This window comes from Ammodytes marinus (assembly GCF_949987685.1).
Source record: "Ammodytes marinus genome assembly, chromosome: 5".
In the NCBI taxonomy this organism is placed as follows: Eukaryota; Metazoa; Chordata; class Actinopteri; order Uranoscopiformes; family Ammodytidae; genus Ammodytes; species Ammodytes marinus.
This window is the reverse complement of record NC_137234.1, coordinates 27,932,104-28,004,192: the sequence shown is the minus strand read 5'-3', so window position 1 is coordinate 28,004,192 and position 72,089 is coordinate 27,932,104. Positions and strand designations below refer to the sequence as shown.

Sequence of the window (72,089 nt, the reverse complement as noted above, 5' to 3'; positions counted from 1 at the left end):
AGAGCAAACTTTATACCTGCTGCCGCCTAGAGGGTACCACTGTCTGTAAAAAACTACTGTGGCAATCCATCCACTAGTTATTAAGAAAGTGGTTGACTGACGAACCAACATTGGTATATCTGGCTGCTGATGTGGATAGCCAAAACGTTGGGTCCAAAAAATATTCTATACACAAGCCTCACAGCACATTATGTACATGTATTAAACATGCATGTTCCTTAACATTAAGGGAAGAACCAACACTTAGTTGTCCATGCCTCTAAGTGGATTCAACTCATTTGACTTAAATTAAAACTTTATACTGATGTTGTTAGTTTAAGGTTAAGGGTTAATACAGGTTTTGTAGATTCCTGTTAATGCTCTCATTAATTCAACAATTGGAATTCAGAATGGTCTTGGATGTCTTTCTTTCTATAACAATATCATGTCGGTGGCACAAAAAACAGAGGCTTAGGGTGGGCAGACTGATGGATTGATTTTCATTTCATATTTTCGAAGACTTCATTTTTGGCTCATGCTTGGAATCTGGCTGTATGAAGCCAAGTTTAAAGGGAGAGTTTGATGGTTTGTAATAACCAACTTTTTCGGCATTCGGTCTGGTTCAAATTTCAAAAGTATTCATCTCTCTTATCACCCGATCAAAAGCAATCCATCTGGGGTTTGTGAAGGGAATTCAGGCCATAGTAATTGCTTGGTTTGGTGGTGTTTGATGGGCAGTGAAATGATGGGTGCATTGCCCTCAGGGGTCAGGGTAAAAAACAGTTTGCAGTTCTGGGAAAGGAGGTTGTAACAGTGAGCTCACTCACTGTTAAAGTTGACCCTTCTCCCCTCACCATAAACCCTGCCAATCACACCGAGCTGTAGGGCATTACCACTTATTGTCACTCCTAAATATGTTACAAAAGTATTTTGTCTGAAGTGTGATACCATTGGGAACGTAACCGTTAGTCATTTTATATTGATGGTGTATTGCTATCAGGTGTCAATTGACAATCTCAAAAGTTACTTCATACATGTTCCAAACCTCCCCCCCCCCCCCCACACACACACAAACAAACACACACAAACACACACAATACTTAAAGTAGCACCTTAAAGGTATTTTTTGGCATTTTTATGCTTTATTGATAGTGCAGAGAGACAGAGTTGAAATGGGGCAGAGAGGGGAGTGACATGCAGAGAACGACCTCGGGCTGGAATCGAACCCGGGTCTACTGCTGGCCGAGGCCCATGGGGGGGACGCCCTCCCAACTGAGCTAAGGGCGCCCCTCCACCAGGAATTCTGAGTAATTACAGCAACACTGTCGACACATCTACATGAGGTAACCCTTCAGGGATCGTGAAAGGATTGTATACCTTCTGTTGTACGTCCAGGTTTTTTCTAAGCAGTAGAATCAACAACTTAAACATTTCTTGGGCTCTTCTTGAGCTCTGGCGCCAGTGTCAGGGGGTGACACCAGTTTGTAAACGCTGACATACTCTCTTTCTTTTTTTCTTTCATTTATTTATTGGGTTTTTTATTTTTCACACAAAAAAACAAGCATTCACACAGAAATGCATACAAATTGGCATGAAAAATTCCACAAAATACAAAACAAAAAACAAAACAAGCAGTGACTAAATAACGTAAGGAACACAAATAAACAGTTAAAAGAAAAAAAGGGGGAGGGGGGGTTCAGTTTTGGGCCAGGGTTGATAGAGAATTGAAATAAGTTATAAAAGAAGACCATTTTTTGTGAATTTGTCAGTGCAGCCTTTCACTGTTAATTTAATTTTCTCAAATAAAAAAAAAACATCTTGGAGCCAGATTTGAATTGATGGGGGATTAGAGGGATTTAAAATATGGCGTCTTGCCAGAAGGGAAGTAAAGGCTAATGTTTCTGATTGTAAGGCTGTGATATGGGGTTGTTGAGATGGGGTTCCAAATATTGCAATAAAGGGGTCTGTTTTAATTTGGGCTCCTAGAACCTTTGTCATGGTCATAAAAAAGTAATTCCAGAATCTATTTAGCCTGGGACAGTAAAAAAACCTATGACTCAAGTTACAAGAGGAGGCATGGCATCTGTCACATTGGTCCACAACATTTGGATACATTTCCGATAGTCTGGATTTGCTAAAATGGACTCTATTTAACACTTTAAACTGTATAAACTGCAGCCTGGCACAAGGAGAAGATGAGCATATAATATGCACAGCCTTATCCCACCATTGATCTGTCAAATCTACCCCAAGCTCACGCTCCCAAACATTTTTGCTTTTGACAGCGGAATTGTTTTCCGGAGCCATGAGTTTGTCATAAATCTTAGATATTAGGGATTTCTGCTGAGGTTTTAAGGTCAGAAGGTCTTCCCATGGTTGGTTAATAGAGAGGGAGGGATAACATGAAAAAAGAGAAGAGGCACAATGCCTAATTTGAAAGTACATAAACAAATGGGGTGTAGGTAAATTAAAATCTTTGGACAGGTCTGAAAAAGTAGCAAAAGCGCCGTCTTTATAAAGGTCTTTGAACACTTTAATGCCTCAATTTTGCCATAAGATGTAGGAGATGTTCCCAACAGATGGGGGAAATAGATGATTGTTCACTATGGGCATCAGAGTGGATGCAGAGGAAAATTTAAAATGGCGCCTCAATTGGAACCAAATCCTCAAAGTAGTTTGCACAATCGAATTCTTTGTGAAGGCAGAACGATTAATGGGCAATGAAGATGTGAGTAAAGCCGATAGTGTAGAGGAGAAACAGGACTGGGTCTCAATCTTACACCATAATAGATTGGGGGATTGAAGCCAGTAAGTTAATTTATGTATTTGTGCTGACCAATAATATAGAAGAAGATTTGGTAAGGCGAGACCGCCGTCAGATGTAAATGTTTGCAATAATAACTTTCTTATCTTGGCTGTCTTGCTTCCCCACAAGAAGGAAGTGATAGTACCATCCAAAGAATTAAAAAACGTTTTGGAAAAAAATGAAGGAGTGCACTGAAATAGAAAAATAAATATTGCCAAGACATTCATCTTTACCACGTTAATCCTACCTATCAATGACAGAGGGAGAGAGTTTCACCTCTTAAAATACAATCCAAGCTGGGCAACCAATGGGGCAAAATTGGCAGAATAAAGAGAAGGCAAGGTGCAGGTGACATTAATCCCTACATATTTGAACCCTGAGGGGCTGAGCTTAAAAGGAATATCGGATTGTTTAAGTTGTAAAGCTAAGGTGTTTAAAGGATAGCATTCACTTTTAAGTAGACTCACTTTATAGCCTGAGAAAGAGCCAAATCTCTCCAGCAATGATGGTGGAATAGTAGTCAGCGGGTCCGATATATACAAAAGAAGGTCATCAGCATAAAGAGACAATTTTAAGTCGATGCCAGAACGAGGAATGCCGTGAAAGTGGGGGAGAGATCTTAAAGCAATTGAGAGGGGTTCTATGGCCAAAGCGAATAGTAGAGGAGAGAGGGGACAGCCCTGCCTAATACCGCGTGATAGTGTGAAATATTTAGATCGGGAATTATTTGTGTGGACACTGGCTTGAGGGGTGATATACAGAAGTCGAATCCAATAAATAAACCTGTTCCCTAGGCCAAACTGTTGTAGAACTTCAAAAAGATAATGCCATTTTACCCAGTCAAATGCTTTCTCAGCATCAAGCGAAATAACAACTTTGGGCGTTGAGGCGGAATGACCAGAGAAAATTACTGTACATTTAAAAGTATTCAGACATTGAAAAACTCCTGACGCACTTTGTTGAAGCCATTCTGTTCTTCTGATATGATGACAGGAAGAATCCTTTCAAGACGAGTCGCTAAGGTTTTAGCTAAAATCTTAACATCAACATTAAGAAGTGACAGAGGCCTGTATCCATCGGGGCCGGGTGTTTTATTGTTTTGCATGGCTTTGATAGAGGATTTAATTTCTTCCAAATTCAAAGGTGCGTCAAGCTCATTAGCAGTAGTGGGATCAACTACTCAAGATTCTGGAGGAAATAAGTCATTTCTGTCGTGTCTGATGATGATTATGATTCATAAAGGGAGAAATAGAGAATCCCTAAAGATGTAAGGATCAAAGACAAGTGCGCCAGAGGAATCTTTCATTTGTGGAATTAATCGAGAAGTAGTTTGACGTTTCAATTGATGAGCCAGGAGCCTACTCGGCTTATCACCATGCTCATAATAAGTAGCACGAGAACGTACTAAAAGTTGCACAGCGTCATTTGCTGTAAGGAGGTCCAACTCTGCCTGCAGATCATATCTCTGTTTCACTAAACTCTGGGATGGGTTAATAGCATTTTGTCCATGAATATCCCGGATTTTAATTAGGAGTTCATTAAGCCTGGAGTTTTATTGCGATGAGCTGAGTAAGAAATAATTTGACCACGCAAATAGGCTTTGAGCGACTCCCATAATAATGAGTAAGAGACAGAGTCATCCTTGTTAATAGTTATAAAGTCATCAATTGAGGACAATATAAAGGTGTTGAATGCATCCTCAGACAGAAGCAGAGTGTTAAACCTCCAGGGTGAGGAGAAACGAGGTTGGCCTGAGAGTTGTATATTGAGACTAAGAGGAGCATGATCAGATATAACAATTGAATGATACTCGGAGGAGGTCACTTTGGGGACCAGGGAACCATCATCAAAAAAATAATCAATGCGGGAATAGGATTGATGGACTTGGGGAAAAAAAGAATATGCTTTAGTTTGGGGATTATGAAATCTCCAAGGGTCTACAAACCCATTTTGGAGCATACATTCAGAAATTGATTTAGACATGGAAGATTGGTTGAGAGTACGGGGATTAGAGCGGTCCAGGGTTGGATTCATAACACAGTTCATGTCCCCAGCAAGAATTAAAAGATGGGTGTCTAGGAAAGGCAGGGTGGCAAATAATCTATTTGTAAAATCTGGGTTGTCAAAATTTGGAGCATAAATGTTTACTAATAAAACCAGATTCTGCTATAGAAGGCCTGCAACAATCATATATCTCCCATTCTTATCAGCTATGATCTTAGAAGTGGTAAAATGTACCCTTTTATTAACCAAAATAGCTACCCCTCTAGCTTTCAAATCAAAAGTTGAGTGAAAAACATCACTGACCCATGGACTCTTAAGTCTAACTTGATCCCCATCACGTAAATGCGTTTCCTGTAAGAATACTATGTCGGTACCTTCGATCGTTTAATGCGGCTGTTCAGATCTCTCACATTCCACCTTAAAAATCTAGTAGTGGTTCCAATGTCTGAGTAAATTGTATTAATCATCTAAAGGTTGCATTTTATCAGGAATGGAGAAGGTAGATGAAAAGAGGAGATCCCCCAGGGCAAAGGAGAAAAAAAACAAGTAATCACAGAGAGATATAATACCAGAAACAACCACAATCCACCCAAACCCACCACCCTCCCGCACATCAATTGTTCCCATCCCTAAACGATTGAAACAGCAGTGCAGACTCCAACAGGAGGCGTCTTCAAAATGAAGCTTTCGACTTTAAAGCTAGAACTAACAAGTAGAACTGTGCAGAGCATTAACTCTAAACATTGAATATTGAATATAAGGCACTTGAAATAACTACGGTGCATTGGCACAGCAGAACTGAAAATTAGATTGTACAAAAATAAAAGGATAAATAAAAATATGCATGTTCCCACAGGCTATACATCTGGGAAACGTGTATGCACGCATTTACACACACCCACTAGTTTCTGTGATGAAAAAGAATACCATAAAAATAATAAGGCTAGTGGCATGTGATTTATATTTTTATGGAGAACGTATTGGCACACAAACCTAAGTAGGCTATTTTTATCAACTCCAATCAGATCCAGTTAAAAATAGAAACATACAAACATAAAGTACAGCTACAAAAGTCACCAAATGTACTTAATTGTCCATGAGTGGAGTTGGACAAATGTCAAGGTCGTCCAATGTAAACAAAAATAGTAGGTGACAACTGGAGGCACAAAATAGGTTATAGGGAAAGAGTCATTTTACAACTCACCAGAACTTTTATAGAGTGAACTGGAAAACGAGGGTCGGAGCAATGGAGAGCATGATACACGACTTTATTTATTCAGTGTTTTAATAAACGTCTTAGCCTCCTCTGGCGAAGTGAAGTCGCGCTGTACACCACCATAGGTGATGTGTAACCGTGCAGGAAAGAGGATGCCAAACCTGACTCGATCGATGTCTCGTAGCAGGTGCCGAACCTCGGTGAAGGCGGGGCGAGCCCGGGCCGTCTTTGGGGTGTAGTCCGGAAACACGGAGATGGACATGTTGCGTAGTTTAATCCGTTGTAACTCCCTCGCCTTTCTGAGGATCTCGTTGCAGTCGGTGTAGTAGTGAAGCTTTGCGACAATGGCGCGGGGGCGGCCACCTGGAGCGGGCTTCGGCGCCAGACCACGGTGGGATCTATCAACTAGCGGCTCTTTCCCGAGCGAAAAGGCTTCCATCAGTAGCTTGGAAACGTTAGCTGCTGATGCTGAGTTGGGGTCGTCCTCCGGGACACCGATGATTCGGATATTCTGGCGTCACGATCTTGATTCAAGGTCATAGCACTTACTTTCCATTTTGGCCGCCTCCTGTGTGAATCGCTCCACTCGGGCTTTGAGGGCCAAGATGTCATCAGTGCTGGTATAGAGCGACAGGTCCACTTCAGCTACGGTGCTCCTCAAGCTAGCAACATCCTGGCGGACAGCGGACAGACAGGAGGAAAGCTCCGTTTTAAAGGCTAGCAGCTCGGTCTTAATTGAACTGAGGGTCTCAGCCAAGGCTTCGCGGAGCTCCGATTTAAACATTGCCGCGACATCAACACGGAGGGCCGACAGGAGCTCAGTTCTGAGTGAGGCTACATCCATACTCTCCGGCGATGGATTCAGCGGAGGCGGAGACTCAGGAGTGGCCGAGGCGCGACTCCGTGCAACAGGCCACAGGCTAGGTTTAATGCTGCCTCCTTTATTGGCCTTGGGCGGCCTGATAATCGTAGAAAAGTCGACCAAATGTGTTAAATAAAAGTTCACTAAAACTGCTGAACGTAGTGGAGGAAAAAAAAGTGCCTAAAAATCGAAAAGAAAAAAAAATTCTGCAGGAGCTCTAAGCAACGTGACCTAAATGTTGCTCGCCAAGCCGGAAGTCTCCAAACTCTCTTTCGAGTGACTGAAGAAGACAAGCAGCATTTAGGCAATGTTATTGATCTTCTCTGTCAACCAGCTCTGGGCATGCCGTCACCCTCTATAAAAGTCAAAGCCTGACCTGCAAATAGCAATACCCTTCTGCTTATTTACTCCCCTGGTACTATTCTTAAGTCTTGGGGGGGGGGACCAGCTTGCTTTACAGATGCACCTGACTTGCAGTAGCTGTCAGTGTCGGGTTAACGGTGATGCCCGGCGAAGTTAGCAATTCTATTATTTCGAGGTGCACACAGCACATTGGTTCTGGGTATAAAGAAAAATGCATCACAACTATGATTAAGTCGATTGTTTTGGACCACTTGATTGTGGGATAATGGGGCCACATTGTTTTGGCTGGATATTGGACTTTGACTTGGAAGGCCCTTGCCATGCTTTATTTCCCACGCACCATAGCTGCCTTTGCATGCCATAGGTAGCATGCTCCACGTGAAGGCAGCATGAGGTAATGAGAAGGACAAGGTTTAGCATCTGAGCTCCAGGGTCAGAGGTCACTGTGTCCAGCGGGTGTCATCTAAACAGGCCGGCCTGGCCACCGTTTAGTCCGTAATAGTATCACAAGGAAGCAAGTGGAGGTCAATGTCTCTCAAGGGCCCCATGCTGCCGATCACCGTAAATCTTTTAAAGCCGGCACTTACATCAACTTACATCACCGGCCACTTAAAGCATTTGTGTGACTGCCTCTTGCTTCGCTGTCACAGTGAAACGTTGATCAATCATTCACAGCCCCATGAATCAAATAGTTATAGTGTAATGTGCTGAAGACGGGGGAGAAAAAAAAATCGACTTTGTTCAAATGTTTCTATTTACAGATACATTTCAACATATTTACATATTTTCTCATCCTCTTTGCCTGAACGCAGGTAAAAAATAAATGTCACTCATAAATCTTTTTGGAGCTGCTTGGCATTCTCTGCCCCCTCTACCGATGCGGTCATGCTCCCTTTGCATCGTGGGAAACACGAGAACGATTGATCAAAACGTTGGGACCTGTCAGGGATGATGACGACATGACAGCTTTCGCACTGGAGCTTTAAAGCTTTGAAGTTTGGCAATTTGCTCGGATAAGGTGACGCTTCCTGAGATACATCACTCTTCAACTCTGCTATAAAGTCTAATATTTAAATATTTTAACCTTTAAAGCTGTAGTGCGTAACTTCCGTCTCCCCTATGCTGAATTCCATGAGTAGTTAAGACAACATGTACAATCTACATGAGGTAAGCCGTATGGATTTCTGTACGTCCAGGTTTTTTCTTAGCAGTAGAATCAACAACTTCTTGGCATTCCTCCTGCGCCAGTGTCGGGAGGGGGGGGGGGGGGGGGGGGGCATACTGAAAAAAACAGAGAGAGTTTTGTAGAGCTGATTGGCTTCATCAACGTTTTGTCAACTTGTTTGGCGATGCCTTGAATGTAACTGACATCGCTGTTTGAAAAATAACGCGCACTATAGCTTTGAATCGGTTTCACAGAGAAGGGTCTCTGTGTGAACAGAGCCTTTGTGTCATGACATAGCCAGTCCTAGCTCCTGCTACATTTAGAAAAACCCATACCCTCATGGTTACCTAATGTGTGGCGCGTGCGACCATAAAGAGTAGTGTGTCTTTCTAACATGAGCTGTGTGGACTGATCTTCCTTCGGGGACACCTGTGACTGAAAGTTGAGCTCGACCCTGATGCCTGAATGACAGACAGACAGGGGAAGCTGAAGGGTTTAGAGATCTGACATAAAACAAATAGTTATTCCTATTTGTAAGCTTTTTGGACACTATATGGCTGGCTGAGGTGAACTGGCCTTTCAATATATTTACAAAAAATGTATTTACTAATTGAGATATGAAGTGAAGGCCTCTACCTTCACATGTTCTATGTGTCAAAGGTATTCGTATATAGAATAAATAAATACAATCATCTTACAAACAGAATTTTTAAAAGCTTTGTATAGAAATATACCGTAGATAATGGCTTCAAAAGTCATGTATCGGACCGACTCAAATGTCTAAATGCAACAATTGATATGAGGAAAATTAAGTTATTTTGTGAGAATAACCTTTACTTTCTCTCACTTTATTTATTATCAGCATTGCCCTTGAGTTAGAAAAAAAAACATCAAAATAAGTCCTGATTCTACAGATGTTCAGAAATTTTTCGGTTGACACGCTCACACATGCGCACACACACACACACACACACACACACACACACACACACACACACACACACACACACACACACACAGGGCCGCCCATAAGGGGTAGAAAGTGGGAAAGCTTTCTAGGGCCCAGCCACCAGGGGGGGCCCAGATGACCTAACTTAGCCAACCTTTATTATGAACGCTATATTCGCAAGAGAACTTTCTTTAATAAAAGAAAACTTTTTATTCATTGTTGGGTAAAATATGTCACATTTTATATTGAAAAACTAAAAGTATCATGGGTCGTTTTTCCCCTCAAAACCGTTGCATGTATATTTTATCTATTATATTCTAAGAAAATTAGAAAATTACATATTTAGCCTTTAAACGAAGGTGTCAGATGGTTGTTATACTGATGAGGAAAGCTTCTGGTAGCAGTGCTATCATGGTAAACCCCCCCTACAGCATTGGTGTGTCTAAAAGCTTACATTACAGTAAATGTTACAATAAATGTGCCAAAAAGCAGGTGCTATGCGCGCTCGCAACGTCGGTATCTCTGCCCAGTGCCCACTATTATTTCCAATAGCCCACCCTAATCTAACTGGCTAGAACCGGTCCTGTGTACAGGTATGTGTTTATGTAGGAATACGTGCATCATGCACATTAATACAAGTTCAGTATGAGTAAAGGGGGCCCAATGACTGGACCTTTCAGGGGCCCAGTCATTTGTCTGGGCAGGCCTGCACAAACACAAACACACGCACTTATCACTTATGACAGAGACGGTGACGATAACAGCATCATCAGACGACACACCTCCTGAACTCCCGCTTTCTCATTGATTCAGAAAGTTTCCCTCTGACGTCAGGCCGGTGTAAAAGCTCCTTTTTTGGGCGGCGAACTCAATAAAACAATGTTAATTCTTGAGTAAAGTGCCTATGTAACCAGGGAGACCCCCTAATGCTCAATGAGAGTCATAAATCCATCCTAATGTTGGCGCTATTGTTCTGAGGCAGGCTGTGGAGTCGGACAAAAAAAGGTCACCTCAGATGTGGACTAATAGATCTGGCCACTCTACAGAGATAGGGGGAATATTCACACAGAAGCATGCAAAATTGAAAATGTGAAGGGTAAGTCGTGCGATAAAAAGCTGCTTGGGAAAGTGCAGTTTTAGTCTGTGAAACTGATTAAAATGTAAAACCCTTTTGTAACAGAACTGTGTAGCCATCCTTATACAGTGCAACTGATTTTTTAACACTTATTTGGAACTATAAAAGAAGTATTGATTTTAAGGTTTGTGTGTGTGTTTGTGTGTTCGTGTGTGTGTGTGTGTGTGTGTGTGTGTGTGTGTGTGTGTGTGTGTGTGTGTGTGTGTGTGTATGTGTGTTACTGGTACAGGCACCCATTTGAGGACCTATTTAAGCTTTTTACCATCGGAGTGAGGGCATCTTTGGAAAGTGAGGACGTTTAAGACTTGGTTGGTTAAGGTGAAGTATAAGGGTTGGGATTGGGCATTTAGTTCTGATGGTTGACATTCATTATGTCAATGAATGTCCTCACAAGTATAGCCGTAGAAACGTGTGCGTGCATGTGTGTGTGTGTGTGTGTGTGTGTGTGTGTGTGTGCGTGCGTGAGGGTATTTGGGTTCAACGTGCAAAGCCATTCGTTTGGTCTGGTATGACCGTGGTGAAAGCACTGAAGATCAGAGGAGGTGTTGTCATTCTTGTCCTGCCCCCTCCAAGCTAGAGGTGTGACATAAACAGCAGTAATGAAGGCAGCTCATCAATGGCTGGGCCTAGGTGGCTACGGCCTATAAAAGGACTTTGGGAGAGTCCACTTCTCATCATAACTGATAGGAGCAATCCACCAAAGCAGACCGACTTTACTTCATATGCCACTGACCACGCATCTAATACTTGTTATCAGACTGGGGAGAAGCCACCACCACAGGTATGTTCAGCTTGTTTCTACATTGTAGTCATAGGACACAACACACCTCATTTCAAGTGTTTTATTTTTTAATGTGAGATACAGCAGGCAAAAATAATATTTTTTCACGAACTGGTCAATTTTGAGATATTTGTCTATATAGCTTTTATAACCTGCTGTCTTTCACAGTAGTAAGAATAAAATATCTTAAATGGACATATGATTCAAGAGTTTATTTGACTAAACCTTGTTTGTTTGCGTCTGTATATTTCTCCTATGCAACCATCTTTGATAGACATTAACTCAACTTTAGTTTTTTTTTCTCAATACTCTGAACCAAAATCGACTTCTAAAGCACTCACATCAACTAAACTTTCCATAATTCTTAGCACTATTCTAAAGGTTATTACCGAAGGATTTGTTCATATGTTGTTAATTGTCTGATTTATGATACATTCTGTTCCCAAGAACATAACAAAAATTCATTTTTTAGATCCGTTCATAGTATTTTTTGATCGATAAAATGAAAAAAGGCTGTGTTCAAAATCTGTTGTTTAAAAACTTTGGAAACTAATATGTTGTGCAAATGAAATTATGATTTTAACTCTGGCTTTATTCAACATCTATCATTTTAGTTTTTAGTCAAATGTGTAAGCGTTGTAAAGAACTAGTAGAGTTTCATGATGATATATATGAAGTTTAAAATGTTACCCTATCACCTACAGTGTCATGCCTTAAGGATGCCATTGCAATAGTCTGTTTACATGTTTATTGAGTAAGCTGTGGGAATATACAGTAGAGATTTCAAGATAAAAAAAAAATTCTATTTATTTTTTTTGTTTTGTCATGGCCTAATATTTTATGTTTTGAAAGCTTTGTGTTTGCACAAGAAAACACGATTTTGAGAAATGTTTCATTTTTATCATAACAGGTCTTCAAGGTCAACATGAAAAATCTGGACTGTAAAACCGTGTTCATTTCCCTCTGCATCCTACACCTCTTGACTGTATGTGACAGTCGCCCCATAAGGTAACCCCCAACCCCCCCCCCCCCCTCCTATCATTAAGCAATGCCTCCTTCAGATATATTCAAATCTGCTGTTTCATTATCTCGCCTTGGCTAGTCTATGACCAATTTTAAAGGTGCACTTTGTAACTTATGTTGTTTCAGAGAAGTAATAATTGGTAGGCTATATTCACACAACTGAGTAAATCAACTTTACTCACGGGAAAATTGGATCCCTGGAACACAGTTTTCAGTTACATAATATAAAGCCACAGTTGTTCACAACAGCAGGGCCCAAAGTTTGGTTTACAAACATATAGCCTACTCTAGTCTTAAATTATGTTTGGTTCCAGGTGCCGCATAAAATGTAAATTGTAACCATTTTTGAATTATGATGATAAAATTATTTAATAGGCCTACTAAGAATGACATGTAGAGTAGCCTAAATATGTTTCGTAAACTAGCCTAATTGCAGGCTCTGCAAGTTTTAGAAATCCCCGCCCTCCTTTGAAACTGCATAGTGCACCTTTAATTAGCCCAACATCCGTTCTAATCAACCCCTCCTGTTTTTGTTGAGCTAACCTATATTTCTTGCTCCGTGTGTTCAGAAAGAGGACTGTGAGTGAGGTGCAGCTCATGCATAACGTGGGGGAGCACAGACAGGTGCAGGAGCGCCTGGAGTGGCTTCAGCTGAGGCTGCGGAGCATGCACGCAGCTCCAGCCCGGGGCAGCGGCAGCGCCAGGCGGAGACTGCGTCCTGAGGAGCTGCCCGACCTGAGCGACCTATCGCCCGAAGAGATACAATTCGCTCTCAACTTACTGGAGAAACTGCTCCTCAAGTCTAAGCGAACATGATTTTTTAGTGCTTTTTATTTATGTATTTCCTTTTTATAACTTTTCACATTTCCAACATCCTTTTTATTTATTTTTTATTTTATTTTGTATAGGCTTATAGGATTTTATTTAGGCTAGCCTACATGCTTTTTGGCTATACTCTCTGTTTTTCTTTTTAAAACGTTTCTGGATGTCTGAACATGAAGCATAGCCTACGTAATGTTACTATGATGTCCTTTATGTTAGGCTATTTATTTTACATTTTCACTTTATTTATTTCGTTCTATTTATGACATTGATTTTTTTTAAAGGGAAATTGCCTCGACGAGGCAAAGCTTCCCCGTTTTGTATGCACTTAGGTGGTGTTGTAAACCACTGCCACTGAAGGAGAGAGTTGGACCAACAATGGTGTTTATGATTTGATGATGGATGATTATCAACGGGCATTCTTGTCTTTTATTTCTTAACAATTTCATCCAGTTTGAATGTATTAGGCTGCTTTTTAGGATATAGGCCTATGTAACCTAATGCTAGGATAGCCGAATTACTTGGTTTTTGAACCAAACCGTAAACAGTGAAAAACAGGCATCTAAGGTTAAGCTAAATAGCTGAATAGGCAATGCACTTGAACAACATACATTCATTGTGTAATAGAGCTAGGCCTATAGGCCTAAATTGAGGATAATCGGGTCTAGATAATTTTATTTGTATAAGTCTGAAAGGCATGTCTAATGTGAATAAATGCAAATTGATCATTTAATCCGCTTTTGTTTTTCATTCAGAAATGTTGGTATTTTTATTTTTTTACATTTAGCCTACTATACGTTGCGCCGCCTTGAGAATGTTCGGTAATCTCGCGATATGTTCCGCGCGAACTCCGTTTACACTAACCAATATAAAGAATCTCCAGGCAAGTGTAGTTCGTGTAGGTTTCTATGAAAACTCAAGCTCTTTTGTCTTCAACGTGTGTTGTTGACTGTACAGCGGACTGTGTCATTTACCTGGACAAAACGGCCAATTGGACATGTAACGCAAGGAGGTAAAGAGAAATTGTTTTAAACTCCTGTTTTATAGAGACAGCTGGTTAGCTACCGTTAGCTGCCTAGCTGTCAGCGCTAATGTAGCCAGACAGGCTATCCAAAAAAACCTGTAATCCTGTTGGCCGCTCTTAAAGTCCGTTTAGCACGATGTCCAGTGACGTTTTGATGTTAACATTGGTAGGTTCACGTACTATCACACGGGGGTTGTTCACACGTTGAAGACAGCGGCATTGGATTTCGGTAACTAAACGGCATCATAACAGACATAGGCTACGGGGCAGGATTAATCTGGGTTACTATAGCCTACTTGGTTTAGTGCCATCTGTCCAAGCTCGCTGAAATATGCAGCCTTATGGTTAAAAGGTGATGTTAGTGGAATTTCGTATTGCTAGACTCGAACCTACCTCATCTAGCCAGTGTGGCCAGAGTTTGTCTATAGGCTACAATGTTGTTCGACTATAAATCAAATTTTCACTTCATGTAACGTCAACAAAGAGATAAACATGGTTCCTATTCTTAGACAGTCTTGAAAGTCATTGTATCAAATCAACTAATAATAAAGCCTTAATACGAATCAGTCTTTCCAATGTCTTACAATTGGCTACATAAAAAGACATGGGGAGTAGGATATTTATTTTTTGAATAATTGCCATGCCATCATGTAGATCAACAGTTTAAATACACTGTATAAGCTGTATAAACACATTCTTTGTGGAGATTGTGTCACAATTAAACATGTCTGGACATGTTATTGTTAGCCCTTCTGTCAATGATGTTGTTGACTTGAAGGATCAACTATTAATGTAGCCCAGGTTACTGCATACAGATGCCTTTCACTAAACACACGTTTCCTAAGTTTGTTATACGGCCGGTATGTTGCAGGCTATATGTTTGCCATATTTTGAGGTGACTGGTCAATAATTTCATGCTGCCGTTGCCTATGATTTGATCAATGTTCACCAAATCCTTTCAGAAAGTGGGTTGAGTTGCTGTAAATTAATATATACATTCCCATATTCTAATAGTCAGGAGGAGGTTGGTGTTATAGCTGCGCTATAACACCAACCTCCTCCTGACAGATGTTCCGTTAAACCTACATTGTGTGCATTATATCCTAAAGGAAACGACTACGGTTGAGAAGGAAGCGACATGCTCCATCATGAAGTGCATCTAAAACAATAGAATAGCATTGAAAAGTTCCTTCAAAAGTGAATCTTTCATTTATTCTAGATTCATTAGACAACGTTAAAGGAAAGGTAAGTGATATGTTTAAGTTAATATAAGTATTCAATCACTCTTTATTCATACAGCAATCACTTAAAGACCTGCATCACCGGTGGAAATATGAAGGTGTATTGAATCTGAGATCCCATGTAGTAAAAATGTGCAAATATTTTAGTAATCGGTTCAACCTAGTCTGAGAAAAGGCAGAAAGAGTGTTTTATGGTCTCACTATCTAACCCTACATTTTCCTACTGTATGTGTTATTTATCTAGAATTCATATAAGATTCACTTTTTGAATTAAATTACAGAAAAAAATGAACTTTTCATTGATATTCTAATTTTGCACCTGTATTAAAGGTGCTGTAAGCGGAATGGTTCTTTTAGCTAACTTCCTGTCAGTTACTGCAGTTAGCGGTCCCCTCGCTCGTCCCTACGTCACCACATTAATGCACTGCGGTCTTGAAGCAGCGAGTTATCTAGCATCATCTCAGATCCATAAGTGTGATGAAACATGATAAAAACCATCAAAACAGCAGGATTTTTACCTGCTCCGCCATTGTAGGCAAATAAACATTCACCCATCTGTTGCTCTGCGGGTGCACCGGCAGTGAGACGGGTGCCGGTTTGTAGATCCCCCGAACAATTTAATTTGCCGATTACATGCAGAGAGGGTGACGGAGAGATTGGAGGTATGAAACACGCACACTATATAAGTGATCACTGAGTGATTTAATACGTATATTAACCTAAATATATCGCTCACTTCACCTTTAAGTAGAATGGAGTGGACCTGTGCCACAATAGCCTATTATGCTGTCATTACTTGGTCTTATCATTGCATGAAAGCAAGATTACTTCATTGTACCTCTTGTACCAGCCTGTGGGGGTTACTGGAGTGACTATCTGAGCGTAAAGGAGTCCCCTGCTGTCACCAAGTTGACATTGCCTGTAGTTAGCATATTGTGTTCCTCACTTGCAGTTTTAATGCTAAAGTTGTAGAGGAAATAAGGAGCCCATTTGAGAAACCAGTGATATTCCTCTAGGCCTCTGGGGCCTGTACTATATAAGGCTCAACACTTTTTTTATTGCCTATAGGCCTATATTTATCTTGCAGACTTGTGGACCATTTATTTTCCTATACCTGTGTATAATTCTTTATTTCTATCTTTTTTTTAATATAGTCTTGTTCTCTCACGTTCATTTATTATTTATTTATATTTTTTCCCCATGCTTGTTTTTCGACAAGAAAGAAAATTGCCCTTGAATGTCATATGGACAGGGCGATTCAATAATTGAATGTGCTGATGCTGCCTTCAAATGGTGTTGGAATTATTGCAATCGTGTTATCCGGTTGAGCCTTTTTAAAAGAACAGAAGAGATGATACATCTGGAAAAAACAATGTTTTTTATGCGGCATGCGGGAAGGGTTGAAATACATTTGAAAATCGATCTTGCCAGGCGAATGACAAATGCTATAGGCCTATGTAATGGAGCACTCAGAAGTGTGAGCTTCGGAGGGAGCACGTGAACGCAGCATCGCTCTGATTCAGCCATGCACGCGGCCATTCATAGTTTAAGGTCTCTCCTGTGTGTCTCTGAATGACTGGCCTGTGTGCGCGTCTATACCCTCGGCTTCTAGACACATATCAAGGTGATAGGATCGAAGCGGTGGATTCTTTGATTCTAAGCAGCGTGTATAATCGGAGGTCCGTGTTGAGTTTTGTGAAACGATGCTGGTGAAGTTGGGAAGAAGAAGTGATGAGCGAGGATGCTGAGGCTGCCGGCAAGCCCGCTTTGTTCGGAGGAGCACAAGGCTTTTGTGCCGCGGTCATCCCGCAGCTCTTGCCCTGCTGCTTTGTCTTCACTTGGCCCGCAGAGAGCGACCGGTAAGTGTCCGCTTTTTTAAAAAGCACCGGGGGATTCGGCTCCGTCATTTGGGTTACATGTAAACACAGTGAATACCTAGCTCGCTGTGATTCACTGTAATTAAAAAAAACTGATATTGCCCTAGAAAATAAAAAAATCAGACTCCAGTCGCCTATCCTTGATGGGACTCCATCTGATTCACTGTTTTGCAATAGAGACAGAGCCGGCCCAAGCCTTCATGGGGCCCTAAGCGAAATGTGATTGGGGGCCCCTCTCCAATGTTAGCGCCGCTGAAACTATAGATCTTTGTTAAATATCATTCACACACCCAGTGTTTTCCGCTAGTGCCTCCACTGTGCAGCTGTGCGAAAATATTAGACAGCCGAGATTCAGAGCCTTCTAGGGGGGTCCGGTGGTATGGAACGAAGCAGAAGAACTCTGTTGTCCAGCTACTGTATCTTTTTTTCCACAGACGAGGCTGAAATAGGCTATAGACTATACACAGTGCATGGGCAACTGAGGGCAGCCCCATTTCCAATTGTTTTTAAATAAACTCAATCACTGTGCATGGATGTGAACGTGACATGATCAGATAATTTCGGATTAACTCCCAGATGAACTGATTAAATTTTTAGGCTATTAATTATCTAGACCAAACATTTGTATTCCTTTTTTTGTATGATAACTTACATTTGCATAATATGATGTTAATATCAAACACACAAACTAAAAAAATAATTAATTTTTTTTTCTTTTCTTTTTTTTGGAGGGGGGGCCCCTGGCGGTCGGGGGCCCTAAGCGACCGCTTAGTTCGCTTATGCCTCGGGCCGGCTCTGAAAAGAGAGATAGTTATCTTAGTGTATGTATTTAATTGTATAGCCTAATATTAGCCTACTTGTTATCAATCGTTCAATATCCTTTATTTTAACCTAATTAAGTTTAAAATATATTTTCCAAGGATGACCTGGCCAAGAAAGCAAGCAGCACTGCGATGGAATAAGCACAACTAACACAGTCACATATAATTCTTTCTCAAACACCACATTTAGCATCCAGCTTAAATGCAATACAAGATCAGGGACAAGAATCCATGTCACATGTTATGACACATTCCAATAATATAACTAAAGAAAACTGAAGGATTTTTATATTCATGTTATAAAGGGGTGACTGGCTGCCAATGGTTCTATCTCCATCTACCCAGCATCCTTTTACCAGATGTTAACCCAGGCTTTGCTGCTGCAGAGAGCCTTTCGCCCGTGAGTGTGCCAGTGTCAGCAGCCCTTAAATAATAGATGGGACCCTCACCCCTCGGGGCTCTCACCTCGTGCTTTTAATAGACTGTAGCCAGGCGCCATGCACTCATTGTGTCTTAAGATTGGGCTTGTTTAACTTGGCTTCTTCTCGTGTGTGTTTTTTTTAAGCACATTCAACCTGCATTTATAGCTGTTGGAAGGGCTACAGGACAGGACAGGCCATTGACCGACAAAAAAAGGGACATTTTCATATCCAACTCAAATTCAAGTGAAACGTAGTTCTGCTTTGTTGTTCTTGTGTGTGTGAGAGACATCTTGGCTGCTTGTACATTTGCATTGCCACGTGAAAGATGAGAGGAGCTGCTGCTGTGTGCCCCTGAGTGGTGAAATATATAGCCTCCTCACTTCCTTTGTTCCCCTTCTTGGTCTGCCACTGGCTGCCTGCCGCCTTGGCTGCAAATACCCGCGTTTGCTTTTTATTATCCCCAAGCATTAAAATCCCACTTGTGTAAATAAAAACACCATCACAGTCAAGTCATGTCTCGCCCGATTGTTAAATTGAGGCAATTTAGAAAGGGAGAGCCTTCTTTTAAAATGGCCGTTTTATCTCCTCAGTATAATAGTTTTTTTTATGGTCTCTGTGCTTACCTGAATACACTGAACCACGAGGAGAGATGTGTGTGTGTGTGTGTGTGTGTGTGTTTCTTTTGTGTGCACATTTCTTCCTCTCCTCAGCTGCTATGGTGACCCTTGTCTTCAAGGACACTGGCAGAGTGTGCAGGCTGTACACACTGAATCAGACATGCTACATAGACAGAGTCCTGCTTTTACTTGCTTTCATTTCTACAATGTTATACCCTTTTGAATACAAACTCAAATGTAACATTGTACATGTACATTTTTTTAACGTGAAAAGATTAAATCCTTTTCTAAAACCTTAGTGTCTTTAGGGTTTATGTCGATGAGTTGGACTTGCCTACGAGATATAATCTGAGGCACCGCAAGACTGATGGTGTGCCATTAAAACAAAAAGGAATCTGACCTTGACTGCTTGTAGCTAAGGTGTTCAAGGGAATTATTCAAGGTGATCAGGCTGCATTGTTTATCATCTTATGTCAGTTCGCTGGTCTTGCTATCAGTTGGTCTGCTGCTTACCCAGACACTTAACCAGTTACCCACTCATTCAGTCAGATGCCCCATCTAGCACGTGTAGATGTCAGGGAGTATTCTCTCAATAGCAGCCCTTTGAAGCTCTGCCCAAACATACATAGCCTATTCCCTATTGCCTATTCCCTGGACAAAAGACTTAAGTTTATACATTCCCATTTAGTAATGATTAGATCAAGCTCGGGTTGAAGAACTGACATGCACTTACTTCATGGCTGTAAAAGTATAAAAAAGCATGCCAAATCTGCACCATTTCTGTGAAAAAAGAAGTCTCTGTCTCTCCCTCCCTCCTTCCAATCCATCCCCCCTTTCTTCTATTTTCCATTCCTCTGTCATAGCCCACAGTACATGGTCATCATCGTATTTCATTGCAGCCCCTCTCCAGAGAGCAAGGCTCTGTCTCTTCATTACTGAGACCTGGATGTGTTTCTGCCTTTAGAAAGCTCAGCACTATTGATCAGCTGCACCGTAGCAGGGGAAGTGAAATGGATACATTCATCAACCCAACCAAAGGAATGTAACTGATCAATACAGTTGAATAATAATGTAATTATAAAAAGGTGTGGTAGCATTTCCCCATTTATTTTATACACATACTGAAACCTTTAGTATATCTGCTGGTGGGACAGTATGATCCAAATGTTTAACTTCTCAAACAAGCAGTATGTGTGTCCATCTTGTATTAGTTTTGTCATCATATGATATAGGCGGTTACTTTTTTCAGCATGTCACCAAGATGCCAAGAAGTGTCAATATCTGACCCAGTATTGTTGGGGGGGCTTTAAAACATTGCTTATATAGTAATCTAGTTATCGTAGAACTTCACAAGAGCACTTCCCTTTTTATCTTCATTCCAGGAATGATTAATTACGACAAATTCCCATATAAATACATTACCTCATTGCGACGCATGTGGTCTCGCTTCATGGACATATTTACTTATGTAACAAATGCCAAGCTAGGCAAGACATTAGGCGCTGGTGTGGTAAAAACTCTTATGTCTAAAGGTGAAGCTTCAATCAACAAAAAACTCAATGTTCCTTGTAGCTACTTTAAAGGTCACATATTCTGCTCATTTTCAGGTTCAATGTGGTGAAGTAAAAAAAACTGTTTTCATGATGTAGTGTCCAAAAAACCCTTTAACATTTCTCACAGTGCCATGGCTGAATCACCTCTTTTCAGCCTCTGTCGGGAATGCTCCATTTTACAGCCGATCTCTTGAAGGCCGGCTCTGAATCTAACTGTTTGAACTTGGGGGTGAGGCTTATCACAGGTGGAGGAAGTTCTAAATTAGGTCGGTAATGGGGGGGGGGGGCGTGGCTTCTCTCTCCCCTTATGATGCAATATGGGGAGAGAAATGTGACTGAGGGTTTTGAACACATGGTTTTCAGAAAGGTGGAGATGGAGAAAAAGAGAGAGGGTTGTTTTTTCTCATACTGTGGGATTCAGTGGTCACCCGGTGTGGCCCATATTAATGTTGAGGTGACCTTCTAATAGGGCTGGCCCGAATTATTCGAATATTCGAATACTCGTTCGGAAAATTAGTATTCGGAGCTTAAATTAGTATTCGGAGCTTCGTCTTTTTTTTTCTTTTTTTTTATAATTTTTTTTTATTTATTTGTTTTCAAAAAATGTTTGCAAGAAGCTAGTACTGCAATATAATGTCATAAAATAATTTTATATTTGGATATAAAAGTTAGTAATATTGTAGTAGTAGTAGTAGTATTGCTCATTTAGGAGGATATTACATCACTAAAGGTGCGAACACACTAGGCACTTTACACGCGTACAGACGCGTATGAAACCCGCCCCTTTTCCATAGGGAACCATTGGTTTACGCGCGTACATGGCGCGTAAATGCGTCACTCGCGCTAAAGCAACATTTTCACTCGCGCTAAAGCAACATTTTTACGCGCGTATATATTACGTGCGTATATATTACGCGCGTATAGCTACGCGAGGAGTTCAAAAAATTGAACTTTTGTTGCTCCTACGCGAGACGATTAGCCGCGTTGGCCAATCAGCGTTGAGCTTGACCCTACGTCACATACATTGGCAGGGTCGGAGAACAGTGTACTGTACACAGAGGCTGATGCGAGACACCGAGGAGTGTATTGCGGCGGCCGGTGCTGTATGAAGCCGCTCGGGGTTACAATACGTGGGGAAAGTAAACCAGGAGAGTGGACTTCCTGGTTAATTCAGTGAATATGTGTAGCTGTGCTTTAGCCGATAAACAAAGTTAGCGCCGTATAGCATTAGTTAACTCACCCTGTTGTGTGCGGGCGGCTAGCGCCTCATATTATGAACCCAAACATGACGACTGTCCGCGGGACTTTCACGACAAGTACACGAAGCACCGGTGTTGATCTACGCCAGCCACTGTCCCCTGTCACGGTCCCCTGTCACAGCCAGGTAGGGTAATTTTGGCTACTTGCCTTTATGTTGTGCCGCCGTGCACCGATGCTGCTGTAACTGTTTGTTATGTAGCTGCCGTGAATATGCAATGCTGTTTTAATGCTAGGCTATTTGTGCTGTTCAGTTTGTCTTTTGGCACAGTTGTTGGCCGTATTGTTGTTGTTTTTGTGTGGACATGCACGCTGTTGTGTCGGGTCGGTTCTGATCGCAGCCATGGTTGATAAGGGAAATACAATATCGGGAGGGAGACTCGTCACATTACGCGCGTATAACCATTTTTGACACAAAATGATCAAGCAACATTTTAGCCGCGTTACGCACGTAAATCTTACGCGTGTAAAATGCCTAGTGTGTTCGCACCTTAAGTGTCATAGCGCATCCATTACTTCACCTCCGAGCGCGTAAATCTTCAACAAAATAATATTTTTTTTATGTTGTTTTTGATGGTGTGTTTTTCTGGAACGAATATTCGCTCGGAAAAACCAACAAATATTCGAAGCCTGAAAAATGGCATTCGGGCCAGCCCTACCTTCTAACTAATATATTTAAAATTATCCATTTGTAACTGCCTTATACTGCTGTCAAAGTCCATAAGCTTTACACACTGGGCTTTGCAGCGTGTGCATTCTTAACCCATTGATGACTATGGCAATCTAGGATGCATGTCCTTAATGCCTGAGGGTTTTCTGAAAAAATAGTAGGAATTGTCAAGTCTACCAAAACCTTAATATCTAAGCCTGTGTAGCACATAGAAACATGAAATAAAATACATTTAAAAGTTAAGGTTCACAGGTTTTATTTAAACATGCTCCTTAGCGCTTACAAACCAACAAATATTTCTAAAAATCGTCAAAATTAGATGAATTAGAAAATTATTAAATATTGTTAATAAATAGATGCAATGTGTTGTGTGATTTTCGTCAGTAGTCTATAGTAGACCTTGATTCTGCGCACCAAACGCCACTAACTGTTCTGTCGCCGACATAGCTGGCATATTTTTTTTATTATTTTGTTTTATTTTTTAATTTTTTTGATTGACATGATTTTCGGCAAACCACACAACTTTTGGGTGGTCACGTGGTCTTAAAAAAATCAACAAAACCCACCTCATGTGTATTTGAACCAATGACAGTGCATTCTATGCTGGGAATGCCATGAAAATTAGATAAAGTAATAATGCTGCGCGACGCAGCATCAGGCAGGAGAGCCAATGTGGCATCGCGCAGCAGCCGTCATCAATGGGTTAAATCACAACCACGCCAGAGCTTCATTCTCACCAGAGAAAGTAACAGAATGACAAGGAAGCCAGTTTTCGGCAAGATTGTATTGTATTATCTAAAAAACAAATACAAATGTAAAAAGTTTAACCATCCACATCACTCTCTGAATGGCCCCCTCCGGCGTGTGTTACTATCTGCTCCTGTGCATTAACGTGTGGGCAGGATGGTGTGTTTAAGTCCCTTCCGGAGTGGTAGATATTAGCGCTCTCTCAGGACTCCTTGACTGTCTGTGGAAAAACACTGAATTACAAGCGGAGTGCTTGTTACCCATCAGTCAAGATTCTCTGAAAAACCAAAGCCTGTGGAGCCAGTAAACAGTGGATGCCATTTCTGTTTGTTGTCATGTATGTAAGTGACTTGCCCCCTCGCTCAGATTATTTCACATGGGTGCACTCTCTAATGGATACTGTGTGTGTGTGTGTGTGTGTGTGTGTGTGTGTGTGTGTGTGTGTGTGTGTGTGTGTGTGTGTGTGTGTGTGTGTGTGTGTGTGTGTGTGTGTGTGTGTGTGTGTGTGTGTGTGTGTGTGTGTGTGTGTGTGTGTGTGTTGGTGTGGGCCCCGTTGCTGCAGCACTCAGCTCCTGTAAGGGGTTCACACAGGGCCACTGCAGACTTTACAGGCTCTCCTCTGGTTCCATCGCTCGGCAGGCGAAAAATAAACACTTTACCCTCGCAGCGATTTTCTGCACGACTGTGTGTATGTGAGTGTTTGAGCCTATGAGTGTGCCTCTAGCCTGTGCACCAAGTAACCTCTCTCATTGTTGCGTGAAATCATGCATTAGTGCTTGTGATCACTGTGTCATCCCACTTAGACTTGGAGTAGTTGTGACCTTTTTCTCTCCTGACAGTTTGGATTGGAATTCGATCATTCAGTGGTCCCATGGCAACACATAACAGTGTCATAGAACATTTGTCCATTTCTGTTATTTGCTGTTGGTCTACCAAGGCACGTCAGCCAGGAGATGGTCTGAACGTTTCTAAATGATTGTGCCATCCAATCAAGAACCTTTTGTGTTGGCCAGGTTTGAGGGGTCACTAACTCTAATCGGCACAAGTTAGAATTGAAGTAGTGAACATTAACTTGTTTGATTTTCCAAATTTATAATAGAATGATTTCTTTTTCTTAAAACTAATCTCCTCTGCATATTGTACATGCTGTAAATATTCTTCATCACATTGCACATTTCAATTTCATTTAATATACTTACTTTTTTCCTTTCTGTTCTATTCTATTATATATCTATCTCTCTACCGTTTTATTTTGTACTACCCTTGCACTATTTAGTATTTAGAATGTTCTACTGTCAATATTGTTTATATTGTTTATCTTTATCTGATTTTAATTTATTTAGTTGTATTGTCCCTATTGCAATCGCGGGTCGGAGATAAACAAAATTTCGATTCTTCTGTATGTTTTGCATGTATTAAGAACTGACAATAAAGTTTTTTGACGTGTGTGTGTGTGTGTGTGTTCTCCTTTCTCCCATCAGTGAGTGGCAGAGTGGTTTGTCAGTGTTGGACTGCGACCACCACCAGCAGCAGCAGCAGCAGCAGCAGGTCAGCACCATGAGTATGAGTGATGTAGGGGCCAGTGGGGGTGCCTGTGCCAGTGGCGGTGCCCCAGACCGAGGTGCTGTCAGCGGGGCCAGAGAGCGAGGGGGAGCGGAGCATTACCGCGAGCAGCAGCGCCGGCGCTCCAGCGACCGCTCACGAGAGTCCTCGCACGAGAGAGGAGAGGGTCAGCTCACACCCTGCATCCGCAACGTCACCTCTCCCACCCGCCAGCATGGTGAGAAAGATAGGAGAAATGATTGTTAGACCAGATTATCACACAGTTTACTGTAGTTGCATAGAACATTGCTCTTTGGCCATCTGTTCGTGTGCAGACGGGGCCAAACATAGCGTGTCTTTAGTAAGGTCTTGGGCCAGAACAGCTTTTAAAAGGTGGAGTCAGCCAATCTGGAGAACCGCACTAGGTGTGAGCACTGAACAATCTGGTGTTAATACACAGCCTAGGCTCTGTAAACTGGTACTGTATGTCAATAAAGGTTATATAAACAAAGGGGGGGGCCCAACGTAGCTAGCAAGATACCCGTTTATAGATTCTAGGCTGTGTATTAACACTGGATTTTATTTTCAGCTCACACACAGCAGCACAGACAAGTAGCAGATTGGTATCCACTGATTTTGACAAAAGTTCATTTTTGACTACAAGCGTTCTCCAGAATCGCTGACTCCACCACTTTAATACACAATCTATGCTCTGTAAACTAGTTTGTAAAAAATATTAAAATAATAATAATAAAAAAGTGTCTCAGACCGACCCACCATAGCTAGCAACAATGATACAGATGCTCTCCACTTACTTATTCAGGTTTCTTTCCTTTGGCGAGTCACCTGTCTGTATGTCCATGGTTGACCATAATAGCATTTAATAGCATTAACTAAGCATTCATGTCCTCGTCTCTCCCACAGACCGTGAACGTGGCGACGGAGGCTCGTCCTCCCGGTCCTCCAGTCCCCGTCCCCCCAGGGTTTCTCTGCCCTATGCCCACGTGGGAGGGGCCCTGGTCGGGGGACACGTGCCTCGGTGCCTGGGTCTCTCCGGAGCCGACCATCACTCCAAGTCAATGGGCCAAGGACTGTGCGACATGATCTACGTGTATGACCTCAGCAGCAAAGAGGGCCATCGCAGTGGACTGAGGCTGGGAGAGAGAGTGACGCTCATTGTGGACAACACCAGATTCGTGGTAGATCCCGCCATCTTCACGGCCCAACCTAACACCATGCTGGGCAGGTAATGACTGAGGGATATGTTTCATGTAGGTAGAGGTAGCCTTAATGGTGTATGTTCAAAGGAGGATTTACTTCCAGTTACACATACGGCTCTTTTCCACTGAGCAGCTCAGTTCAGTTTGACATGGCATAGTTTGGTATGGAACCGTTCCTCTAGACCTGGATAGCGTTTCCACTGCCGGCAGTGTCCTTACTAACCGTTAATAGCAATAACTAAGCATTCATTAACAGTTCATTGATATGCCCTTATTGTAAAGTGTTCCCCTCTTTTTGATACTGCACAGTATTCTGTACCAACGACACAACTTCAAAGTGTGCAACATGTGTAATGAGCCACCTTCTAAAGATCATTCTCCTAGTTAATAGTCTGTTGTTCTGTATTAGCCGTCATCAAGTCCTGGTTCTTTGTTTGCAGGATGTTTGGTTCGGGGCGGGAGCACAACTTCACACGGCCCAATGAGAAAGGAGAGTTCGAGGTGGCCGACGGCATCAGCTCCACTGTCTTCAGAGCCATCCTGGTGAGTTCATGTCTCCCTCTTACGTCTCAATGTAGCTTCATCTTTCTTTCTTTCTTTCTCTCTCTCTCTCTCTCTCTCTCTCTCTCTCTCTCTCTCTCTCTTCAATGCTCTCTGTCCCGTTCCTCACTTTTTACGAAGTGGAAGAGCAGAACGTTTTCAAGGTCTTTTGTCCCCCCCAGACTAGATCCCAACCCGGTCGCTTTTTCTTCCAAGTTTGAAAATCGATTTTTTTTTATTTAGGTTTTATTATTTTTTTTTCAGTATGAAATGAGTTGAGGAAAAAATGGCAGCTAAGGATCCCAAAATGAAAAATGTTGCTTCCCTAAATAGCTGATGTTGTTAAGGAGATGGAAGTTGTCCATTGCTGTGTTACTACTACAGTAAAGTCAATGTGAGACTCTTTCTATCCGTATCAAAGCCTTTCCCCCATTATGGTTTGAAAGCACCTTCCTTCTTCTGCTCCTGTGTGTGGCCCCTGCTGTCAGTGAAGCTCCTCGTTACGTCAATGTGATGGATGGTTCAATGACAAATGAATCAGTTTAATGAACCGTTAAAAAGCTGTGAAGGAGCCAAATGTAAGACGTGCCAAGGCCAACAGAGGAATACATGAATATCAAGCACACAGCTCAACATTCTCCATAATTGACATTTGATTTTTCACCGTTCGAGCACCTTTGCACTCCATATAATATATATAATACATGAATAGATGTAGAATTTGCTCTCTGATAACATTTGATGATAACATGAATCAGACATTTGTGAATCAGCCTGTGAGAAATATCTTATTATATTTCCTTAAATGTCCTGTCCTGTCTAAATAAATCCCCGGAATGGAAAATTCACCTGTGATTAGAGTGACAAAAACATAATTTTTTTACAGTTGCATATTTTACGTCTGGAAAAGAGCTAAGCTGTCAAGTTGAGGCCAAAATTCCCAGACATATAGTCTAAAAAACATAACTGAGTCAACACACACAAACACACACACACACACACACACTCACACATTGATGCTTGTGCTGAGAAAAGTTTTTATTTTTTCAACTGCTTTTTCCAAAGTCAAGAATAGACTCTGGCACTTCAAATAAAGTCTAAGTTTAAAAGAGGACATCCTGGATAAGACGGTATTGACATTACAATGTAGAGATGCTTCTATTTTTGTGCCCACTTATTGTATTTCTATCCCAAACACACCATGGCTCACAGATGGACCGAAATATCTTTTTGATTGAAGGCACCCAACGCACAGACACTCAATATGCTAGCTTGTTGCCGGCATCACGCTGTGCTGTACAGGGACAGGTCAGGAGTAGAAATAACTTATACAGGCCAGGGCCAATGTTTGAACTGTCACCTTACTGTACACAGCAGGCTTCCCTGTTAAACCCCCATCTCCAGCCAACATGTGGTGGTTGTTTGTGGAGACATGGTAACTAGCCACTGACAAAATACTATCTGGTTACGTCAGTGGGTCATATTAGGCTTAAAGGTCACATATTATGCTCCATTTCAGGTTCGAAGTTGTACTTTGGGTTTCTTTAAAAAAAATAGTTTTCATGGTCTGGCGACAACACAAAACCTTTTATATTTCTCATTGGGCCATTGCTAATTCTCTTCTTTTCTTTTTTTAACCTTTATTTAACCAGGAAAGTCCCATTGAGATTAAAAACCTCTTTTTCGTAATACACTCACAACATATAGACAAAAATTAAAATGATAAAAAGCTGTTATCAAATAAAATCAGAAAAAAAACTGTTATCAATTAGAATAATAAAAACAGTTTCAAGTCAATTAAAAATCATAAAAAACAACTACAAGTAAAAGAGGTGGTCTGAAATGCTCTCAGCTTAGATTTAAAATCATTTCGGTTCATTTAAAATCTTTTTGTAGCCAGTTCCATGTGGTGGGAGCAGAATGGATGAAAGACCTTTTTCCTAATTCTGTGCGTGCAAATGGAACTGACAGAAGCATCTGATTGTTTGAACGCAGACTGTGAGAAGCAACACTTTTCTGTGTGATTAAATTACAGACGTAGGAGGGCAGTAGCCCTAACATGGCCTTATAAATAAAAGTGCACCAGTGTCCCAGCCTCCTGTAGGCCTTTCACACCGCCGCAAAATCGGCGCTAGTTCTGGGCTTGTTCGGAGTTAGAGCCAGTGTTTTGGTTTCACACCGCCAGAGAGCCTGCTCCGGGCCGTAAAAACCGGGGGAACTCATACCCCAGGATTGAGCAGGGTTTGATAAGAACTGCTTGCGCGAACGGTTGGGGGAGGGATTATCCTGACCAACCAGAGCAACTCAAACCTCATGCCCGCCATATTTAAAAACACCGCTACTACGAGACGTAAACATAACATAATTACCGAACGTAGCGATCAAATTGACCGGCGAGAATACGCTGTATGGGTCCTGTTTGCTTAAGAAAGCAAAGCGAGAGCCAACAAGTGTAAAAATAAGACGTATTCGCCGCTGTTGTTGTGCTTAAAGCTAGCGGTAGCTTTAGCGTTAGCCACAAGAGCAGCGGCGTCGGGTGACGTACACACACGTTTACAGTGACGTCATGACGTTGCTCTCTTGCCGGCTCCATGGCTGTCTCCGGTCGATGTGAAACCAACCGGTTCATAACTGGGATAAGGCTGTAACCAGTTTTGAACTGACCCCAACACCAGCCTGGAACTGACTCTTGGTTCATTTTGGTGTGAAAGGCCTACTGGTGGACAAAGAGGGCCAACCCACTCCAGAGTACAATTCACAGTGATGGGTCAGGGCTCCACAATTAGTAATGAACCTCAGAGAAGCATGGTAAACAGCATCAATCTTACATAGACTCTGGCCGTGTCCGGACTGCCATACTAGCGTCCTACATCCTACATACTCACCATCTATATACTGCATACTCGCTACTCAAAGATCGATTGTGTATGCGAGCTGCGTCGAAACGTTTTCAGTTGAATAGTTGAATGAGTTCATACTCAAGCAATGAAGCATTTCTTCTTCTTCTTATAAGATTCAGGCAGTTTAGACACTGTTAAGCCTATAACCGCCCTCTACAGGTTAGATATTGAACTAGATTTTTACAGTCCTGTGTTCATCATCTGTGTTTTAGACCTCTTGTTTTATAATTATGTTTTGAGGCGGAGGATCCCTCCGACGCTCTCTGTCCGGCTCATCAGCACTCAGCTGTCTGTGAGTTGAGCTGGACGAGCCGCGGTGTGTGGAACAGCGATCTGTTCTAATCTCTCTCCACTATCAGACTCACTTCACTCATTTCACTTAGTGACTCTAATGTTGTTAGGTATTTATCTTCATCTCTTATCTATTGTAAGAGTTTATGAATGACTGCACGTACAGTTGTCAGATCGCGGAACCCCAAACAATGTTGTTGCCTAGCAACTTGCTCGAAAATATTTCATTTTCCTGGGCGGGTAGAATTGACCCAATGCATTGTGGGGCGGTTGAGTAGGAAAAGTATACAATCGATTCATACCCAAAATCTTCCCGGAAGTTAGTACTCATCCGGGAATTTCTCACATACCCAAACTCGCATACCCAACCGTCACATACTCAAATTGAAGTCAAAATGAGTATGAGTAGGACATTAATATGGCAGTCCGGACACGGCCTCTGTCTGAAACACTCCAGTTTAGAGCTTGTCTCTTTAAGACCCGCCTTCTAAAAAGCCCAAAGTCTGCTTTGATTGGCCCTGCATATAACTTCAGGTTTGAATTGTATTGGCAGTTAGATTCAGGGGTATCTCGGGTTGTGCTTATCACAGGTGGAGGTAGTGCTAAGTTAGGTTGGTAATGAGGGGGTTGCGTGGCTTCTCCCTTTATGTTGTCATAAGGGGAGATAAATATTACTGGGAACACAGGTTTTCAGAAAGGTGGAGGTGTAGAAAAATAGGAGAGGGTTGTTTTTGTCTCATACATTGGGAGTCTCTAGTCACAATGGGCACCCTATAGTATATGTTGAACACCCATAAAAGTGTGCATTTTACATTACAGATGACCCCTTGAAGAAGTGAATAAAAAATATCCTTAGCTCTTGTGCTTGCGAGGCTTCAAAAAAAAAAAATCTGGCACACGCAAATCTCTCTTTCCCTCTCTCTCTCTCTCTCTCTCTCTCTCTCTCTCTCTCTCTCTCTCTCTCTCTCTCTCTCTCTCTCTCTCTCTCTCTCGCTGTGTGAGTACATTGCTAAAGGGCTAATAATGGCTCCTGTGTGGGTTATGTCATAATGGATTATGGCAGCGAGTGCGTGCGTCGGTGAGCATTTAAACACAAACCCGAGGAGACATTGAAGTGAGGGCGATGGAGTACAGGATGTGAGCGCGGCTGTCGGGAGCCTTCCCAGTGGAAAGTCTCCTTGGAAACGGCCGCTGCTAGGGTTTCATTCGGCCGCACGGAGCCTTTGCTTTCATCAGCTTTTTGCACTCCACCACCCCCTTCTTCTTCTCTCTCTCTGTCTCTCTGTCTCTCTCTCGCCTGTGACGTCCGCTGGATTCTACTGTCATCACTGCTCTCTCTCCTCCTCCTCCCCCTCCTCTTCCTACTATCTCTCGCTTTCGTTCTCTCTCCCTCTCTCTCTTTCCCTCCCTCTCTCTCTCTCTCTCTCCCTCTCTCTCTCTTTGTATGTGGGAAAGCAGCATCAATAATGGCGTCTTGTTTTCTCTCCCATGCTTGTGTGTGCTTGTGAACGCAACCCACCACTCTCTCTCTCTGCCCCCATTACTGCATTTGTGTGTGTGTGTGCCTGTGTGTGTGTGTGTGTGTGCGCGCGCTGCTGGAAAAAATGGCAGGATTACTACAAGTCTGGGATAATCCGCTGCCCTGACGGCGTTTCCATTCCGGAGCTGAGGGAGGCATGTGACTACCTCTGTATCTCCTTCAGCTACAGCACCATCAAGTGCAGAGACCTCAGTGAGTACACACGCTTTAGCTGCCAATATATCGTGTGTGTGTGAACTGTGCAGGGCTGAAGGCTGATGTAGTGTGGCTGGACTATGGTGAGTGTGGAGCGCAGTTGTTTGTCATGCTTTGTCCTATCGGTATTGTTGTAACTGCGTTAGATAATAACACAAGTAGACTTTGCCTCTTTCTATTTTTACACCCCATTTCATTGTTGGTGGTTATGGGACGGCTGCTAACTTATTCCAAATGGAAAATACATTTGTATCAAGTATGCAACACTTACAGCCAGCTGGTATTGTGCATGTTTACTTCAGTCAGAACTGAAACGAGTTGACACAGCCCCTTTCCTCTATCACTATGCACCTGTGACCTCATTCTGTGTCATGGTAATATCATTTTGTCGACGATGCACGTCTGTGTTAATGTGTGTGTGTGTGTGTGTCGTGTTGTTATTGTGCCTCCTTGTTTGTTGCTCTGACTGTGGGAGGAGGAGCTTCAACTCACAGGCTGCTGCTGTGTGTGTGTGTGTGTGTGTGTGTGTGTGTGTGTGTGTGTGTGTGTGTGTGTGTGTGTGTGTGTGTGTGTGTGTGTGTGTGTGTGTGTGTGTGTGTGTGTGTGTGTGTGTGTGTGTGTGTGTGTGTGTGTGTGTGTGTGTGTGTGTGTGTGTGTGTGTGTGTGTGTGTGTGTGTGTGTGTGTGTGTGTGTGTGTGTGTGTGTGTAAGGCTCTAAGTAGGTCATGATTAGCTGGGAAATTGAATGCTGCCTCTGCTGGCACATAACAAACCCAGGTTTCATTCCTGTACCAACGGGATGTGGTTGTCAGGGTCTCAAGCCTTTACTGTGTTTTTTGTGGTTCATTTCACTCTGGTGTAAATCTACCCACACTAAGGATGTATGAATACTTTGCCTTCAGGTGTTTTTACTATATTTGTTTTTATTATGTGTAAGCAGCTGTACACGGTTATAACTGGAGTCATCACTTTCCAGAAGTGCACAGCCTCACTCAGAAGTATAAGCTATACTATGGCCAAATGACTGAGAGTCACAACACTATAGCTGGAGTCTACTTCAATACAGAACCACTCATTCCTACTTGGTTACAAATGACTTACAATATTCAAACCATCACCTTTTTATTGATTCGGTCTTGAAGATGCCAGTGTTCAATAGACAGTGGTTGACCTCCGACTCTGTGGCCAAGTGTGCTCACCAAATTACGCTGTGTGTGTGTGTGTGTGTGTGTGTGTGTGTGTGTGTGTGTGTGTGTGTGTGTGTACGTACGTGTGTGTGTACGTACGTGTGCGTTTGTGTGTATCTCATCTTCAACATGTATGAATACATTTCCTTTCTCATAAAATATTTTACAACATTATTTTCGACGTCCATGTTTAGTTTCTGGCAGTGTTCTACTTTCTTCTCGTTACTCGGTGCAGAATCTCTGTTGTATTTGTTGCTCGCAAACAATAACATCCAAAATGTCAATGCTACTTACAGCAGGCGAACAATGCAAGTGTCAAGTCTGAAAGTAGAAAGAGGTTATAACAACAGCAACATGTAAGGTGCAGTGTGTAGTGTGTAAAGGGAACTGGCATTTTTCAGAACCGATTTGTTAAAAATGGAATATATATATATACGTGTTTTAATTAGTGTCTAGTCGCTTTAATTATTACCTTAGAATGAGCCTTTTATATATACATAGAATCAGGATGCACCGCCAATCATGTTTCAACTCCATGTTTCTACAGTAACACAGAATGGACAAAATTAAAGCTAAAGTTGTTGTAGTAACTTAGAATTCCTCATGGGGGCAGCAGAAGATACGCACTATAGAACGACCTTACACGTTTTTTATATATAGTGGGTGTTCGTCAGAACTGCACCTGTTGAAAGGTGAAGAAGTACTATAGAATAAATAACCCGATATATCTTCACCTCATCACTTGATATTGTGGAAAGACTTGAGGCAGAGTGGTGAATGATGCCATCTTTAGTAACTGGCTTCTTGTCCTCAAAGGCCAACGTAACTTCTGTAAATTCATTCGAACGGGAGGAGTGAAGAGACAGATCGCTGCTAATCTAGAACTTTCACCACTAGATGACGCCTAAATAACTCCTTTTTACCACAGCAAAGACTACCCTTCTATTGTGTGTAGAGTATATGATTGTGCACGCTGTCCTATAGTTCTTTCCATACACTCTTATCTTCACACACATCCTTCCCCCCCAACCTCCCCCCTCTCTCTCTCCAGGCGCCCTGATGCACGAGCTGTCTAACGACGGAGCGCGGCATCAGTTTGAGTGTTACCTGGAGGAGATGGTGCTGCCTCTGATGGTGGCCAGCGCGCAGAGCGGGGAGAGGGAGTGTCACGTGGTGGTGCTGACCGACGACGATGTGGTGGACTGGGACGAAGAGTATCCCCCGCAGATGGGAGAGGAATACTCCCAGAGTAAGACACACACAATGCTCTCTGTCTATTTAAAGCTATAGTGCGTCACTTTTACCATAGCATTCAAGCCGTTACCAAAACAGACAACAGCCCCTCCCCCTCCCCCCTTTTCCCCCCACACAACAGCAGCGTTTTTTTTAAAGCTTTGGAGACAAAGAAGTCTGTGCCCATTCACCCCGCAGGCTAACGTCATGTAGACTGTGTTGTTGTTATTACTGAGAATTCCTCAAGAGGGGAGACAGAAGTTACGCGCTATAGCTTTTCAGAAATGTTCATTGACACCGGAAACTCTCCCGACTTCCCGGTTTCAACTGGAACACGGCATACATCTGAACCCGTGCATGTTTTTGTTCGACAGCTTTAGCAATTGAAGTCATTATTTCTGCCAAACACTAATCATACAATAGCTGTTGAATCTTTCCATGTCATGTCTTTATTGTGTGCACCAAATGATGGGGAGTAGTATCAATAAGAATATGTATCTCTGTCGATAAGCAGCATCAGTGTGACGTCGGTATCAATAGAATTCCAACGATACCCATCCCTACTCTGGAGTGAAGCCACCAGTCTCTATGTAGCAGTGTTTCAGCCTGGTAGCTAGGTGACAACGGTGTGATAGAGGGCATGCCCCAGTTAGCAGGAAACCATCTTAAAATGTCTTCTTCTCCTTCTTCTTCTTTTCTATGATGAAAGTGGGTTACTGCGGCATGACTGCTTCCTTCACCAGCTACAATATTCACAGTTTGGCTTTGCAGCAGCTGTGGCATTCTGTGAAGTCGCTAAAGTGATACGTTGTTCATCATAGACACTTTAGACAGCTCTTTAGTAGGTTCTCACTTCTCCAACCGAGAGAGTTGCAAGAGCAAACACTCGACATGTGTAGAGGAAATACATCTGTTAGTAGCCGGTACAGTATCCGTCCACAGCAAAGGGGAAAGAAGTATTCAATATCCAAATGTTACCACAACTAATAGACCACAAAGGAAGAAGAAAGCACAGGCTGTGGGTTTGAAGGACAAGTGGTTATATAGTGTAATTTATTATACTTGTCAAAAAAAATATCCCTAAACCGACAATGAATTGGTTCTGTTGGCAAGTGTTGTGTGTGTGCCGTAGAGAGCTCCATTGTTCTCCAAAAAAAAAAAATCAAATCCCATCAATGACTCATTGTGCAACAGTGCCTCCCTCACCGTGACCACACTCACTGTAGATTATTTTTAAATCGCTCCCACAGTACACCCACCTGCAGCTGAACATATTCACCTCAGCACCTAATGTGGGCTAATCTGCAGCTAAAAGTAGCCGCCAGGCAAAACGCACCACTTCCACACTGTGACATTTGCTTAAAGCTCCAGTGAGACAGTTGTTTGAGGAGTTCACTGACCCTTTTAAAATGACACCAATTTTTGGAAGGCGGGGCTAAAAATGGAGCGTTTCAGACAGAGGCTAAAAAAAAGAGGAGATTGAGCAATGGCTTTTATGAGAAATATAAAGGTTTCTTTTTGGATTACACCATTAAACAATTTCTAGTAGAGACCCCCAATTACAATTTGGAACCTGACAAGTAGCATACTATGTGACCTTTTAAGGCAGCGCCGCCGACAGATGGGTTTGTTAAAGGTGTTGTGGATGGATTGGTGTGTTGACCGTGTTCCCCCTCTCTCTCTCCTCTCCACAGTCATCTACAGCACCAAACTCTACCGCTTCTTCAAGTACATCGAGAACCGGGATGTGGCCAAGTCCGTGCTGAAAGACAGAGGGCTGAAAAAGATCCGCCTGGGAATAGAAGGTACTGAGCTAGAGGCTTTTTTTCTTCTTTTGATGTAGCCTCATAAAAAGAAGGATTAATAAAAAAAAAAGTACAATATTTAAAAGCAGGGTAATGTGTGTGAAGGTTGCTCGGGGCTGTCAGTAGGGTTGTATCTCTGTATTTTGCAGTCTGGATATTTGATAAATTCTCTGAGGAAATCACCTTTTTATGCTAAAGGGTAATTTTACCACATTATGGCTCAGAGGCTAATGTTTCATTCCTTTAGGCAAGGCAAGTTCATTTGTATAGCACAATTCAGACACAAGGCCATTCAAAGTGCTTTACAGGGGGCATGAAAAACATCAAGATTAGACACTCAAAATGGCCTTTAAGAAATAGTAAAAACAAAGAATATACATCAGAGTGGATTAAAGGTGCAGTGCCAGAACCCATAGACTCATTCAAATCCCATTTACTATGCTATTCCAAACCCCGAGATACAGACTGCATGTGATCTCTGTTAATACAGGTATTTTCGATGCAGATGTTTTGTCATTTTCTCCACAGTGGAGTAGTGAACACAACACCATCAGCCCCTGGGAACTGTTCTGGGTTGGGGAGAACACACAATCCGCTACCTGACTGTACTGTGTGTGTGCCCTGATAAAAACTTGTGTTAATACACAGCCTAGGCTCTGTAAACTGGTGTGTAAACCAAGGGTATGTCAACAAACATACCCGTTTACAGAGGCCTAGGCTGTGTCTCAACGCAGGCTTTTTTTCAGTGCACACGCGCAGTACGGACATATAGCGGATAGTGATTTTGACAACAAGCATTCTCCAGGATTGCTGACAGGCCAGCTGTAGTTGTGTTTTTCCCTCTGGTCCTCCCTGACCCAGCTCTCCTCTGTCTCCCCCCAGGCTACCCCACCTATAAGGAGAAGGTCAAGCGTCGCCCCGGGGGCCGGCCAGAGGTCATCTACAACTACGTCCAGCGTCCCTTCATCCGCATGTCCTGGGAGAAGGAGGAGGGGAAGAGCCGCCACGTGGACTTCCAGTGTGTCAAGTCCAAGTCCATCACCAACCTGGCTGCAGCCGCCGCAGACTTCCCCCAAGACCAGCTGGTGGTGATGCAGCCCCAGGGTCCACAGGTAGACGAGCTGGACACTCTGCCCCCCCAGCACCAGCCACAGGGGGGCAATGAGTCCATACACCAGCCTCCACCAGTGGCTCAGGGGGGGAGTGACCCCACACAACAGCCCCCATCACTGGGTCAGGGGCTGGAGAGAGAGGGGGTACCTCATCCAGCACAGCAGCAGCAGGCTCAGGACAGTCACAGCCTGGCACAAAGTAACCAGCAGCAACACGCTCAGGCCACTTACCACTATGAGCCAGACCCAGACACACCGTCCCCCTCTGCATGAGACCGGGACCTGCACAAATACACCTCCCTACCCCATTCTGGACCTCCACCCCAACCTCAACCTCCACTGCTGTGTTCAAACTGACAGTATCAATGGATTTAGTTTAAATGTAGGACTTGCGGTCCTACCCCAAAATGTTTGAAATTATAAATTGACTGCGGTAGGGGAAGCTAAAGCCTTGTTTCCACTGAGCGGTGTGATACGGTTTTGTGTTTTTCCACTGTCAAAAGGACCTATTTTTGTCACCCTTTCGATGGGTAACCAACCCGTCCCAAAGGGTCCCTAAAGGTTGATTGGTCGACAGAATCATCATGTGTGTGGCGTTTTTCCTCTTCATTGAATTAATCAGTGGGCTACACTGTGTCCCACTGCGATGATGTCACCATAGTTACGTAGCTGCTGCAGCCAGCATCGTTCAATTGCTCTGACCCAAAAAACTTTATATACTCTGACCAGCGGCTATCAACGTCCAGCTTAAACCTTGCCTAAGTATTGGCAGTGGAAACGCAGGCCATATCTAGAGTAACCATGCCATGCCGAACCGAAGTGTGCTGCTCAGTGGAAACAAGGCAAACATTTGTGAAGTTAGAAACAGTGGCTGTGTTCCAATACCCATACTTCCCTGCTATTTAGTATGACTGATTTGGTCATGTGGTCGGATGCAACCTGCTTAAAAAAAATACTGTTACAAAAGTATGTCCAAAGTGTATGCCTACTGCATGCAAACTACATACCTGTTACGGTCAGCCGTAGTATGTGGGATAGTAAAAAGAAAAGAGTATGCAAATTTGGAATGCAGGGAGGGGACTCTGGTAAGGAAAGCTAACTTGATTTGCAGTCAATAAGCACACAGAGTTTTGAACCTTTTTCTCAGCCGCATTGTAAGCACTCCAGACCATACTTGTTGCTCTCAGTGTGAACGCAGACTTTGTCCCCCCCCTCGCTGCCCCACAATCCCCCTCTCCTCCTCTGTGGCAAAACATAGGAGGAAGAGTGGACAACGCAATTACTGTACATGCGTGCCTTCTGTTGCACTTCTGCTGCAGCCTCTCGTTCATCAACACAGCGTCCCAACCAATGAGAAAAACTGTTGAGCAGCCAAGGATGTTATGAAGCACATCAGCCAGACCTGCGCACCCCACCTCCGTCCACTGTTTGTTTCTATGCGTCCGACCAAAGGAGATTTTTTAGTTGCATTCTGTGCGCACATGGAAAGACAGACAGTGCTGTATTTTACATTGTAATGAAAGCATGTGAGTTCTAAGAGTGTGTGTGTGCGTGTGCGTGTGTGTGTGTGTGCGTGTGTGTGTGTGTGTGTGTGTGTGTGTGTTGCTGCTGGGATACTGTACCTCACTGGGAAAAGTGGATTTCGGGGGCCTCTTCGTTGTCTGCCCCTTATTTGTGGGCTAGTGTGTAAGATGGCTGTGAAGGTTCCTCTTTTTTCCCACTGTATGTGAAGGCCTCAATGGTTTTTATTTTTTTTTATTTTACACAACAAAATGCATGTTTTTTTTAAGCAAATGTTCTACTCCCATTTTTGTTTTTTTCTTCAAATCAGTTGATTTGGTTCCTAGTTTACATTAAGGTCATGTTTTTTTCCCCCTTTTTTCTTTTTCTTTTTTACCGCCGCTCCTGGCTGAAAAAAGACTGAACAAAAGCCATTTGCACAGGTTGAGCACCACTGCTGCTGTGAGCACATACAGGATGTCAGAAGAAATGTTCTAAAAATGTTTTTCTAATAAATAAGATTCACAACACTTTTCTCCGAGGACTCCTCTTTATTTGAATTGAAAACACTTATACAATAATCAATCTGATCAATAAGTGATATTAGAGTCTTTTAACCAGACTTACAGTAGGCCAATGATGTGGTGATGTTGTTTGGGACTCGTGTTCTGGGCTGCCGATAAACCACCGTCCAATACTTTTGAGTTCAATTGCTCATTGTTCACTGTAGCACATATTCCTGTTTAGTCCATTTCACTTCAGGTAAGTTTCATTCATTTCAATTCAATTCAGTACAGAGTAAACAATATTAATGACAAGGTACACAACTCTTTGCTTTCCCTCTCATTACACACACCTGGCCATTACCTATATGCCTTCACATGAGCCAATGCTCCACCCAGTGGTAAAACACAAAACTGCACATTTGCATATCACCAAATAAAACAAAAGCAAAAGAGATGCATAATGGCTCCAACACTGATGTTATCTTGTCATAATAATCGCTGATGATTGAATGCTGTTTTTATGTTTATGTTGAACTTAGTAATTGATGGATAGTTAATCCCTCACTCCGAATACATGTAGGCCTATGTGTTCATGTAGTAATGAGTGTAAACCATTTAATGATTGGCTTACAGTAATCTGAATGCTGGTGACTGTCAATTGATTTTAAACAGCTATCAATGTGAAGAAGTCCAATGTAGGACATGGGCCTGCTCGCTCCGTACAGGCTGATCCGATACGGGGTTACTCCGCTCAAGTTCACTTTAACATGGATATTCTACTACAACTCGCCTATGCTACCCTACTCCTCAGTAGGTTCTCTGTAAAATCCTTGCTGGTCACATTGTTTGGGCTCAAAACCCCCCCTTTTTACCTCTCAGAAAGGCCCGGTTGGGGAATGAATTTTTTATTATATTCCCACAAATCAGGTACCCAGGCTCTAGTGATGCCAGTGGGATTTGAACCACACATGTAGTGGCGATGTTTGAACATGCATCGCTCTCATCTCTGTGCTTTGTCAGAGGGACTTTTTAAAAAATGCCCAGAAAGGGATTTGAACACACAATCTCTGGGTCTCCAGGGCGTCCACTATCAGACTGAGCCAGTACTCAGTTCACACTAGTAAGCTTTCCCCGGGCGATTTTATTTCTTTGATTAGGGTATTTGACTTTAAAAAAACTCACTGTCAGGATGAGGTTTTTGACAATCACCCTTGCAGTCACTAGGGTAGTCTTCTTACTGAGCGGTTAACTCTTCTCTGGACAATTGTATTTGTTCTTGCATGTCTTTGTTTTGTTTTTTAAGATATCTAGGCTATATACTTTTTTACTTATTTTTGAAAAGGCATTTTTTTCCCAAGTGTAGCACAATGGACAGAGACCACAAGGACAGAAACAAATAATTTTTATTTTAAAAATATTTCACTGCTGATACATACAATACACTCATCATACTCATATATATTTGCATAAAGTATACTCTTAACATGATAATATTTAAAGATTTGATACATTATTGTCGGGTGGGGGAGGGGTTTATCAACAGAAGGTGTGTGTGTGTGGGGGGGTCACTTTATTGTAGTGTGTGTGTGTAGCGTAAAAACATTGAAACAGAAAACCACTATAGAACAGATTACAGAGGGGGACCTGGCCAGCTGCTGCCTGATTGGAGGAGGACTGGAGGGGGGTGGAGCCTAAGCACTGAGTATTTTAAGGTAAACAGTCCAGGGAACTGATGCCAAACATCTGTGTGTCAGAACATTGGGCAGATACAGTACTCAAGACTTTCCACTCGAATGGAAAGAACACGAGTTTTGTGTGCGTCTTTGCATGTGTGTTCACATTGTATTCAAATCACACAGCCAAGCATTTGGTTTCCTGGCCCTGATCTAGGGAAAAACTCAGAAAGTCGTTGAACAGAACATACTGTTGAACTGAAGGCGTTTTCACAATCTTAATAAACCATCTGGATCAAAATAAAATTGATCTATTTCACCCTAAGACTGAAAAAGGGGGAATAACTAGATGTACAATTTGTACTGCATGAATCAACATGTAAATCTTTCATGATCGGTTAGATTTGTCTATTGTAGAAATGGCTAAAAAGTGCTTTAGAGTTGTGCTAGGCTATGGCATGTTATAGTCAACGCAACAATTATATTCAAAGTAAAGATAAAAGACATTTTCCTGAACCGTCAACACTCAAAATCTTTGATCAGATTTGATTGACATTGACTGAACAAAGCCAAATGTTCCGGTTCAAATAGGAATGTGTCACTCATGATAAGAGCTTTTAAAAACTGGTTCACCACATTTAATGCTATTTTTCCATTTTTTTCATTTTGATCGTGCTGTACTAACCATGTTATGACCTGGTTTGCATTAACAGTAATGCTTAGCTGTGCAACTTGATTGTAGCAGAGCAAATGTAATACACACACGTAAAAAGTGGCCACTTCACTTTACTATGTGAAATATGAAAACGCAAGTCAAATGCATTTTCAATATAATGAATTCCAAAAAGTCATAATCTGTTTTTTTAAGATAATTTCATACATTTTATTTTAAATCATAAATTAACACTTTTCTTTTGTATTTTGAGATATTAATTTGAAATATACTCCAAATGAGTAAAATGGCTTTGAAGTCAGATCTTTCCTGAATATATTTTGGCACTAATGAACATAAGTATTAAAAAGTGTTTTTTTTTTATTGTGGTCATCAACTACTGTGAAGTGTATTGAGGCCAGCTTCATATTCCTTCCATACATACACACAGGCTGCTACACATCCCCCTTTAATCCCACTCTATACAAATGGTCCATGATTGGCAGACAGAGCTGGCAAGGTGAAGAGGTTGTTGTTGAGGATATTATTCATAATCATGGAAGGAAAGAGAAAGGGACAGTGATCGCTCCTGGCTCCTCCTCTATATCATGATTCTGTGTCTATACTCCCCCCCTCCCCTCCCTGTCTATATCATAGCCCTCTCTTGCTAATAAGGTAGTTTGCATTGACAGTCTCACATGAAGCAGCCACAGTACATCTGTGTGTGTGTGTGTGTGTGTGTGTGTGTGTGTGTGTGTGTGTGTGTGTGTGTGTGTGTGTGTGTGTGTGTGTGTGTGTGTGTGTGATCAAGTGCTTAAAACAGACCAAATCCAAGGGCAAACTGCAGGATTTACATACTGTCAAATCATGTCTGCAACAGAAGAGGTCCTTTAACTTCTCCCCCTAAACCACTTCCTTATACAAGCCCAGGGGTAAAACTTTGCCTTTTAAATATTCAGATAACAAAAAGGCAAAGAAAACAATAATAATTGACGTGGCCCCTGAATCACAATACTGATCCAGAGTCAGTTCAGAATAGAGTTTATAGACTGGCAGTCTTAAGTGCTTGGGGTAGGTGTGGAGGGAAAGGTGAGCATTGGCCCATCCACAAACAAGCAGGTTTTTTTTATTCCACCTGTAGAAAAGCATGGTGTGTGAGTTCAGTAGAATGGCAGTGAATGGAGGGGGCCCTCTCTTATTGCTCTCTGTGGAGACTGGAAACTGTCTCCCTTGCTTCCAGGTGGGATTCTTTGTAGTAACAGTCGTCACAGCCTCACAAAACAAAAAGGAGCAGAAGACTTAAGACTAGCAAGTAGAGGTCTTCACAGGTCCACGTGGTTACTATTCACTCAACTGGAGGAAAAGTACACTCCATCTATGATGGGTGAAGCAGCACGTGGTATCAAATAGACACGTGTCAAAATATGTCAGCTTTTGTTGTTGTTGTGGAAACTAGTGTGTGAGCAACCTATCCCCAGCAGGCACTGGGAAGGGGGCTGGATACGTCCCGGACAATTTCTAAGGTCCATACTACATAGTACATACTATCCGTGTATGGCATCAGTATACTTATTTATGTGGGATAGATTAGAGCCCACCTAGGACCGGTTGAAATACTTTGACTTAAATCGCTTTTTCAGTGATGTACAAAATAAATCACAACCTTTAGAAAAGCAATGGCTGCTGAACAAACCTAATGAGGATTGAGCCACAGGCCAGATTAGCAGAATTGTCTTACAGATATTGGGACAACTACAAGAGCCTAATCAATTCATTCTCATAGGGCTTCCATCAGTGTTGGACTTGTGAAGACCTCTACGATGCAGATCACGTGGCTGCAACAGCTCTATGGAGTATTATTCATGAGCAGGTTGAAAACGCACAGTCACAACTTGCAGGTAGTTTGGGGCAGAAATGTTTTCAAACTGGGCTCTGGAGAAAGTGCTCGACTCTTGGGGGTAAAGTGAAGACTATCCGGGGGGTAAAATGTGTTAACGTTTCCAGTAGTTAAGGAAACAGCAGCTGGGTGGATGTTATCATTACGTAGAATGAACTGAACCGCGTGTGGAATTCTTCATAGCGTTGGGAATAAGGAACCTCTTAGAATCCTCCAAGCCCCAAAAAAAAAAAATCTCCAGAGGAGTAACCACTGTGTTTTGTCCCCGCATCCACATCCTTTCTGCGGAGACGTAAATGCACCGTAGGAGATGTCGAGAGGCAGAAATCAAGCGCCCTCCCACCCCCCTTACCCAGTGTCACTCAACCTTATCGAACTATTATCCATTGTCTTTGAACGTCTCAGGAGTCCTGTCCATGTTAGTTCAGGGTTCATAGGCCCAGACAGAGTTCAGTCTGTCAGCACACACACACACACACACACACAATCACACAAACACTCACAATCACACACACGTTGTAGCACCGCATTCGTGTAACTCCAGATTTTCCATTTGCTTGTCTTAATTGTTACAGTAATGGTCTCTCGCCCGTGGCAATGTAAGGGAGCGCCTCTCCTCCTCTGCAGGGCAACAAAACGGATCGTCTTTAACACGTCATTCGTAGCAATTCTTTTTATAGAAAAGAAAATCCATCTTTTCTTTTGCCCTGATGAAATCCAAGGGCACTTTGTCCACCTTACAGGGGGAGTGATGAGTCAAACGGTGGTGGAGGGTGTGTGTGTGTCAGGGGGGGTTGGAACAGCAGCTAGCGACACAGCCATCCAGACTGAAATAACATCCATTTTGTGTGTGTCGCTCTTTCAGGAATAAAATAGTCTTGAGCACCTACTTCCCAGTAAAAAAAACAAAACAAAAAAAAAATCCTTTGTTGAGACGGACTTATTATTTTTTTGTTGCAGTGTAGTTGTGTGGCAGAGGGCAAGGTCAAAGATGGCTGAACTCTCTCTCCCATGGTGGTTTTCAGGAGGAGAGGGGTGTGTGTGTGTGTTCTCTCCCCCCCCCTCACAAAGGCCAGGGCAGGTCACTGAAGTCCACGGGTCCACCCAGCCCTGCGTCAGCCTCCAGCAGGGACATGATGACAGCCATGGCCGCCTCGTCGTTACTGGGGCTACTGGAGCCCGGATCGTCCATGATGTCTATGCTCAGGTGGGAGTTGTCACCTGGACGGAGAGGAGAGAGATGATAAGAGTCAAAACACAAAACCATGAATCTAGTAGGGGCAGTAGGGAAGCACTAGAATAGTCTAACTATTCATTGGTTCGTTAAGTGTTGCCTAATGGTGTCTTCGGCTGCTCCCTCAAGATATATTTAAATCCACCGGTTGGTTCAATTAATTAAAAAAAATAAAAGAAACTGCTCCGCTTGCAGTCTGGCATTTAGCACGTCTTGAAAATGTCACACTCGCCGCGCCCCACTCATCCCATCAAGTTTTCCAATAACCCACTCGGAAAAAGAACAACGGTGTATTGGAAGCCTGTAAAAATGGTTTCCGGGAAGGCCCAGCGTGAAAGGCTTTTTAGTGCTTTGGTGTTTGTAGACGTGTGTGTGTGTGTGTCTGACTTACTCATTATGGACTGGTTGGAGTAGGGGTAGCCCACAGAATCAGGTCCAGGAATGATCCCTGTGCTGGGCAGGTCCGGTGTCCCTCCATTCTGGATCTATAGACAAAGGTACATGAACACACACACACACACACACACGTCTCACTGTACTGCACCAAAACAGATCCGTTTCACCAGGAGCTTAAACCACTGAGCCTCAAACTCTACTCAGCTTTCTGAAACCTGTTGTCTTTGCACAGCAGGTTTTTTGTACAGGTTATACAAACAAGACATAAGATATAAGGAGTGGGCTTAGGACAGAGTCAGGCTAGCTGTATCTCCTGGGTTACAGCTAAGCCGTCAGAAATGGTTTTGATCTAAAGTGTGTGTGTGTGTGTGTGTGTGTGTGTGTGTGTGTGTGTGTGTGTGTGTGTGTGTGTGTGTGTGTGTGTGTGTGTGTGTGTGTGTGTGTGTGTGTGTGTGTGTGTGTGTGTGTGTGTGTGTGTGTGTGTGTGTGTTACCTTCTTGCCCCCTGGAGAGCATGTGTCGGGTGGCGGGGTGTGGCTGGTGATGTTCAGAGGGCTGGAGCCACAGCTGGAGGGGGACGAGCCTCGGATCCTGGTGGAGAGAGAAACACCCACACATATGGCTGCAGTCAGTCTCAAATACACTTCACATTTACACTATCATAACCAGTACACACTTTATACTTGTGTTACTTGGCTGTATCGTATTCAAATCCAATTGCCTTTTTCTAAAGTGTTTTTTGGATCTGTGTGAATATTCATTGGTATGCTGTTAAGTATTTAAAAAAAGATATATACAGCTCCGGGAAAAAATTAAGAGACCAGTGTGGATTTTTCTTAAATCTTCATCTCTAGATTACTTAATGTAAATGCTCTTAAATGACAATGTTTTTGGGTAGGAATTCGGTAGAAATGTTGTCAGTAGTTTATATTATAAAACCAAAATGTTCATTCTACTCAAACATATGCCTATACATTGTCAAAACGAGAGACAATATCAAAAATACAGAGCTGTGTATAAATACACAAATGTGATCTTTCTCTCACCTTTGGATCTCCATCACTTCTTCTGCGATCATGCGCCCGATCTTGCCGGCGCCCGCTCTGGTTCCTCCTGGGATACCGGGGACCGTCTGTAGAGCCCGCCTCCCTCCACCTAACACATCCAGAGAAGAAAAGACATTTGCATTATGTCATGAAACAGAATATGATTGACAGCAGGGAGAGGAGCAGCATTGATAAGTGTCTTACCCTCTGAGGTGAGACAGCTGTCCATGCTCTGTGGTGACGCAGCAGACTGAGGGTAGTCCGATCCTTCTATTAATGGACAGCTGAGAGAGACAGAAAAAAACACACATGTAGAAATGTTAGTTTGAAAGTTCCTTAAAGAAATCCATGACAAAAATGTCTAATAAAGCATTAAATGCCAAATTAAATCATAAAAACTCAAAAGGACATTTGACATAGGACTAAGACTCAGACTAAATATAAAATACAGCTTCCAAAATGAACACTTTTAAACACACATAATCAGCTACTTACGAGACGACGGTGTTGGTGGAGACAATGTACTCCACCTCCTTGGTCCAGGGATTCATGAAGCTGAACCAGCGGCTGCGCAGGGTGATGAAGGAGCCATCTTTGATCTTGAACTTGTAACAGTTAGTGTTGATCTTCTCCCTCATCTGCAGCACTGTGTGGACATACGCAAAGAGTCAACACGGTCAGTACAAACACAGGACACATTTTTTTTATTATTTTTTTTAACCTTTATTTATTCAGGTAAATCCCATTGAGACCGGAGACTCTTTTGCAAGGGAGACCTGATCCCATTACAGAGCCGGCCCGAGGCATAAGCGAACTAAGCGGCCGCTTAGGGCCCCCAACTGCCTGGGGGGCCCCCCCCAAATTTTTTTTTTTTTTTTTTTTTTTTAGTTTGTGCGTTTGATATTAACATCATATTATACAAATGTGAGTTATCATACAAAAAAGGAATAAAATGTTTTGGTCTAGATAATTAATAGCCTAAAAATGTAATCAGTTCATCTGGGAGGAAATCCGAAATTATCTGATCATGTCACGTTCACATCCATGCACAGTGTGTATTGAGTTTATTTAAAAACAATTAGAAATGGGGCTGCCCTCAGTTGCCCATGCACTGTGTATAGTCTATAGCCTATTTCAGCCTTGTCTGTGGAAAAAAAGATACAGTAGCTGGACAACAGAGTTCTTCTGCTTCGTTCCTCCCACTGCATTTAAATGCATTCACTATATTACAGAGAAATATGTCCCGTAAAAGAAAAAGAGCTCCAAGCCCAAGAGGATATTTTAGCCTCCATAATATTTTATTTTATATTAATATTTTTATGGAAAATCCATGTGTCCTTCTTCAATAGCTTCTAATTCATCTGACCCAGTGTCTCCAAATTATTTGTTCACACAATTTCCCAGATCTAGCCTCTTAATTTTCCTCTCAAAGTGCACCAGATTCATGCATTTCACTTTAAAAAGGTTAAAAAAATCTCACGGGGGGGCATACCCCCGGACCCCCCTAGGAGGTTCTGAATCTTGGCTGTCTAATATTTTCGCACAGCCGCACATTGGAGGCACTAGCGGAAAACACTGGGTGTGTGAATGATATTTAACAAAGATCTATAGTTTCAGCAGCGCTAACATTGGAGAGGGGCCCCCAATCATATTTCGCTTAGGGCCCCCTGTAGGCTTGGGCCGGCTCTGCATTTATACGTTACCATTCACACACACATTCATACACCGATAGGAGGCTAACTTTCGACATTCACAAGAGGCAAGGTAGGTGAAGTGTCTTGCCCAAGGACACAACAACCATGACACAAGTGGCAGGGGGGAGATCAAACTGCCAACCCTTCGATCATTGGCCGACCCGCTCTACCACCTGAGCCACAGTCGTCCCCACTGTTAGTGGGAGTGCCTGAGCAGGGTTTTTACCTTGTCTGTGGCACTCTGCCAGGTGGCCGATGTCATCCTGGTGGAAATACTCGTAGAAGGAGGTCCCCAGCAGCTCCTGGGGCAGGTAGGCTAGGATGGCTGTGGCTCTGTAGAGATTTGATTATTATTTTAATATATATTTTTTTTAATTAAACAGTTGCACTTGAACTGATTTGTCAAAGAGGATTGTTGTTGGACTAGAAGTTTTTGGAATAAAGATTTAATTGAGTAAAAACACACTGTATGAACTTGACATTTTTTTTTAAATCGCCATCGTGAACTTTCTTCACAGGAAAATCAGATTCCTGGAACACTGAAGTTATAAAGCTTCCTGGAAAGTTACTGTTTCACTGGTGTTGTTTCACAGCAGCAGGGCCCACAGTTTGGTAAACAAACATATTCTAGTCTCACGTTTTAATTAAAAAAAAATATATATATAATAAAAAATAGCATAGTGCACCTTTAACCCTAGTGAAAGAGCTCTTTGCATGTGTCTCACCTCTGGTCCACGAAGACAAACTTTCCGTCGATGGCGTGGCGGGAGACATACTCGGTGGGCTTGACCCTGATGTCGGCCAGGCTGGGCTGGGGCAGGATGTGCGGGTGCAGGCGGCCGATGGCCACCAGGCAGCTCAGGTTGCAGCCCTCGTTGTCGGGCTCGTTGTCCTCGTCCAGGCCCATCTTGGTGGGGGGCCAGCTCTTCAGGTAGCCCGTGCTGTGGATGGTGCAGAAGCTCTTGCGGTCTGCTGTTAAAAAAAAAAAAGGTGAGGATGGAGAATGAGTTAAGAGGTTTTATATTGAGAAGAATGGACCCGGGGACCTTCTCAGTAGGGAGACCAGCCCACTAGGGATGCACATGACTAGTCGGTTAGCTGGTTAAACCTTTAAACGCCACCAGAAATACTATGTCGGTGAGTCATTTATTGCCCATCAATTGGACTTGAACATCAAATAAGTGAGAAATCAATGTGTGTGTGTGTGTGTGAAGGTGGAGTCAGCGATGCTGCAGAACGCTTGTGGTCAATATCACTTTGTCATAATGAGTGAATATCTCCTCATGATCCTCAACCTTTCCCTACTGTAAGTGCTCTGAACAAATAAATCCAGTGTCAATACACTTTTCTAAATGCTCAATAAAAAGTAACTGAATGAAGGGTAAAATATCTTCCTCTTAGCTCATTACATGACACTTCTTTCAACCCCCCACTGTAAAACACAAAGCAAGACTTCACAGTGAGCATGACGTTTGCCTGTATGAAATATTCAACCAAACGCTAAAGAATTCAACAAGGACACGGCCAATGGTGGTGGGTTGCGTGACTGTGCTTGAATGCCCCGCAAATGTTCTTCTGCCTATAAAGAAAGTTTAAAATCCAGCCCTAACTCTCACTCCCCCGTACTCCATCAGTGACTTCAGCAAACAACCATCTGCTCTCAAGCCACTGCTGCACAGACAGACAATGAGCTGGATAGAAAACCCAAGAACCAAGAATGTACGTTTTGATCAAAGCTTATATAAAGTGTTAAGAGGGGACAATGGATTCAAGTGGATCTGAATAATGCAGAGTACATCTGAATGTATTATGGCTCAACTGTCACTCGAGTCGTGTATCTACAAAGTAGCAACAGAGGAAAACATGTCTCGTCATTTCCTGTCTTTAATTCAGAGTTCCCTGTATCCTAAATCTGCCAGGATGCTGTAATACATTAAAGCCATACTGCGTAACTTCTGCCGCCCCGATGGGAAATTCTGAGATATAACAACAACATTGACGGCGCATCGACATGAGGTAATCCGTCGGTGATGGCGAATGGATTTTATACCTTGTACTGTTTCTTAGCCGTACAATCAACAACAAAAACATTCTGTGTGTGCTTCTTGGGATTTTTCTGAGCTCCTGCAACAGCGTTAGGGGGGGGCGACACCAGTTTGTATACTCTGCCATACTGAGAAATACAGAGAGTGTTTTGTGGAGATTTTGTGTTTTCTCGGATTATTCAATTATGTGTCAACTCGTTTGAATGTAATCCGACATTCATTTATATGAAAAGGTTACGCACTGTAGCTTTAAGAGCCCAATCTCAAATCTTCCGCCATGTGGTTGCCTCCTGTGCCATTAGTGATTCTGCTACAGTCATCACTCAGCGAGGCCAACTTCCTGGGTTGTGCAATAGAAAATGCTCTCCGAGGTGTGATTCCTGTGTTTATAATGATGAGCCTCTAAAAATACTTTTGCTTTCAAAGGAGGCAAACTGAAAGACTGGGGGGGGGAGTTTGGGGCTGTATCTTAAGTGCGTGGGATAAAGGAAAGAAAAGTCCTTGAGCTGCTATTCAAGATTAAAACTGATGTGGAGGCACAGCAGGCTGCTGGAGGAGACACATTCTAAGACAATTCCAGTTGTTCTTATTCCCGTATGAAGAGAACAATCCTAAATCATAATCTGCATCCGTACATCTTGTTTATACATATTTAAATTATATTTAACTTTATTCTCTTACAAGTAGAGTATCTTATTTCACTACAGTTATTATTCTTATCGTTATCTACAGTAAAACAGTTTATATGAAGTATTCTATTTCGTCTCCATTTTAAATTGTATTTTATTTTCTAAATTTACTTCATATTGATGCACCTTATCTCTACACTTTTATCTGCACTGTATCCTTGCACCTCTGTTTGTGTCTGAGGTTGCTCTCTTCAATAGTGTTTTTTTCTTCCGATTGCATTGTTGAAGAAGCCTGAGGCCAATGACTGCTGCTGTAATTGTTAATGTGCATATGACAAATAAAAGCTCCTGAATCTTGAATATTTAAGCAGTGGCGTACCTTTCTTCTTGGAGCATGTGGAGGGAAAGTCCTTCTCCTCCACTTTGACAGAGGGCCTGTTACACTTCATCCGGCAGAAGAACGAGCGTCTGGCTCCAGAACAGAGTCTGGAGGGACCGGGGGTAATGTCTGTCTTCACTGGAAGACCGGCTGAAAGACACAGACACACACACACACACACACACACACACACACACACACACACACACACACAAAGAGTTAACAGAGCAAAAGGTTTACATTGGTTTGAGTTTTTTTCCAATTTAATATATGTCCAGTCAAAAGCTTTCAGAACATTATTCACAAAATGTATTTCTAAAGAATCAGTCCATTAGTCTGACACTCCTGTAGCCACTTGTTCTTCCTACTTTCAGTCTTGAATGAGGCCCCTTTTCAACTGCTTTTATCTCCAGCTGTGTGACCATTGGTGCTCTCTTGTAAAGGTGAGTTCCATTTTACTTGCTTTTAGCAGTACTACAATAAGCCTTTCAATCTATTAAGTCATTATTTTTATTATTAGTATTTCATTTAATTTAGCCAATGCTTTTATCCAAAGCGACTTCCAAGTGCATTCAACCATAAAAGGTACAAACTCAGAGCAGCAAGAATCAGGTACCGGTAAGTATATTAGCTTTCAAATGAGCCAAACTACAAAGTGCCACTTGTAAGTAGGGGAGAACGGGGTTATATGTCACAGGGGTTGGTTGTCTCAATCGTTACATCTCTGAACCAGAAGGCGCTGTCTGTGAAATTTTGGTATGTAAATATCCAGAATTGGAATCGGAGGTCACCTACATAGTCTTCCTTGGAGTTAGACTGCTGAATTTGAGGTGAGAGGACTGTTTGTGTTTTTCATGTCAAATTGAAAATATTTAGCTCCTCAGTATTTTTCTTCTAGGCTTTTACACAATGGGTTTATAATAAAACACTTGTTACCCATACAAAGTGTAAAGGGTAAACTATAGTTTAGATTGTGGTTAGCAAGCTAATTAGTTGTCAGATGGTTGTTGGCCTTGATGCTAGCAAGAAATTCAAGTTGGGGTTGGTCGTCACATTTTTTGAGGGGTTGGTTATCACATGTTATCCAAAGGCTGCAGTCAGAAAAGGAACCCAATAACAAATAAATTGTCAAGCTGTATCCTCACTGACACCCCAGAGAAGGATATAATAGAGCAGGAAAAGGCAGCTAGCATGCAAAAGAAAAAAGGGCAACAAAATCAAAACAACCCAGTGCATCCCAAACTAGACCAGCTGCCAAGGCTACAGTAAGTTATGTAGGCCTATTTGTCAACTAGACAATGCAATTACACTTTCAAATTTAGTTCTGCTTTCTTGCCTTCTTTTTAAGACTATTCTCATTAAGATAACATTGTGACAAACAACCCCATAGTGTGTGACAACCGACCCCTTGATGGGGTTGGTTGTCACAATGCGTAAGGGTGTCTTTGATGATTAATTTCTTCTTTATTACAATAAGTTAGAAAACGTGAGGGGTTCACATTTCAAGCCAACACCTTAAGCTTCAATTTAATGTAGGAATGACTATTGAAAGATGTTTAGGTGATGAGCAATTCTCACTTGAGTAAAAAGTGTGCCTACTATCCCCGGTCCCCCCTACCACATGAAGGTTCAAAATGCAAATGCTATTTTTTGCGCAGTTTCCTAAAATAATTTGCAATGACTGCTTTCATTTACAGCAAGAAGAAAATTCCCATGCACTATGAGAAATAAAGCTTGTAGCATTGCTAAGAAGGGAGGGGGGAACTACGGTGGAGATCACAGGACATGGATTTTTCTTTTTGTGTGTGTGTGTGTCTTTAAATGTTGTGTGTGTGTGTGTGTGTGTGTGTGTGATCATGCGATGAATTACTTATTCCTCTCGGCTGACATAATACATAACTTCATGTAAAAAGTATTTTACAAATAATGAACAACATACACATTTGTCCTTTTTAAGAAAATTCCCATTAACGAAAAATGCGATGCAACAGACGTTTTTTTGTTGTTGTTGGTTTAGTGTTTGTGTTTTTAAAATGGCTCAACTCATCCATCAGATAATGCAGCCAGGTGCTGAAATTCACTGTGAATATTGTTACTGACGCCAAACGACAGCCTTGAGATTGCGGACAGCTACATCTTCTGCTTTATATCGTTATGGGCACGACAGATTAAGATGCAAGATGACAAAAGCACAACAGGAGATCAACATAAACACACACATGCCGAGCATTCCTTTGCTTACTTTTAGCGTCGATGAGGCGTTCTCGCGGCGCGGTATCGGAGGAAGACAGCTGCTCTTTGACCTTGGCGATGTCCTTGGGGTGAAGGTAGTCGAAGAGGCTCTGGCCAATCAGGTCGTTCTGCACAGACACAGGAGGGAATGAGGTGAGAGGCGAACAGAGGGAAAGAAAGAGAAAACAAACAAGGGACAGAAACCAGGGAATTTGGCCAGCTCTGTGAGCCATGTGTCCTTTATTTTTCTATAATTTTTTTTATTTCTATTTATTTTTTTATTTTGATGTTTTGTATGTTGTGATGGTGCAGGTGTTTGTTTGTGTGCGTTGTAAAAATATATTGTGGAAAAAAAAAAAAAAAAAGTACATAAGACCAACTGTAAAGGCCTCCTAACATCTTCAATTATTCATAAAATTCTTTTCAGGAAATACAAGGTCAACGCCGCGGGCTCCTGTGTTAGAGCGCGACCCATTTACCTGCCGGACAATTTGAAAGTTGGCTAATAGACTATACTCATTAAGTGCAGGGAACGTGTCTAGGTTTTACTTAGAAATGACGTCCTTCATCGTGTGTAAATATTAGCTATATTCATGTAGACATGGTTTGCAGTTAGAAAAATGCTTAATATCTAAAAAAAAAAAAAAAAAAAAAACCTGAGTAAGACAGTACAAACTATTAAAAACAGTTAACTGGCCTGCCATCAATTCATATATTTGTGTTTGAACTATATTTAAAAGGATGAGAAGAATAAGCAACATTTCTATTTTCTTTTACTTTGAGAAAATATTCAAATTGAAATCAGCCGATATACTAGATCTTGTGTTACTCTGGCCCCACTCTTGTACTCTTGTGTAATTGTGGCTGACGAAGGATATGTAAAAAAAAAACTATAAAGAGCAGCCTTTGGAGTAAAGTGCAGTAATCATCATTGCATGGCTCAGCGTACCTGGCTGTAGTTGAGAATCTTGTAGACTGACTCAGAAACAAAGAGGATCTTTCCACGGTCACACCCCACCACAAACAGGAAACCGTCAGCAGCCTGCAGTAGCACACACACACAGGACAACACTGGGCTCAATATCTCACTCAGGGGGCTATCAAAAAAAAGCATTGTCCAGTGGTACTTCTCACTTTGTGTCACTAGGTGTTGCATGCCTAAATCATTTGCAGGGCACTCACCCTTAGTATCAAGTGCTTGAGTTCATCGTCTGAGAGGAAGGAAGGCTTGTAGTTGGCCTCTGTGTACGGGTTAGCTGCACCTGCACACAACAGCATGTCAATATACAGCATGATTATAGTAGCTTTCTTTATTTAAGAGGATATTTAAAAAAAATAAAATCTCTTTGTAGATCCAATTTCCTTTCTGAACCTTGATAAAGTCCCAAATTGTTACTTCTTTGGTTACTTAGAGGACTAACACAGATTGGGTGATGTGTACTACTTGCTGCTAACCTCGGAGTGTCTTCATATGCTGTACGGCCATGCGTAGCACCGTTAGCTTGTCTAGCTTGCGTGACATGGCGTTGCAGGTGGGCACTAGTGACGCCAGCTCGTCTATGAAGCTGTTCATCTTGTCCCTGCGCCGCTTCTCGATCTGGCTGTGAGCCTCTCTGTGTAGGGAAAGAACATGAACCAGGCATTTAATGGATGACTTTATATTACCCACATTTCTGACAAATCCAAAGAAAAAACTGAAGAAAAAAAAATTATTTATTTCTTTATTCTGGCTGCATGAGTTTATATTTATAATTCTTATTACTAGTGTTAGTTTTCTTATTTTATTGTATTAATTAATTAATTTTATTTATTTTTCCTTTTTTCCAATTTGATTTTTTATCTCTGCATGTTAACTGATGGTAAGCCCTGAATTGTGATGCATGTCCATATTTTAATTATTTTCTTTGTTTTTGTAGAATAAATAAAAAAAATACTTTTTGGCCTGCTATATACAAAATATATATTATAAAAAAAAAAAAAAAAAAAAAAGATGAGGCAAGTTATTCTCCAACAACGAGCTGCATGCTTTGCCGCCGTGGATTATCCATGAGCTCACAGCCTTGTCTAACATCACACAAATGAGTTCAGCGCTAAAAAAACACCGCTCTCTGAAACTAACTTTTAATGCCCTTAAAAGTCTCTCCTTTAACAGGGACTGTAGGAGAACCACAGACACAGGGTCTACTACTCCAACTAGTCTGTTCTGCATTCACTCACTACTACTGGTTGGAGAATAATTTCCCATTGGCAAGAAGAAAGGAGCTTGTCATTAGCCATTGAGTATGCCTTTTACAGTCACCTAGTTCCACATACAGCTCTGATCTACACACTTCATTGTATAAAATGTCTTTTGATTAACGCACACAAAGCTCTCTTTCTGTGCCCAATCAGAGAGAGTGAGATTTAATTCATGAAAGAGATTACAAAGCAGAAAGAAAGAAAGAAAGAAAGAAAGAAAGAAAGAAAGAAAGAAAGAAAGAAAGAAAGAAAGAAAGAAGGAGTTTGTATACCTGGCATTCTTAATTCGGCCATGATGGTCACTGCAAAGACAAAAAAAAAAAAAAGTAATATTAGCAAGGGGGAAGCTGGCAAGAACATGAGAGATAATACATTTCAAAAGGTTAGAGGTTATTTTTGTATGGGACAGGAGGAAGTGCCAGGGAGAATGGAAGTGAACTTGGCCTCAGCAGCAGACCTCTTAGGTTCTATAACCAACCTCATTTGCTGGTTAAGGCAACACCAAAGCTTATGCAACCAGGCTAATGACAGCCGGACTGGTTTACAAGAAAAGTTTCACCGCGCATTGCCCTGTGACAAATAAATCAATCTAATCCAATCCAATCTATCTAATGCCCTGGGGTCATTATGTTTTACGGCACCATCCGCTGACGAGGCCCTGACACACATATGACGTTTGCTTCTGATTAAGCCTCCTGGCATTCCTTTCTCATGCACACACCGTTATGTAAAAAAGTGGAGCAACGAGGAGGAGTTCCATATCCGCCCCAATGCACTACACTACACCCAGGAGAAGATTCCAATCTTTCATACACTGAGACTTCTTACTTATCTCGACTGTGCTGATATGAGCAGATTAAGGAGAAGAATGACGTTTGAACACAAAGGTTTCAGCTCTCCAGTTAAAATCCACTTAAACTCAACTTTAAGGCTCAGCCAAATAACAAGAAACACATTTCTAGTCACATCTAGACATGTTTTATTTGCCTGGTTTCTAAATCTATCTTATGCACATAGAATTAGTCTACCCCCCCTCTTGTTTGGAGAATTTACAGAAGCTACGGTGGCCTTCGAGGACAAGAATCTAGTTACTAAAGATGGCATCATCCACCACTCTGCCTCAAGTCTTTCCACAATATCAAGTGATGAGGTGAAGATGTAATTAGTTATTGGTTCTACAGTAAGAAGGCGGTTAAGTTTGTGTGTTCTGTGCTACTGTAGAGACATGGCTGTGTAAGATGGCAGCACGCCCAACTCTAATATACAACGCTACAATCTTAAAAAAAGGTAATAAAAACAACACATTTTAATTTCAAGCGAGTATACACTAACCAAAACATACTTATGGGTATTTTATTCCATTTCAACCAATTCTGATTGTTCTGAAAAACGTTAATTCCCTTTCCACACGGCACCTTTAAGTCAAACAAGACTTTTTTCTCCTTTGGAAGAAGGCAGGCAACTTGGGGGTATTTTTTTTTCTTACATAATATGATACAAGATTGTATGATTAATGTCAACCCAATCTGTTCGAGGCCAGCAGGTGAAAGTAGATCCCACGAAAAACGGTTTAACTGTTCAGAGGAACCAGGAACCACAAACAAGAGTCTATTCACCGTGAAATGAATGAAATTTTTTTTTTTATGTACTGAAGCAGCAGGTATGGGGATGAGACAACAGCAAATACAAGCATGCTAAAGACCAAAGAGCCCGTTTTAGAAGCTTAATAATGGTAATGTGAAGGCCGGCCTCTTACCCGCCCATTTTATCTTTGTCCGGGTCCATGTCGCTATGGAGGAAAAGGACATATGATATTAGTTTTCAACAAGAGCTCCGGAATACATTCAATACAATACGACAACCACAGCGCTGCACACAGGGATTTAAAGACTCTGGAAAACCTGCTCTAAAATAGTCTAAATAAAGCAGGGTGTCTCAATAAGCTTTTACAAATATCTGAAGGAAAATAAATGTTTGTACATATTATATAAAAAAAAAAAAAAAAAAATAAAATAATTTGACAGGACTGCGTGGGCGTGCACTCATCAAATGGTGTCCATGGCAACAGTAATTGTTTCAATAGAGCGTTCGGCCGCTGCGATTGGTTCAACACACTGATTGTGTCTTAAGAACCAGAACCTAGCTCCGCCTCGTCTAAACCGTACTTCAGTAAAGTTGATCCAACTTCAATGACAATATGTTTAATTTGGATTGATAAAAATGGCTAACTCTTGGCTGATGCTTTACAGTCACGCAATGACCTTCCCAAACAACACAGTTAGAAGGATTGTGTGGATTTGGGTTTACAGGGCCTTTTAATGCACAAGGGTTCACTGGGTCCGTTCTTCTGGGAGCAACATTCACTATATGGGTGATGGATATTTCAGATGACATATATTCAACTTTGTGCTTGATCCATTAACGTCAAATGAATACAATGTGTGAACTTACTCAAACGAGAAGCCGTCAATTCTGCAGAAGAAAGACAAATGAACATTAGTTTTATGTCATGGAGGAAAGTGCAGCAGTGATGGTACACATTGTTTAAACAGGGGCCGTGACAAAGGCGCGCGCACAGCCAGTCTTATCATAGGAGGGATTGATTCAACTCATTGGAGTCAGCGGTTCTGGAGAATGCTTGATGTTAAAATCTCCTTTTCTCAATATCAGTGAATGTCTCCTCGGGATCTGTTTCCTGTCCATACTGTGTGTGTGCCCCCTTTGTTTGCATACCAGTTTACAGAGCGTAGGCTGTGTATTAACAACAACATGTCAGCACACACACACACACACACACACACACACACACACACACACACACACACACACACACACACACACACACACACACACACACACACACACACACACACACACACACACACACACACACACACACACACACACACACACACACACACACACACACACACACACACACACACACACACACACACACACACACACACACACACACACACAGTACGGACAGGTAGGGGATATAGTGAGGAGATATTCACTGAATTCGACAAAAAGTGATTTTGACAACAAGCGTCCTCCAGAATGGCTGACCTTTAATTGAGGGGAGGAATGCTGCATGTGTTGCGCTCTTTGTGATGTGCGCTGACTGACTAATAAAAGCGCATGTGGTGTCTTACTGGTAGTCGGTGGTGCTGCCCTTCCTCTTGCGGTTGTAGTCCATGCCGGGCGTGCTGATAGAGCTGGAGATGAGGTCGGTGGAGCCCGGGGACATGAAGTCAGTCATGGTAGACGAGATGTCCATTCTTTGGTCTGCCATCAGGTCATCTGCACAGCAAAAGTGACTGCTAATGAAAATTAAACATTTCCTACAGCTTCACATTAAAAAGTATTTAACCGTCTAAACGTGGCTTGAATTGAAGCAAAACACAGGAAACTTATAATGCATCGCAGCCCTGCAGTGCCTCAGACACATGTTGTAAGGAGACGGACGTTTGAAATAAGCCGTGGAGGCACTACTCCCGAAACTTTTCAATACATTTCAAATACTCATACTAAATACTCATTTGTTTTATATCAATTGGCAGGTTAGACTCTTTACAAAAATCAGCAATCGGGGGTTGGGCAGAGAACATTGCAATCGGTGCAACCCTCATTTAAGATCAAGATCAAAGTGCTCTCTGTGGAAATTTTAGCAGTGGGACGACTAAGTGCACAACATGTTTTTGGTGCAAAGATTTTTTTTTTTAACCCAAGAAAAAAGAAAGAAAGAAAATTCCCAAATCATTGAGAGAGCTGATACCAAGATAGTTCTAACCCCAAAGCCTTTTACTGTTGGGATGGGTGGTTATGCAGACTGTTATATGAAGTCACACTCACCACAGATGTTCATCACAGCCTCAGTGTTGAAATCATTTCCTTCCATCCACTCTTGAGCCCCACTCTACTGTTGAACATAAAAGAAACACATGACGTTTAGCAATGACGTCACGCAAGGAGTCACTCTGAAAGTATGCAAATATTTAAACAAATCACAAGACAGGAGAGAGAGAGAGAGAGAGAGAAAAAAAAAACACACTGACAAACAGTTACGGTTGCCTGGACACGTGGCGCCAAACATGGGGCGATGTGGGTCAAATGTGGAGGCGCGGCAGACAGGAAGTTACTCTTGTATAAGCTAACACACTATGTCACAGAGAAGGGCAGATTGAGTTCATACCGCATCAGAGGCATGATGCAAGACATGGATCCAAGTCGCAGTGAGGTGTATAAGCCTGTTCCAATTTCCTCCATTTTAACCCAGAAAATAAGCTGGGTTTTTTTCTCAACTCAATCTGTGTGCAAAAAAATTAGCCATTTGACTTATTGTGACACCTGGTAACCTAGTTCAATGATTGAGTCACTTTACTTTAAAAAGGAGTAAGCTGACACCAGGCTGAGGGGCTGAACATTTCAAACCACATGTCCCACAAGTTCAAGTGGCTTTATTTATAGCAGTGTTGGGGGGAAATTTGGTTTGCAGTTAAAGAAGAAAAGGCGATGAGCTTAGCATACACAATATAAAAAAAAATAAAAAAGACAAGGATCACAAAAGGTGATGGATGGGTAGACGTCCAGTTCTGAGTCATTTTAGTTTGCTAGTTAAATCTGGTGCCTGAATGATGGGCTTCATTTACAATATAAATGACATATTGTGCTTTTGGAGGTGAACACTGAGCCTGCCTTAGCAAATCAAGGGCTCCGTCTTTTTTTGGTGTCATAAATCGTCCAGCAGTGAAGGTATCCCGAGTCGCTTCTTTAAAACTGCCTTTATATTTATTTAAACCTTTTATTTTGAAATCCACATGTTGACACAGTGTAGAATGCGTGCGCTACATTTGTCAAGTCTGTGGCAGTTTTATTGTTACAGTTTTCAGGTTGCTTGCGTAGCCTACAATTGTATTGCATATCCCAGGTCCAGGTAAGACGTCCTTACAGGTTACACTTGAGAAACGATAACACTAGAAAATGGCTCAGTGTGCATTTCGGCTGGCCCTGAGCCGTTTCTGTGCATTTACCGTAAAGCTCGCAATACGGACGCACTTTAAATATAGGAGCGGCTGGTTTGACCAAGCAAAGTGATGATTACAATTACTCACACAGGAATTTCATTGTAGGCTATATCAAATTATAGTAGGCAGGATGAAGAAGTCCTAAAACACCTGTAATTTCTGTTCATGTATTCAACTCTCTGGCTGCTCTCCCATGAATTTTAGACTGAGGCATATATTAAGTGGACAGCCTTCCCTTGGTACAAATTCAGCTGTGTGAAATATGAGTGAGTAACAGCCAGCACACGGAGCAACAGAGAGAGCTGCTTCCATTACCTGGATAGGAAACTGGAACAGGTGGTCCCTGGCCGGGGCCTGGTGCTGTCTGGATGGCTCTGGTCTGGTCTGGTTCGGTTCGGTTCAGCCTTGACCTACTTTCATCCACTTTGATGTGGTCCGTGTGCACCGATCAGGATCCGATCCTTAAGCAGCTGGTGCAACCCGTCTACCTCTGGAGAGGGAAGAGGAGACAACTCAGCCCGCTGCACATTCAATCTTTCACAGAAATGTAAACTCAATGTCATGAAACAGAACGTTTAACAAAGACACATTACATATGTACAACGCCTCATCTCTGTTCCTCCTGCTCAGCTGCAAAATGTCATTTCAACGTTTCAGATCTAGCTAAGAAAAAAGCTAATGTTGGCGCCAAGGAGTTTCTGGCTGACTTTTTAATGTGTTCCTCTTTTCCAACTATGTAAAATGGCTTTTGCACTAGATGCCTGCATGCACAACTTGCTAAAATACTGAAGCGAGAGCAGCATGTCCAAAGCAAGCCATTAGCATCCACCAGTTAGTTAATTACCTTAACTAAACTAATTATCTGTTCCTTGGCATAGGAAGTCAATTCAAATATCTCTATGAGGTAGTAAGGTAGTTGGCCATATGATAATGGTTTGCAGTTTAAAGGTGGAGTCAGCAATCCTGGAGAATGCTTGTTGTCAAAAACATATTTGTCAAAATCAGTGAAAATATTCTCCCAATATGCTACCTGTCCTTAAAGTGTGTGTGCGCTCTGAAAAAAAATCAAGTTTGAATACACTACAGCTTAGGCTCTGTAAATGTGAATGTTGCTAGCTACGGGGGCACCTTTTATTTACAAAGCAGTTTACAGAGCCTAGGCCTTTTTATTAACACCACATTTTCAGGGCTCACAGTACTGACTGATAGCGGATCGTGAGGAGATATTCACAGATTAAGCGTTCACCTGAATCGCTGACTCCACATTCCAAACAGTCAATTTGATGGAGGGACAATTCTTTAACGCTTACACAGATGTGTCACTTCTGTTGTGAATTTTGGGCCAGTCAAGTAGGAATCAAACCTCCCTAAACTAGTTCTCTATTTAATGTGAAAATGTGTCAAGTTGTGTCTGGAGTATTAATGTCTATCAACTGATGAAAGCCTAGTAGGAGTCGTAGCAGTCGTGGTAGTATACAATGTGCAGCCATATTATTCAGGTGCATGCATCAGTTTGTTAGTCATACAAACAAGAGGCTACCTAATCAAATCATAAAAAGGTGGAGTCAGTCATTCTGGATAATGCTTGTTGTCAAAATCAGTGAACATCTCCTCACAATTCACTGAAGAAAATCCAGCGTTAATAGACAGCCTAGGCTCTGTAAACAGGCATGTTGCTAGCTAAGGTGGGCCCCCTGTGTTTTACATCCCATTTGTTTACACATATTTTTTTTGCAGCGCTCACACAGTACTGACAGGATCGTGAGGAGATATTCACAGATTTTGATTTAATAAAAAAGAGCGTTCTCCAGAATCACTAACTCCACCTTTAAGTACAAGTACATCTGAAGACGGAATAACCTTCATTAAGAAATAACGACACAATACAAGCAAGCATGACAGTGACAGTTCCTATGAGGGCTCCAGGAGCAGTGTGTGTCAAGTGTAGTGCTAGGTCAGACCAAGCTCTTTCAGTGGGACAAGGATGTGGGCTAAGGATGGGGGGGGGGGAACCACTGTGTAATGATTGAACACTGAAAAGGAACCGGTGCTAGAAAGTGGAAAGTGGGTCAGCCGGTCTCCATGGTCTCAAAAGCAGCCAGCCTCAATTTCCATCCACCACCTACTTCCACTCCATCCATGAGTCAGCAAGCCATTGAGCTTTGTTCCCCCCTCTTCTTCTCTCTCCACTTTAAAAACACACACACACACCCACTCACACAGTCAGGAAGCATGCCGGCAAGCCTGGTCCACCCACCAAGGAAACTTACAGGCAGCAAGGCAAGGCAAGGCGGGCGCCCCAATCTCACAAATGACAAACACACCCTCCATTAAAAGATTTGAATAAAGCCCTTGGTCCTCACAACAGTAAGTGGTGAGGAGAAGGAACCAACAACACGCTTGTTTCCAGCATCAATTCTGAAACGCCACTGGAATTAGGTTTGATAAAAAAAAACACAACTCCAAAAGAATGCCAGCTTCAGTTCTTAACTTCAGTGGTCTCTAGAAATAGCTTATGGCATAGTGTGTATCATGAGCGCCACTGCAATGTTATGAGCAAGACCATCTGAGCTCTACAAACGCTATGTAATGTATGACATTCACAGAAGCCAGTTTTATCCTCCGTGCAGTCTAGCTGTATCCACAACTGTTTACCAAGCTGTCCCCTTATAGTTGGATTAGCCACTTGACATATGATTCGAGAGCCGGATATGAACCATTTCAGAGATGGCGTTGAAAGCAGCCAACAGGGGATTTAGTTCAGCGATAGCAAGAAGAGAAGGAGCCCTTACACCAGTTACACTTCTCATATATTAATCCGTGTGCTCAACATAACTCTACATTGTCCATTATTACCGTTCCTTATACAACAGAGTAACTCACTGTAAATGCATTTGAACTTCTGCATTGGGCCAGGGAATCCCAGGACAACTCACGCAATACAATAAACCTGGTGTGCCCATAGCTGCAGACAGTAAATCACAAACAGTATGACAGGAATTCTGCTAAATATGAGCAGATGGTCATAACACCCTGAATACAGCTCCGGAAAAAAAATAAGAGACCAGTCTGGATTTTTCTTAAATCTTCATCTCTACATTACTTATTGAAAATGCTCTTAATGACAAAAAAAAATGTATTGGAATTCGGTAGAAATGTTGTCAGTAGTTTATATTATAAAAACCAAAATGTTCATTCTACTCAAACATATGTCTATAAAGAGTGAAACGGGAGACACTGAACATTTGGAGTGGTCTCTTCATTTTTTTTTCAGGGGATTGTATATGAAGAGGTTTGAAATGTGCTTCTCTGCTCCTTCACAGCTGCACGCAGACAGACTGCATGATGATGCTTTTATTTTGTCCCCATCTTGCCTGCTCACGGTGTAACCATGGCAACCCTGTCTGATTTCATATCCGATTATGCCAGAGCTTCATAGGCAGTGAACTGGCAGATCCACCTTGAGCACAAACTATATTAGAGCAACATTAGCTTCACAGCTTGATAACCCAGTCTGCGACAGTGCACAGCCTTTATGATCGTAGATATAGCAACTCCAGATAGATTGCTCATGTAATGTTGCTATAACCATTTGCTCTATTTTAAAAAGGAGCTATGAGTTCAACAATCATATTGAATTGGGCTAATGTAGCACACTGATTGTGATTGATAATGTGCAATTCATCTATTATTAACAAATACTTTAGTAAAAAAAAAAAATTATGCTCCACGTTAACTGACCTACTGTCAGATTATTCCAGATAACAGTACAACACACACAAATAAGGGACTAAGCCAAATCAATAATGGTAATATGACCATGGTGAAATAAACTTTGATTTAGTACTGTTCATAAACACAGGCTATTCCGGTCTGCCTGCCATAAACCGTATCCATGCAAAGGCATTATTAACAACTATATTAAAAATATTGTTTGCGCTGAATGGTCTCGTTTGCTGTTGCAGGTCATTTAAGATCACCAGAGGAAAAAATGTGACTATTTCATAAACATTTTGAAAAGTTCCTTGCAGGAGGTTTCAGATACAATACCCTCTTATGAGATTAGAGATTATAGAATAGCAGCCTGTGTTGTACAGCCAGGCTTGTTCTAAGGGGAATAAGCCAGTAGATGTTGCTGTCTGCTGTCTGAAAGCACCTTTAAGTCTCTGCACACCGACATAGGTGTTTCCAGTTAATCTTACTCACATGACCCCTCAGTTAGCTTTAACATGAACACTATAGCTCACTCAAGTTAAACTACATACAATAGCGTCTTAACCAAGCAACACTCTGATCATGGGAGCAGATCTGTCCAACCAGAGGAGCGAATCATAGTCTGCTTTACACACCTCTTATCAAGGAATGGGGCAATCCGCCAAGACTCTCCCTCTGTTTGCCTTGGCAGGCGCTCCTCGGTTTATGATCGCACATCATCATTACTGCCAAACTAGTTTACCGATTCCTGGAAATCATTTTAAGGCTGCTTTCCTGGATGAACCCGTTATGAATAAACCATGTTATGAAACTCCAAGAATATGAGCAAGAGAGACTATATTTAACAAAACCTGCTAGCTGTGATCGTAGCCTGTGTGATTCAGGCCAGTGGTTTTTTTTCCACGTGCTAGAATTGGCACGGCTTAAGGTGTTGTTGTTTTTTTTTTACTTTACTATGTGTTGCAAGTTTGAGTTCATCCAAATAAAAGAAAGGACCAGCTCTTCAGGATGGGAGTTCTGACCATGATATAATGTATGTGCTTATATGCTCACGCCTGGAACCTTTAAAAAGGAATAGTCAGACATTCCAGGTACTTATAGATACAAGATTAATAGTGTATTGTCTGTATTGTTCAAGACGTAGCTAACTAACTACAGACCTGCAAACTCATAGGAGGTGAAAAAGGTGACAAACACCCGTCCCTTCTAGGGGGGTCGGGTGTTTTTCGCTGTCCAAACGATTGGCTATTGTTAAATATCATTCACACAACCAGAGTTCTCCACTATTGCCTCCAATGTCCAGCTGGGTGAAAATAATAGCCAGCTGAGATCCTGACCCTCCTAGGGGGGTCCGGGGGTATGCCCCCCCGGGAGATTTTTTTTAAACTTTTTAAAGTGAAATGCATGAATCTGGTGCACTTTGAGAGGGAAATTAAGAGGCTAAATCTGAGGAATTTTGTGTGAACAAATAATTTGGAGACACTGGGTCGGATGAATTAGAAGCTTCTTGGATTTTCCATTAAAATGTTCATTTAAAATAAAATATTATGCAGGGTCCTCTGGGTTGGGCTTGGTGCTCTTTTTCTTTTATGGGACATATTTCTCTGTAATATAATGAATGCATTTAAATGCAGTGAGAGGAATGAAGCAGAAGAACTCTGTTGTCCAGCTATCTTTTTTTCCACAGATGAGGCTGAAATAGGTTATACAGTGCATGGGCATCTGAGCCCCATTTCCAAATGTTTTTAAATAAACTCAATACACACTGGACGTGAACGTGACGTGATCAGTTAAACTTGGATTACCTCCCAGATGAACTGATTAAATTATTGGGCTATTAACTAGGCTATCTAGATCAAAACATTGTATTATTATTTTTGTATGATATAATAATATGATGTTAATATCAAACACACAAACTAAAAAATAAAAATAAATTGGGGGGGCGGGGGCCGGGGGGGGGGCTGTCGGTCGGCTCTGATTGTGAGCGCACTGCAGACACTTCATTTCTGCAATGTGCGCTCATTAAACTGTCAGCTTCACTTAAGAGTCCTGTGTGGGTCAACAGTGCAGTGCAAACTATGCAGCATAAAGTTATAACATTCGTCTACGACCGTGATGTTAAATCACCTTCACACAAAGTCTCCGCCCCAGCAAAGCAGCGAGTCGATCGCTGTGACGGTGAAAATCACCGGGACCCGGGAGACCCAGTGAGCGAGTGAGACGCCGCTCAGAAAAAACTCAGTGGTTTGATGGATGAAATCAGTCGGGGATATCCTGCCCGTTAACTTTGTCTACGGGAACGGCTTCCGCGATCTTTTTCTATGTCTCGAGTCTAACAGAGAGCCATGTCGGCAAACTGGCAGCGCGACTAAATAAAGGGACTGTAGGCTACAGTGAGCTGCGTCCCTCCGTATAGTTTCTGTTTCAGTAGGCTGTTACATTAACCTCTGAAGCATTGACAGTGTTTAATCAAAGCCTCTAATTTTTTATTATCAAAAGGGTTTTGATTGAGACTTTTAGCCAATTCTAAAGTCTGAACACACAGCGGCAGCAGTGATGCTTGTGCCCGATCTTAACGCTGATTGGACAATACTCATGACGTCTACCAAAGATGTTTTATTGCCAAGATAACGATATTCCCTTGTCTCACACTACGGTAACTCGCCCACACAGTCCAGTCTGGGAAGCGCTGGCTGACTTCTCTGGCAGCTGCCGCTACCCCCCCCCCCCCCCCCCCTCCCAAAAACAAAAACTCTTCGGATCTATACGATTCACGTGGGTCATATATTTTGATTCTAAACGGCGATTTTTGCCGAAAAGCGACGAGTTTGCAGGTATGAACTAGCGTATCACAACCAGTGGAAACAGTAGACACAGCTAGCCTAGTGATGGAAACCAAAATCCAGCAGACAGCAGCAAATATAAAAGTGAAGTAGCATGTTTACCCCGTTGGTTCAATCGGTGCAAGTGTCCTTCCTTCTTTCTTTTTTTTCATTACACAAGTTAGATGTTGCCTTACGAAATCTGGTCAGACCGTCAACGCAGATCGCACTCCATTCACGTCGGTTGCCTGATAAAAAAATCCCGGCACAACTTTGCCTAGGTCAGCTTGTTCAGGCTGAGTTCTTATCAGTCAGAAAGCTAGACAACACCTCTCCTGCTTGGCTGTGCACTTGCCTTTGTACCTTTATTTAAATTGTGTTGTTTTGTAGTAATGTCAAATACCTACTGTTTTAAAAAAAATAATAAACAAACGTGCATTTTGTATTTGGGATAGTAAAGCAACCTTTGATCATTATGAATGTGGCTAACAGCCCCTCACGAAAAATGCGCTAAACAAATGTGCAAATAAAATATCACAATATTTTAAATATATCTGATTATCGACGATTTGGAAAGGTGAAAGATAACTTTGAGAAACAAACAGGTGTATAGGAGTCAGGACATATTCCTTGCATTTCACTCAGCATGAACAGTATCTAAGGTTTAGAACATGTCTTTCTTATATAACAAGTTGGCCTTTAATTGGACCAGAGATAGACATTCAACTTTCATCACATTATATTGAGCAAAATATCAAAGGAGACATCGCTGATATCAAAGGAGACATCGTAAAAATGGCTACAGTGGAAAGAGAGGATAACGATGAGTAATTAAAATTCATTGGGGAAATGGAAAGCATGTCAGTTGTACAATGTCAATGAATAATGAGAATGAAAATGTACTGTGTATTGGACTGCAGCTGCTTAACAAAATAAATGAGCAAAATCATCAAAAACAAAAAAAACAACAACAAAATTGTGTTTTTTCTTTTTTTTCTGTAACAGTAACTGTGTATCTGTGTATCTGAATCTGATGAAAATGGGGGCGGGACCTGATAAGCCTTTGGCTTCTTCCATCACCCTTCGGACAACACAAAGTATGATGTATGATGTGAAAGAGATAAGTGTGTATTGTGTGGAATTGTCCGAAAGAATAATAATAAATAAATAAAAATCAGCCGGCTTTACGGCAGGTGGCCTACCATCCTATTGATACTGTCGCCATAGAAGAATATCGCCTGCTGTTGTACTAAAGAAACCAGTGCTCCATTTAGTTTTTCAGCGTGACTCACTGAGATTCCAAAACTGAGAAAAACCCTATTAACATACATTATACAGTGCCTCATCATACCCAGGTGAAAGTGATGGATAAGCTATTGTTTCCTTTCTCTATAACCAAATAACCATCGATATTTCCTTACAGAAATTACAATTTGTTTAGATTTTCTGTTTTCAGGTCTTACATGATCAACAAGAAGATGGTGCAACCTGCTCAATCATTCCCAACAGAGCCTCTCTCTCTCTCTCTCTCTTTCTCTCTGAAAAGGTTAATGCATAAACTACTGTTGAGGCTTACAAGGTTCATTTTTCCAAGAAAGTAGGAAAGGCACTTTGAAAAACACAAAAAGTTGAAAGTTGCACATTTAACAATCCAGACAAATCAAACAACTTAATCAAGAAAGGCCTAACGAAATTAACAGTAAGGATGGAATGGAAAAGAATATCCCCCCCAAAAAAAATCCAATTTGTGAGGATTGTAAAAAACAAGGGGCAATAGACTATTCCTCGTGCTTCTGGAGACTTCCAGGAATCCCTAATGAAAGCCTGGTGCGCCCTCTGCCCAGATTCGGCATCCCCGGCTGCAAAGCATTAACCAAATCCCAAAGCCCGGTATCACGCTCGTCTTCTGGCAACCCACTGCGGACACTGCAGAAGCCAAGCGGTCGCCACATTTCCACTGCCAATGCCAACACCGTGTCACGATATTTCACAACACTACATGTACTGTTTAATATTCAAAGCTTACGCTCTTTGGGGATGGTTTTTGCGACCGCACGTTATTGTGTCATTTTGGAGTGACGTGCGATGCGGGCACGCTTTGAAGGTATCCCAGCAGCAGGGACAGCTATGCTGTCGAAGAAACCCCGTCTGCCAGATTCCCACCGAGGCCTGTTTACATAGCTAGCGTGCTAGCATTAGATGGGCATTGTTCGCAGAGTCGCTCGCACCAATATGGCACGTTTAGTTGACGTTATACAAGCCCATAGTACATACCTAGGCACGAGCTTCACAAGACCTGTAACTGATGAAAGCACTTAAAGCTATTCTGGCATACATGTTCTAGTTTTCCCAACCTTTATCAATAGGAACATTCAGTCCCGTTAACTAATATTAGCATACAGCTGCTAGCTAAAGGAATCCTTTACTGTCAAGTCTTGGCCAGCGAGCTAACGTCCCTCCTCCTGATCTAGGAAAAGAACACACTGACATGACCACAGCGCTGTGAAAACATCGACGATATCCATCATTGTTTCAAAGCCAGTAGCGCCACCGAGAAGCAATATCGATAAGACGTATTACTTTAGGTCATTGTATACTTACAGTAGGTGCAATGAGGTTGGTCTATCCATTGAGAGCTGCCGGTAATAAGCAAACGCAACCCACAGAACTGTGACATAAACGATTTTCTATCGCTGACCCAGTTTCTCCTCACCGTCATTGCTTGGTCGGACCACTAACCTAGTTTTTTCACCAATGGCGTCTGTGCTCGAGCCGAGGGTGCCACGCTAGCCAATCAAAGACGAGTTCAGGCTGGGAAAACATGAGGGGCGTGCCAGTCGACCAATGAGAGCCAGGTTAGAACGGAATGCAGTGGCATAACAGGAGCACGCTGCAATACAGGTCACTGAGTTTTGACATCACAAGTTGGCCATGTTACCTAATTTGCCTTAGAAACGTATTATGAAACTTCATATACATTTATTTTGGCCCTGTGTTGTTCTCACTCACCTATATAGAATGTGGAAAATATCAGATATTAAATATGTGGGGAAAATTGTATTCCGATTTTTTTTATTCATTGTATTGTTTTGTAAGAGAACGCTACTAACCATTTAAGAAAATGGTATTTATTATGTATCTCCCAAAAATTCCAAAATGTGCACATGTAATTGATATGATTTTGTTTTCATTCATGAGGTTGCATAAGTGGTGCTGAGACAAAGGATACAGACATGCGTGGCCATATTTACCCACTAGGGAGCACTAGCAGATCCAAAATATTTGTCCTGCCTGACCCCGACGCCACTTTTGTTGTACCTGGTTGAACATAGGTATAACAGGTACATCAACTACACACAATGCACATTTTGAGACAAGGCCCCTCTAAGAGTGATCGGCAACATTGGTGAGAATGCAATAGAACCCACTTTGGGGTCATTTTCTTATTTGATTTCAAATTGTACTTTAATGGTGTGTAGGCCTACAGCATATTCTAAAACAAATGATCAAATGAACAAAAAGCATCTGCAATGTTATGTATTTCAACTCTTCAGGCTCTGGACTTTTAGTCTAGCTGAGCATATCAAAACCAAAGAAAATACTTAAAGGGAGTGGTCAAGACAATCACAAAAGGTTACTAAATACCAGTTGCAGTGACTCTACTATATACTCCAACTATAGGGCGCATTTACACCACTCTACAATGAAGTGGAAGCCAAAATGGTGTGCTGAAGCTGCCTTCTGCCTCCTAAATTGTACCATGTTATCTCTGCATGCAGCAAGAAAACAGTAACCTACAGTCTAATGCTATACATCACTGATAACATCATTATGAATCTATTTGTAGTTTGTGTTAGATGACATATTAGCCCCCAAAAAAGGTTAAAGATAAATATTCAAATATTTGACATGAGAATTATTGAGTTTAGTTGTACTGATTCTTAAATTTCTCAAAATGTATGTGGTCTTTTAGATTTTTAATTGAAATATGTATTTATTCACCAATTTGTTTGAGTCTGTGCTTGAAAATTTTATATGGTGTGACATGAAAGTTGTTGTATTTAAATTATAATGGGATATACTTTTCTTAAGTATACTGGTTTTATCACAATTCTTCATCTTGAGATTCAGCATTTCCATTAACAAAACATTACATTTTGCATTATTTTTCTTAATCATCGCCCAATGTAAGACATTTGTCATCAATTGTTTGGTATATCAGTGATTCTTGAGAACCGGGACAAAAGGCTGGGACAAAATGTAACTGCTGTTATCTTTAAAAATAAAAATATTAAAAATTGTTGATGTTATTAGGGATTAAGAATAGAATGTCTGGAGCACAATTATCCCCTTAAATTTAATTTAATTATTATTATGTCAAATTTATGACACTTGTTATCTTCTCATGACGTCAAAAACAGTGTGTACACAGAAGGTTTCAATCTTTCATATGCAATAAAACTTATTAAAAATGTACTTTAATGATTAAAAAGAGATGTTTTTCATCAAAGGCAACACTAAATAATCTCTCATATCAATAAAAAAAATTCTACAACACATTCATGTTTTATAAGGTTTCTAAGTGGCGGGACACTTTTTGTCACCACCGTCAGACATTTAATTAAAATCAGGCAATATGAGGGGCAGCTGTCTCCGTGAAGGACCTATTGTCACAAGCTATCTGTGCAGAGTACATTAGAGTCAGACAGGCTCTGATTAGTGTTGTAGTTTTAGAATATTTTACATTACAAATCTTGAAAGTCCTGCGTCACAACCATGATGCGTCATCACCGACTTACAATTTCTGAAGAAGTCATATGAAATGTTTCGATAATTTTATTTTCCTGAAGTGGTTAATACTAGCACCAATCATCAACAGAAAAACCAAACTGCTACTAGAAAAACTTTATTTGTTCTGTTTAAGAAACGTTAAACAACGTCAGATATCAAAAACAACAACAACAATAACTTGGACTTCAAATTTTTCACAAAAATTCTGGCAAATGGATTTATAGAATCCATTATTCACACAGATCAGACCGGGTTTATCCCCAATAGGTTTTCATTGTTTAATGTTAGGAGAGTCCTAAATATTATATATAACAAATTCGACAGCTCTTCCAAACAAGCTGTTTTGTGTCTGGATGCGGAAAAGGCTTTCAACCAGGTTGAGTGGGGGTACTTGCTCAAGGTGCTGGAGGAGTTCGGTCTAGGGGCCCCTTTTATTTCATGGGTGCGCTTAATATATGCCCATCCCACCGCCTCCATTCTAATAAACCAGGAAAGATCCACACCCTTTGCCCTTCAGAGGGGCACACGCCAGGGCTGCCCCCTCTCGCCGCTCCTCTTTGCGTTGGCCATCGAGCCCCTGGCTATCAGCATAAGAGGGCACGCACTTATAAAGCCAATATCACTAGGTGGGATGGACCATAAGATCTCTCTGTACGCAGATGACATCGCCCTCTTTGTAGCCGACCCCGAGAATTCCATCCCCCACCTACT

The 72,089-nt window shown here is 41.9% G+C and overlaps 2 protein-coding genes across 3 annotated transcripts; one reads left to right on the top strand and one right to left on the bottom strand.

The window, feature by feature from the left end:
• Nucleotides 1–13,977: 13,977 nt before the first annotated feature.
• On the top strand, nt 13,978–38,928 carry LOC307250440 (BTB/POZ domain-containing protein 10-like). Its single transcript, XM_080027520.1, has 8 exons — nt 13,978–14,117; nt 24,816–25,114; nt 25,801–26,122; nt 26,537–26,639; nt 31,439–31,559; nt 33,800–33,997; nt 35,676–35,786; nt 36,669–38,928. Exons 1-8 carry the CDS (start codon nt 14,014–14,016, stop codon nt 37,169–37,171), a joined length of 1,761 nt encoding a protein of 586 aa, XP_079883646.1. The 5' UTR covers nt 13,978–14,013; the 3' UTR covers nt 37,172–38,928.
• Nucleotides 38,929–40,289: 1,361 nt separating this feature from the next.
• bmal1a (basic helix-loop-helix ARNT like 1a) lies at nt 40,290–69,314 on the bottom strand. 2 transcript variants are annotated; one of them, XM_080027905.1, is made up of 20 exons: nt 69,189–69,314; nt 60,364–60,538; nt 58,877–58,943; nt 58,177–58,344; nt 57,470–57,490; nt 56,775–56,807; nt 55,291–55,320; nt 54,236–54,393; nt 53,963–54,042; nt 53,730–53,822; nt 52,791–52,908; nt 50,549–50,698; nt 48,221–48,467; nt 47,722–47,828; nt 46,297–46,447; nt 46,006–46,085; nt 45,802–45,910; nt 45,250–45,346; nt 44,752–44,845; nt 40,290–44,347 (listed from the first exon to the last, which is right to left on the bottom strand). In XM_080027905.1, the coding sequence occupies exons 4-20, from the start codon at nt 58,314–58,316 to the stop codon at nt 44,190–44,192; spliced, it is 1,866 nt and encodes a 621-aa protein (XP_079884031.1). In that variant the 5' UTR covers nt 58,317–58,344; nt 58,877–58,943; nt 60,364–60,538; nt 69,189–69,314; the 3' UTR covers nt 40,290–44,189. The 2 variants fall into 2 exon arrangements, with proteins under 2 accessions (XP_079884031.1, XP_079884030.1); XM_080027904.1 differs by having other exon boundaries at nt 58,177–58,324.
• Between the last annotated feature and the right edge of the window lie 2,775 nt (nt 69,315–72,089).

Coding starts and splice junctions, on each gene's coding strand:
- LOC307250440 (XM_080027520.1), top strand. CDS start 14,014: ATGAAAACTCAAGCTCTTTTGTCTTCAACGTGTGTTGTTGACTGTACA. Junction 14,118..24,815: donor TGGACATGTAACGCAAGGAG/GTAAAGAGAAAT, acceptor TTCTCCCATCAG/TGAGTGGCAGAGTGGTTTGT. Junction 35,787..36,668: donor GATCCGCCTGGGAATAGAAG/GTACTGAGCTAG, acceptor GTCTCCCCCCAG/GCTACCCCACCTATAAGGAG.
- bmal1a (XM_080027904.1), bottom strand. CDS start 58,922: ATGGAAGGAAATGATTTCAACACTGAGGCTGTGATGAACATCTGTG. Junction 46,448..47,721: donor GGCAGAGTGCCACAGACAAG/GTAAAAACCCTG, acceptor ATGTCCACACAG/TGCTGCAGATGAGGGAGAAG. Junction 44,846..45,249: donor GCTCTCCAGGGGGCAAGAAG/GTAACACACACA, acceptor CTTTGTCTATAG/ATCCAGAATGGAGGGACACC.